This window comes from Lissotriton vulgaris, chromosome 2_1 (assembly GCF_964263255.1).
Source record: "Lissotriton vulgaris chromosome 2_1, aLisVul1.2, whole genome shotgun sequence".
Taxonomy (NCBI): domain Eukaryota; kingdom Metazoa; phylum Chordata; class Amphibia; order Caudata; family Salamandridae; genus Lissotriton; species Lissotriton vulgaris.
Window position 1 is genome coordinate 455,838,458 of NC_141687.1, and position 72,089 is coordinate 455,910,546.

General features: G+C 45.7%; 1 long non-coding RNA gene across 1 annotated transcript; it reads right to left on the bottom strand.

The window, feature by feature from the left end:
- Nucleotides 1-8,623: 8,623 nt before the first annotated feature.
- Nucleotides 8,624-59,592, bottom strand: LOC147730585 (uncharacterized). The gene is made up of 2 exons (XR_015308589.1): nucleotides 59,461-59,592; nucleotides 8,624-9,435 (listed from the first exon to the last, which is right to left on the bottom strand). It is a non-coding gene; the product is annotated as an uncharacterized LOC147730585 (long non-coding RNA).
- Nucleotides 59,593-72,089: the final 12,497 nt, after the last annotated feature.

Sequence of the window (72,089 nt, forward strand, 5' to 3'; positions counted from 1 at the left end):
CTGCCACTGTGGATCCAACACCCACCCCCAGGAGGTAAACAACGTTTACCACAAATCATTTTCCCCGCAGACAATCACAACGCAGTTGTTACAACGACCGCGTTGTGATGCCGCATACCATTACTCCGCAAGTCGGAACAACGACTGTTGGACTTGGCCCTTAAGGCAGGTTCACCCCTAATCTTTTTGCTTTAGATCTGGGATATGCGTGTATGATTTTCTGGTCTGTGCGCACTTTTTCTCTGTGTCCCAGAGTAAAGTGCGTGCATGTAGTTAGGCTGGCCTGCTCTCCCATAGGGATGCATGGGGAATGTCTGTGTCCCTAGTAGTTCCTGATGCGTGGGGAGTGCATGCTCGAATTTGGTATGTGCGTGTTTGTGGGAATGAATGCTTTGCAATGGTGTATGTGGCATGTGTGTGTCATGAGTAGAAATGCCATTTCTAGTACTTGGCATATTAATGTAAAATATGTCTGCAGTGTGATTGGCTGGAGCTGGCTGGTGAGCCTGGCTCCAGGAAGGCTGGATGCGTCTGCCCGGTGGTGAGTGTGAGATTAGCATGCTTGATGGTTTGGGAGGAGTGCACCTGGTCCCTGATGGGCCTGGACTTTCCCCAGACAATGCTGGCTCCACCCCCTGTAGTGCGACTGATGGCCCTAGCCCTGCCAGTGAATAGAGAGGGTGGTTGAGGTAAACCGAGTGCTTCAGAACCAGCTGCGACTGGTTTTCCCCCCACCCTGCACCCTGAGACAAAGGGGTTTTTATGTATAAGAAGGGGCTGTGTCCCCATACAATTGGTCCTGTCTTTGGTTTTCTTCCGGGATCTTTCCAGAGGGGGCTGCTGCTGCTGCAGGGGCCAAGAAGACCGCCACTTGGCTGTCTCCCTGCCTGGAGACCCAGTGTGCTGGCTCTGGCCCTGCCTTGCCCCTCTACTTGCCTCCAGACCCTGCTGGAGCTTTGCTGTGCCTGGAGGCGCCCTGACTTTGATTTATAGCGCTAGGTGCGCTTTCCTTGTTTCCCAGCGCTCAATAGCGCTTTGCTTCTATTTCTAGCGCTAGGCGCGCTTTCTTTAAGTCCCTAATTACCATGAGGGAGCCCACTCCTCAGGTACTGAGAGCCCGCCTGCCTGCCTGGTACGAGCCGCCGCGCTGCCCGCGGCGACCCGGAAGTATTTGGCCGACCGGCCAATCGGTGCGCGGCCCTCTCGAGGCCGACCGGAAGTCCCGCCCCCGCAGCAGAGAAGCAGCCGGCGTGTCCTGCCCGAGGCTCCCGATCGGAGGGAGAGCCCTGGGACGAGTGAGGAGGAGAGCCGGCAGTGTTCCTGCCCCCGCAGCACCAGCGAGGTACCGGTGAGTGCGGGGACAGGGTCCTTTGTTCTTCGAGCAGCCCCGATTGGCAGAGGGCCGCTCCAACGTGTGTTGCCTTTCTTTGTGGGAGCAAGAGGCTCCAGGGGCATTACCTGATTCTAGAGTCCCCCGTTAGGGACTCCAACGAAGCCGGGCAGTTTGTGTTTGCGAGCCTGCAAGGCTCTGAGGGGCCATTCTATTCTTCGAGCCCGGCGAGGCTCATTGGCCCCAGTTAATCCACGAGCCCCGCGAGGCTCCCGCCCCCATTGATTGAGAGCCCTGAGAGAGGCTCTGGGGGCATTTTCATGATTTTGAGAGCGCTGAAGCTCTATTTGTGCATTTGCTTTGCGAGCCCTGAGAGGCTCTAGGGGGACACAGGCAGCTAGTTGGTTGTAGCCCCGAGGCTCCCACGCTGTGTCTCCCCACCTTGTTCTTGAGCCCTCCTGGCTCCAACGTTGCCCTAACTTTTCCTGCATCAGTTGCCCAGCACTTTGTGGGCAACTGCTACGTTAAGGCTTGTGGTTTGTGCTGCCTGCGCAGCTTCCCTGACACTGAGACTCAGGGCATTCCGCCCCTTTCGAGGCCAGTTGGCCTGAGGGACATTGTGAGTGTTGTGCTGCGTGGCACCCCGTGCATTGTAATTTCTTGTATGTAATTCTTGCGCAAAATGTTCTAATCTGCACCTCGGTGTTTTATTATCTCCTGTGCTATTGTTGACATTCCACTTTAGGTTTATCCGCTCTGCTAAATGTGACCTGCATAGAGGATTGGGGATCTCCCATTTTATGTTATCCACTTTGCTAAATGTGACCTGCATAGGGGATTGTTGATGTTTATCCACTTTGCTAAATGTGACCTGCATAGCGGATTGTTGATGTTTCATTTTATGTTTAGGTTTCCTTCCCTTTGCTAAGAGTGAATTGCTTAGGTGTTGGTATTCCTTCCTTAGGTTCTGATGAGAAGGTCCTAGTTACCTGCGTGATTTCCTACAGTGTTTTAGGGTTGCGCAGGAGGTCTTTACTTTTCCAGTGATTACTGGATCTGTGTTGCATTTATAATTTTGGTGCTAATCATTCCAATGTTTATGTCCTAAGTGTGTACCTACCAGTATTATTTTCTGACAAGTGCCTACCCCTGACAGGGTCCATGTGGCCCTGTCCTGTACATAATTCCCCTTGTAAATTCTGCCCGTGCCCCTGGCACATTGTAAAGTTTGTGTGTTATCTAAATGTGTTTTGTTTACTATAAATACAAAGGCTATTTTTTATATATATCCTTGTGTGGAGTGTTTCTTTGTGGTGGGCCTTGGGTGTTGTTGCTGGGGTGCGTGCCCAAATACTTAACTCATACCGCCTCCAAGTTTAGCCTAGACTGCTCGCGCCACGTTACCTAGAGGGTGAGCGGGGGTTACCTTGGTGTGTGACTCCCTTGCCCTGACCTTAGGAATGGCGATCCCTGACTGACCTCGACGCGAGTCTTGGCCAGCCAGGGTCCCGTTTCTAACATTGGCCGCAGCGGTGAGGATAAGAATTTGTGTTTGCGCTGTACCACAGTGGCGACAGGCCACACTTCAAAGCTCTGCATTTTTTAGATAACCGCATTTTTTAGGATTATTGTTTTTTAGGGAAGTTCAGTTTTGCTTCTCCTGAAAGGTGTCATTTGTATTTTGTCCAGTACCTTTTTCCCCACCCTGCTCCCAGAGTTTGGTACCTGCGTCACTAGTGGTCAGGTTGAGAAAATCAGGGGTGGTAGAAACTGCCTTACCAGTCCGAGGGGAGGGTTGTGTGTGAATGAGTGTGTGTTACGCTGGACAGTGGAGTGCAAGTTCTCTGATAGGAATCTTGCTGAATTTTGTGATTCTATTCTCCTGTTTAGCTCAGACCCCCAGGTTCCCTGTGTCAAACTTTTCCCGAGAACGTCCGCCAAAATGGAGCCAGTTTTTGATCTCTGTAGTCTGTTTAGGTACAGTAGATTAGAACTGGTCAGATTCTGCGAAAAGGGAGGCATAGAGGTGAGTGAGTTGGATACTCAGTCCCAGCTTAGGGACAGCCTGATCCTGTGGCAAAAGGGTCAGTGGGAGCTCGAGAACAGTGAGAGAGATAGGGCCCGGGCCGCACGCCATGAGGGATGTGAGTCTATGGTGAGCCCCGATGAATGTGAGTTGGATGGTGATGACAGTGGATGGATGTCAGCAGATAGTGAGGACCCCATAGATAGGGAGTCCCTTGCTGGGTCCAGTGTCAGTACCAGCGCCCCATCCCTTTCCCTGTCCCCAGAGGAGTGGTTGGATAGGAAGGAAGAGAGGGAGTATCAGCTAGCGTTGGAACAGCTCAGGTTAGAGCATGCCAAGCTAGAGGCTGAGAGGGCCTTGTTCAGGGAGAAGGTAGCCCAAGAGAGTAGGTTACCCCCTGAGTGCGTTTGTATTTGTCTGGATTCCCCAGGGAGGGTGGAGTCCAGTGGTGGCAGCTTTTTAAGTGTTGGTGTTGACAGTCCCACTCCCAGTTCCCCGAGTATGGTTCCTGGTTCCCCCGCAGAAGAGTTTGGGTTGAAGTTCAGGAGACTTAGGAAACTGCCTCATCAGTCTTGGGATGACTTTGAAGATGAGTGTTGTGGAGCACTGTCTGATTGGGAAAAGGCTCACGTGAATGACAAGTCTGGCGGATTGTTTAGCATGGTTGTCACAGAGCACCTGCTCAGTTATTGTGCGCCAGAGTTGCGCCAGCACCTGTTGAAGTTTGGATCGTTTATTGCATGTGAGCTTGCAGCGGAAGCAGACCGATGGGAAGGTGCAAGAGGTTCCTTAGCGCCGCTAGTGAGTGATTCCAATAATAGTGGGCCAGGTTTTCTCCAACCCAGCGCGGTGGAGGAGGGTGAGAGTAGCCCAGCTAGGTCTCAGTATAGTGAGGAGGGTGTAGGGGCTTGCTGTCTGTCTCAGTGGAGCGGAAGTGAGTGTGAGACCGAGAGTCCCCGGATGCCTGAAGCCCTGCCTCAGAGCCTGGATGGTTTCTTTAGGGAACACCAGGGTGGGGACCTATGCTTTCCTGTTAGTCCACTTGAGGGAGATCTCCTAGTGTGTGGAGGACCTGGAGCAACTGTGAGCGGAGCTTCTGTAGTTGTGGAGTCTGGCAGTACTGCTCCAGGAGGGAGAGTACAGAAGTCCAGTGAAAGGAGTGATTGGGGAGTCACCTGTGAGTCCTCAGAAGTCCTGGAGTGCCAGGCAGTGATTCCACCGAAGGTTCTCGACCGGAGGTTGGAGGTCCAGGTTCAGGGTTTGCCTGACCTGAAGGGTGGGAGTACTGTAACCAGTATCCTGACCAGTTCTTTCTCCAGAGGTACCGCCCCGGTTGGGAGGGAGCAGGACTCTGGAAGGGGGTGCAGAGGGTGGGAAAGCCCACCTCTGACCCCGGTACCACCTGAGGGGTTAAACCCTAGGTTGGGAGAATGGTGTTTAGAGGGTACCCCTCGCAGGAGGCGGAGGAACCCTAGGAGAAGAGGTAAGGGGAGGAGAGCCTTCCCTGAGACTCCTGGTCCACCTAAGGTTGTAGACCCTAGGCTGGAGAACCAGTGGCAGTCTAGCCCTGTCTTGCAGACAGGAAGAGTGGAAAATGGCTGTTATGTGCCAGGGGTTACTACCCCCCACTTGGTGAGTTGGCAGGAACCAGTGGCACCTGGGTGGTCTAGGGCCTGGTCCTGGCCGAGGGCAGCTGGAGAGTACCAGTGGGGTAATCCAGTGAGTCCCTACCATAGTTTTAGAAAGAACCCCAGGGGTTCACAGTGGCGTAAAACAGGAGGGTGTCCCTGCAGTTGCGGGCCCGCGTCCATGTTTTATCGCCCCAAGCAGGTAAGCCCATCACGGTGGTGATTGGTCTGCCCTGCGTTTTGGCTGGAAGGGGGTTGTGTTGGACTTGGCCCTTAAGGCAGGTTCACCCCTAATCTTTTTGCTTTAGATCTGGGATATGCGTGTATGATTTTCTGGTCTGTGCACACTTTTTCTCTGTGTCCCAGAGTAAAGTGCGTGCATGTAGTTAGGCTGGCCTGCTCTCCCATAGGGATGCATGGGGAATGTCTGTGTCCCTAGTAGTTCCTGATGCGTGGGGAGTGCATGCTCGAATTTGGTATGTGCGTGTTTGTGGGAATGAATGCTTTGCAATGGTGTATGTGGCATGTGTGTGTCATGAGTAGAAATGCCATTTCTAGTACTTGGCATATTAATGTAAAATATGTCTGCAGTGTGATTGGCTGGAGCTGGCTGGTGAGTCTGGCTCCAGGAAGGCTGGATGGGTCTGCCCGGTGGTGAGTGTGAGATTAGCATGCTTGATGGCTTGGGAGGAGTGCACCTGGTCCCTGATGGGCCTGGACTTTCCCCAGACAATGCTGGCTCCACCCCCTGTAGTGCGACTGATGGCCCTAGCCCGGCCAGTGAATAGAGAGGGTGGTTGAGGTAAACAGAGTGCTTCAGAACCAGCTGCGACTGGTTTTCCCCCCACCCTGCACCCTGAGACAAAGGGGTTTTTCTGTATAAGAAGGGGCTGTGTCCCCATACAATTGGTCCTGTCTTTGGTTTTCTTCCAGGATCTTGCCAGAGGGGGCTGCTGCTGCTGCAGGGGCCAAGAGGACCGCCACTTGGCTGTCTCCCTGCCTGGAGACCCAGTGTGCTGGCTCTGGCCCTGCCTTGCACCTCTACCTGCCTCCAGACCCTGCTGGAGCTTTGCTGTGCCTGGAGGCGCCCTGACTTTGATTTATAGCGCTAGGCGCGCTTTCCTTGTGCCCCAGCGCTCAATAGCGCTTTGCTTCTATTTCTAGCGCTAGGCGCGCTTTCTTTAAGTCCCTGAGCGCTTGGGAGCGCTTTATTTGCATTGCCGGTGCCCACCCGGCATTGGAGCCGATTTCGCTGATTTTTGGCGTAGCGAGTGCCACCTCGCTTTATCTTTTAATTTCAAGCCGGAGCCCACCCGGCATTGCCCCGTACTTGGATTTTATAATTACCATGAGGGAGCCCACTCCTCGGGTACTGAGAGCCCGCCTGCCTGCCTGGTACGAGCCGACGCGCTGCCCGCGGCGACCCGGAAGTATTTGGCCGACCGGCCAATAGCTGCGCGGCCCTCTCGAGGCCGACCGAAAGTCCCGCCCCCGCAGCAGAGAAGCAGCCGGCGTGTCCTGCCCGAGGCTCCCGATCGGAGGGAGAGCCCCGGGACGAGTGAGGAGGAGAGCCGGCAGTGTTCCTGCCCCCGCAGCACCAGCGAGGTACCGGTGAGTGCGGGGACAGGGTCCTTTGTTCTTCGAGCAGCCCCAATTGGCAGAGGGCCGCTCCAACGTGTGTTGCCTTTCTTTGTGGGAGCAAGAGGCTCCAGGGGCATTACCTGATTCTAGAGTCCCCCGTTAGGGACTCCAACGAAGCCGGGCAGTTTGTGTTTGCGAGCCTGCAAGGCTCTGAGGGGCCATTCTATTCTTCGAGCCCGGCGAGGCTCATTGGCTCCAGTTAATCCACGAGCCCCGCGAGGTCCCGCCCCCATTGATTGAGAGCCCTGAGAGAGGCTCTGGGGGCATTTTCATGATTTTGAGAGCGCTGAAGCTCTATTTGTGTATTTGCTTTGCGAGCCCTGAGAGGCTCTAGGGGGACACAGGCAGCTAGTTGGTTGTAGCCCCGAGGCTCCCACGCTGTGTCTCCCCACCTTGTTCTTGAGCCCTCCTGGCTCCAACGTTGCCCTAACTTTTCCTGCATCAGGTGCCCAGCACTTTGTGGGCAACTGCTACGTTAAGGCTTGTGGTTTGTGCTGCCTGCGCAGCTTCCCTGACACTGAGACTCAGGGCATTCCGCCCCTTTCGAGGCCAGTTGGCCTGAGGGACATTGTGAGTGTTGTGCTGCGTGGCACCCCGCGCATTGTAATTTCTTGTATGTAATTCTTGCGCAAAATGTTCTAATCTGCACCTCGGTGTTTTATTATCTCCTGTGCTATTGTTGACATTCCACTTTAGGTTTATCCGCTCTGCTAAATGTGACCTGCATAGAGGATTGGGGATCTCCCATTTTATGTTATCCACTTTGCTAAATGTGACCTGCATAGGGGATTGTTGATGTTTATCCACTTTGCTAAATGTGACCTGCATAGTGGATTGTTGATGTTTCATTTTATGTTTAGGTTTCCTTCCCTTTGCTAAGAGTGAATTGCTTAGGTGGTGGTATTCTTTCCTTAGGTCCTGATGAGAAGGTCCTAGTTAGCTGCGTGATTTCCTACAGTGTTTTAGGGTTGTGTAGGAGGTCTTTACTTTTCCAGTGATTACTGGATCTGTGTTGCATTTATAATTTTGGTGCTAATCATTCCAATGTTTATGTCCTAAGTGTGTACCTACCAGTATTATTTTCTGACAAGTGCCTACCCCTGACAGTGGTCCATGTGGCCCTGTCCTGTACATAATTCCCCTTGTAAATTCTGCCCGTGCCCCTGGCACATTGTAAAGTTTGTGTGTTATCTAAATGTGTTTTGTTTACTATAAATACAAAGGCTATTTTTTATATATATCCTTGTGTGGAGTGTTTCTTTGTGGTGGGCCTTGGGTGTTGTTGCTGGGGTGCGTGCGCAAATACTTAACTCATACCGCCTCCAAGTATAGCCTAGACTGCTCGCGCCACGTTACCTAGAGGGTGAGCGGGGGTTACCTTGGTGTGTGACTCCCTTGCCCTGACCTTAGGAATGGCGATCCCTGACTGACCTCGACAAGAGTCTTGGCCAGCCTGGGTCCCGTTTCTAACAACGACTTTTGGGCGGGGCGGGAGGTGTTGGATTTAAAATCCAACACCTTCCCTAGTGTCCGCACTGATTGGAGTTGGAATAGTAAATTATGCTATTCCAACTTCCAGCACCCCCCCCTCCGCAAGTCATTGTTCCCACTTGCAGAGTAATGGTATGTAGAATCACAACACGGTCATTGTGACGACCGCGTTGTGATTCCCTGGGGGGAAAATGAATGCGGGATATGAACATATATTCCACCCAGGAGCATCAGTTCATCTGGATGAAGAGGATGGCAATACCACCATTACCTTACCACCACCACCAAGAGACGGAGAACCTAATTTACTCCATTCCCTCTGTGGACTATTTTCTAGACTCATTTGCCTTTCTGATGCCATTTGTATTTTGGACATTGGACTTCAGAATATGTCGGTTCTTCAATAATGGTTTCATTCACCATCACTGACTTTTCCTATTTTGATTTGCTTTTTGATTTACATCCTGTTTTGTTTTGTTTTGTTTATTAAAAATAAGACTAACAAAGTTGAAGACTTTTTATATTTATTCATTTCTTTTCCTTCTGTCATACATTATAAAATGTAAACAATCACATTTTTATGAAAGAATAGGAAGTAAATAATGTTTCGTACAAACTTCTACCATGACAATAAAATATAAAGACCAAAAACTCGTCAACTCGTAGTCTATTAAATTTGGAAAAGAATGGTCTTTCTTAAACATATGAAACCATACGTATTACAAATACTCAGTGCCATTTCTACATGTTCAGAGCCAGAAGGAGACATAATCAAAACAATCAGATTCAATAGGCAAAATATTTTTGAATTATGTCATCAGCTTAAGCCAGACATTCTTCCTCAAAATAGGAATTGAACAACAATAAAATCAACAGTCATAAATCCTGGTGGTTCTCAGTGTAGTGGTCACAGGATCATTCCACTACACTGTTGCAGTATCCGAGTGAATGTCACAACATACTCTAAGTGTTGAGCTACAAAAAGTGTGTTCTACAATGATGAGAACATCAATGAGCATTTTGCCAATATGAAGGGAGATTTTTATGCTTTGGGTCAACTGCCACATTTGGTTAGAGCAAATCAAGCTGCACATATTGGCTTTGTGCCAAAATTCAACAGAAAACAAGTCTGATGCAGTTTTACAAACTTCCCTTCAATCTCTGTGGAAGTTGTCTCAGTATAAAATATGTACACCCAAAGTCTCTGCGTGTCTTTCACATGATCAACCCATGTTCCCTTTGTACTTTGTATAAGCTGCATATAACTACAAATGTCACAATTTTGAAATGTCCAAATGAAGATGACATGGCGAAGGGTCCTAAAACAGAGAAAAACAAAAGGGTTCATTAAATTATAATACAAAATAGACACCATACAAATGAATATATTTAAGGATGCATGTTTTTAAGTACAATCAAAGATAAACAATGCATATTAACACAGTAGTCAAAGTGTCAAAACTTTGATCAACAAACATCTTTGCCCTGGCTATCACTTTACTTGGCCTTTCAAACAAATGTCTAGTGCAGAGTTTCATCCTCATTACTTTAAAAGTTGGTTTAACATTTTATAAAATAAAATGCAAAGATATACTCATACTCATGTGAAGAAGTTGTCAATGAGACATACGTAAATTCCCTCCTCTCAAGCACTATAATCTTCATTTGGCAAATCAAATCAAATAAACTTTATTCGGTTTTGCACAGGAAGACCATAAAAGTTACTAACTTACATATACATAAAAACAGTAATACATTAAAACACAGTTTATAAAGTAAAACCCACAACGCAATTTATAAATACGACCCAATACCCAGCCTCCCAAATTAATCAGTAACAATAAAGCGCAATGTGCCTGGAGCCATATCTCCCTATCATATTTACTTGATGGCGCAGACCGAGCCTTCACAACTAATAGATCCTGGATAGATCATACATTATCTAAACATCCATAAAGGCCCTGGTTTTCACAGTAGATTTTTAAGTATCCCGCATTAAAAATAACACAGTCCTCTTTCAACAGTTGGAGATACATAAGGGCAGGACGAGCCTGGGTAAAATTCATTCTTTCTAATATTGGAACCAGAAAATGCCTTCAAGGGGTTTCATAAAACTTACGTAAAAAACATAAAATGCAGCAGATCCTGTAGTGACTGACAGTCACAACCACAGGAAGCTAGCACTTGACCTCTATTGCAACCCTTGGGCCTCGCTAACAGGAGGTGAAAAAGGTTCATCCGAAAAATAGGTGCAGATTAGGATGGCGGACGGAAACTGGTCCGACCGCCATGGTCACAGCAAATATACTCCCGACCGCACCGCAGAAAAACCGCGGGTGCGATTAGAATATTCATGTCATCCAACACCGACCGTGGCAGACGGATCACTTCAAAGACCGCCGCGCGTGGACGGAACCACAGAAACCCCGTCCGCCGGGGACGCAAGGACCGCGGAAACAGGCCTAACCACCGCCAGACCTGTGGAGGGTCCGGGCGCACGATTAGGATAACCCCATCATCCCAAAAGAACTCACCACCGTCCTCGACCACCGCGGAAAAAAAACATCGACAAATGGAGCATGACTGCGGAAGGACCAAACGAGCATCACCCCTGCCGTCAAACCGAATCAAAAATGGCGGATGGAAGTAAATAGAAAACACAAAAAACAGAACACACCCCCACCTGGAACACCCTCCCACAACAACTATATGCCCCAATGACACCCCCCCAAGCACAAACAAGAGCACCAAAGTTACCACACCCACAGAACACCTGACTGCCAAAAACCATTGGGACACAACCACCACACAGAGTATAAAAGCAATCCCTCCCATCACCACAATCCTTTGCATCACAGCACAGCTGGAAGAAAGAGGAAGAATATCACAAACAACAGACACACACAAACACACAAACAACCTGCATACCAACACACCCACCACACAAACCCCAACAACACCATCCCTACATACCACACACCTGCACACCCCACCCCACCCCACCAACACCTTGCACATCACACACCATGGCACTCAAGAAAAACCCCAAGTTCACAGAGAGTGAGTTGAAGGTCATGTTGGATGAAATCATCCGTCTTGAACCACATTTGTTTGGTACCCTAGTGCAGCAGACCACCCTAGCAACTAAAACCACTATGTGGGACAGGATAGTGACCAGAGTCAATGCTTCAGGGACCGTGCCACGCACCAAACACAACATCCAGAACCACCTGCGGGCACACGAAACTGGCGGTGGCTGTCCCGCGGAGCAAATACCATACACCGAATGGGAGGAGAATGTGCTAGACATACTGCACCCTGAGAGTCTGGAAGGAATAGAAGAGGGAGTTGAGACTGGTAAGTACAAACCAATTACAACTATCACACTGTCATGTTCTGCCTTGCACAATTGCTAAGAGACATCTCCCAGGCTGCAATCCATGCATGTGGACCACACAGTCACCCAAATGTGAATCCCAGGGCTCAAATGCACCCACAATGATCAACCACAAATGTAGCCTCCTACGGTCCCAGCCTTGCATGTGGTCAAGCAGCTAACACTACAACTCCCAACAGGCACCCATGTCCACGGGGAGGGTGGGGGTGGGTCCAGCACCACAACTCCCAACAGGCACCCATGTCTACAGGGAGGGTAGGGGTGGAGGTGGGGGTGGGTCCTGCACTACAACTACCAACAGGCACCCATGTCTACAGGGAGGGTGGGGGTGGGGGTGGGTCCAGCACTACAACTCCCAACAGGCACCCATATCTACAGGGAGGGTGGGGGTGGGGGTGGGTCCAGCACTACAACTCCCAACAGGCATCCATGTCTACAGGGAGGGTGGGGTGGGGGTGGGTCCAGCACTACAACTCCCAACAGGCACCCATGTCTACAGGGAGGGTGGGGGTGGGTCCAGCACTACAACTGCCAACAGGCACCCATGTCTACAGAGAGGGTGGGGGTGGGTCCAGCACTACAACTCACAACAGGCACTCATGTCTACAGGGAGGGTGGGGGTGGGTCCAGCACTACAACTCCCAACAGGCCCCCATGTCCCATCCCAGAGCAAGATGGAGCCCGCCTACCATGTGCTGACCACTGCATTTCCCTCTTCAAACTTACATGTAGGTAGCCATCTTCACAGGGGCACCATCCAATAGCAGGACAAGACCACACATATCCAAGTATTGTCTACCCACCTCCACACCCCCATAATGTACAGTACTGTGTAACACACCAATTTGATGACACCAACAACCATGTCCCGATGCCCTAGAAAATAGAAATGTAACAACAACAAACCTGTCATGTCCACAGCATTGATTCTCATATTCTTGTCCCTCAGGTGATCGAGACTTGACAGGAGAAAACAGCAACCGCCAGCACCTGTCGCCCCCCTCACAGCCTGGACTCTCAGGTGATGATCCTGTGGATACCTCGGGTGCGGAGGACGATGTTGGTCCAACGACACTCCCAGGGCCATCAGGCTCCCAGGACATCCCTGCCTCCTTCACCTTGAACACTAGACCAACAGCAACTACTGCCACTGTGACCTGTGCAGCTACCACCACCACCATCACCACCACTCCTGCCAGTGCCATCCTGCCTGACCCATCGGACGATGATGGACCATCAACATCACAGGCCAGCAGGGAGAGTGGACGGGGAGGATGCAGGTGAACCCACAGCTCACAAGCACGAGGGCAGGTGCAAGGCGAGGTCGGGGACAAGACCTACACAATCCTGGGAGCGAGACCCTGGATGCCATTGCAAGAGTGCAAGTGACGTACGAGCGGTCGCAGGCACAGGCGGATCGGGCGCGCTAAGACTCCCTTGACACCTGCCAGCTGTTGCGGTCCATGGACAACCGTATGGGCCAAATGGTGGACCTCATGGGGCAACAAAAAACTCTTTGGAGAGTTGTTATCCCGTGCCACACCACCTATACCTCCCCCAAGTGGCCCGCAGGACAGGACACCACCACCTACGCCAACATCACCTGAGGCCACTGACAGGGAGGTGTCCCCCTAACAAGCTGCCCCCACAGCTGGGTCCACTCAGGCTCAAAGACGGAGGGGTCATCCGAGGCTTGATCCAGGACCGAGCACTGGTAATGCACCAGCCACCCGCACGAAGAGGGGCCACCACTGATTACACCCTTCCATGAGCCTGGCATTGACTCTGTGAACTATCCTGCCCCACCCTGGCATGGATGGCCATGGCCAGTCACCCACCACCCGCTCCCGGCGGTGGGCGACCGGCCATGGCCATCCATGCCAGGGTAACATCAAGACACAGGGCGGTCACCCACCGCCGGCACCAGGCGTTGGGTGACTCCCCACACCAGGTGGTCTGCGGTGGGTGCTGCAATGTGACTGAAAGGGGGGTACCAACTGCCATTTCCACTTGCACATTCAATTGTATGTGTTAGCCTGCCCCTTCCCCGCGGAATGCATGCTCCGCCATTGCGACGCCAGTGAGTGATGATTTTCAAAAGATGCATCATCGGGGTAGCAAGCACATGCGGTTGGCGGTGTGTGACCGTGATGGACCTTGAAGATGTAGCCAATAGAAACAGGTAAGGCGGGACGCATAAGCGATTTCAAAAATAGCGGAAGCCGTGCACTGCCACAGCAGGGCCAGTCATTGGTACATTTTGAATGAGGTAGCCCGGGAACACCAATTGCTGCAGACGTGTGCCACTGATATCAGCTCAGGGCCCTATAAATGTGTGAATTTCAGCAGCACACATCCACTGCTTCCAGCCACTGCAGCCTGCACATATCACCTCTACCTGCTGCTGCTGAGACCTCCAACAACTGCTGCTGTTATGCCACAGTCCTGGACCTTGCCATGCAGAGAGTTCGAGATATCCGGTCTCGTCTCTTCACCACAGCAGAGCAGGAGGTCCTTGTGGACGGTGTGTTCCGCCACTATGAAGGGCTCTACGGTGCCCCCGGACAGGTGGTAAGTGCAGTGGGGGACATGTTGGTGTGCATGAGGTGGTCACTGACTCCTGGCTTCTGCAATCTTGGCGGTGTGCTGTGGGACCTTCACATATGTTGTACTGTGCATGGCTGCTGAAACATACGTGTTGCTCCTATCTGTGTGAATGGACAACTGTCCACTGACTTGCCCCCTCTTGTCTCCCATCATGGTTGGTCAAGCTGCACCTTCGCAAGGCCGTGTGGAGGACCATAGCACGTGATGTACAGGCAGTGGGGGGGTGCAATAGGTGACACACACACTGCCACAAGCGCTGGGACGACATCTCCAGGCTCAGCAAGAATGTGGCAGAGATGACACTGGGGATTATTCCAAGATCAGGCCGGCTTGCACGACGTACCATTACCCCTCTAATGCTCTGTATCATAGCTGTGACACATCATGACCTGTCCGCCCGGTTGAGAGGGGAGCAGCAACAAACTAGCCGTAAGCACACTGAATGGGTTTGTGACTTGTGAGTGCATGCATGTATTGCTGCTCGGACAGAGTAGTGACATCTGTGGTGTATCTGTAGTGCTGCAATTGCATGTTGGTGCCATTAGCGGAGAGGGCGTTGGCATCCATGTCAGCCAGGTGGACAAACCAGTTGCATTGTAGTGCAGGGTCCACAGACATGCCATTGAGGTCTGGTGTCCCATGGCATCACATGTGTGGTGGTCTGCATGCACTTGCCCTGTTTGTTTGATGTACATATTTCACAGGTACCCCCGGGTCTTTGACATGAGGATGTCTGGTAGGGGTGCTTCGTGTGCAGGATGGGTGGTACATGTTGGTCAGCAGTCAAGGAGGTTTTGATTTTGGAATTTGCAGTACGTGAGTGTGGCACTTAGGTATACCTCTTTTCTCTCCTTTTCAGCTTTCGACAAGGGCACTGACCCACATACGACAGAGCTTAGTGGTGGCAATGCATCCGGAACAGAGATCACACTCACGCAGACTGAGACTGAAGAGAGCAGCCCCGGAGAGGGGGACAGAACTGTACCTGATCACTCACATGTGGAAAGCCCATCGTCCTCATCTTCAGACAGTGGTGGTGAGTCTGCACTGTTGTTGGAGACAGGGAATGGACAATCAACACCTTCAGTAGGTACACAGCACACTAGGCCCACACTGCCACGAACTGCAACAAGCACTGCTTGTGCTCGCCAGAGTAAGGGGAGCAGAGTGGCCTTCGGTGCAGACACCGCTGCTCCTGCCCCTGTGACACAAAATGCCCTTAATGCTGAGGCGGTTGATCTGCTGTGACAGCTGTGTGTAGGGCAGACAAATATGATTAATGCATTCCTGGACCACGATAGGGAGTTGGGTCAGGTGGTAGCATTTATGGAGGGGATGCATGGCGATGTGCAGGTCTCCACAGAACAGTACAGTCATTATCCAACACAGTGTCTGCAGCCATTCAACAGTCACATGGACAAGTTCCAACTTCAGTTCCCCCATCCACACCACTTACTGTCTCAGGGGAGAGTGACATTTCAGAACAGGCCTCATTTTCTTGCTATTGCACTAGAAGTAGGCACAGGCAGCAAGGCAGGGCACGGAGGCCACAGACACCATCCCCTGGCACAGGGAAATCTTTCACAGAACACGACACCAGCTACCCTGGAGTTGACACACAAGATCCTCAAGGGGTGTTGGGGGACATGGATTCACATGGCACACAGGCCTCCCCCTCACAAAGTACTCCAAAGGCAAGGGCACCTCCCAAGGCAAGGGCACTTCCCAATGAAAGGGCACCTCCCAAGGAAAGGGACACTCCCAAGGACAGGGACACCTCCCAAGGACAGGGACACTCCCAAGGACAGGCACACTCCCAAGGACAGGGACACTCCCAAGGACATGGACACTCCCAAGGACAGGCACACTCCCAAGGACAGGGAAACTCCCAATGACAGGGACACTTCAAAGGACAGGGACACTCCCAAGGACAGGGCACCTCCCAAGGACAGGGACACTCCCAAGGACAGGGACACTGCCAATGACAGGCACACTCCCAAGGACAGGGACACTCCGAAGGACAGGGACACTACAAAGAACCAGCCAACTCCCAGGGACAGAGCACCGCCCACGGATAAGGCGCATTCCAAAGACAGGACACCTCCTAAGGCCAAGGCATCTCACATGGCCAATGCAACTTCCAGGGAGCAGGCACCTCCCAGGGCCAAGGGTTCTCCCATGGGCACAACATCCACCAAGGACAGGCATACATCACCCCTGCATCCCCTGAAGCTGGTGTTGGTGAAGGAACGTAAACCACAAGTGTCAGCGGTGGAGTCTCCCCATACCTCAACTCCCATCCACACCACGGTGAAGCAGAGGAATGAGTACACTGTTGTTGCATCTTATATTACACATGATGCAGAGAGCAGAAGGTTGGGCCACAGGAAAAGTCAAGCAGGGTCCAGCACGTCCCCAGAGAGCAGACCCCCACCAGCACATGATCCACCTTTTATGGATGATGTTTCTGATGAGTCCCCACCACTTACCAGTCCAGTCATTTCTATGGTGCCCTTACATATCCCAAAGAAACGGAAACACACACCAGTGACACCTGACTACCCCTATGTCCCCAGCTCCTAGAGCCACCCTGCCTCCTTGTCCATACAGCCCTGTGGCTCATCATTTCAGTGGTCCTAGTGGGTTCACTCTCATGGGTCAGATAGTGGGACTGTGTCAGTTGTGCCCTCTCCTGTTTCAGGTACTGCCACTGTGTGTGTCCCCTACTCTAATGTCTCAGATGCTGACATGGTATTTGTTGGTCACTGTACAGGGACATGTCCTGGCAGTGTGTCTGGGTCTATGGCTTATGTGTCAGTCAGTAGATCTGTGGCTGTGTCTCACACTCCTGTATCTGGTGCTGCCAGTGGGTCTGGGTCTATGGCTCATGTGTCAGTCATTAGATCTGTGGCTGTGTCTTACACTCCTGTATCTGGTGCTGCCAGCTTGTCTGGGTCTATGGCTCATGTGTCAGTCAGTAGATCTGTGGCTGTGTCTCACACTCCTGTATCTGGTGCTGCCAGTGTGTCTGGGTCTTTGGCTCATGTGTCAGTCACTAGATCTGTGGCTGTGTCTCACACTCCTGTATCTGGTGCTGCCAGTGTGTCTGGGTCTATGGCTCATGTGTCAGTCACTAGATCTATGGCTGTGTCTCACACTCCTGTATCTGGTGCTGCCAGTGTGTCTGGGTCTATGGCTCATGTGTCAGTCACTACAGCTGTGGCTGTGTCTCACACTCCTGTATCTGGTGCTGCCAGTGTATCTGGGTCTATGGCTCATGTGTCAGTCAGTAGATATGTGGCTGTGTCTCACACTCCTGTATCGGGTGCTGCCAGTGTGTCTGGGTCTATGGCTCATGTGTCAGTCACTAGATATGTGGCTGTGTCTCACACTCCTGTATCTGGTGCTGCCGATATGTCTGGGTCTATGGCTCATGTGTCAGTCCCTACAGCTGTGGCTGTGTCTCACACTCCTGTATCTGGTGCTGCCAGTGTGTCTGGGTCTATGGCTCATGTGTCAGTCAGCGATCTGTGGCTGTGTCTCACACTCCTGTATCTGATGCTGCCAGTGTGTCTGGGTCTATGGCTCATGTGTCAGTCAGTAGATCTGTGGCTGTGTCTCACACTCCTGTATCTGGTGCTGCCAGTGGGTCTGGGTCTATGGCTCATGTGTCAGTCAGTAGATCTGTGGCTGTGTCTTACACTCCTGTATCTGGTGCTGCCAGTGTGTCTGGGTCTATGGCTCATGTGTCAGCCACTGGCACTGGGCCTGTATCTCCGATTCCTGTATCAGTTCCTGCGACTGTGTCCAAAGCTAAGAGCTCACACAGTCCACCTGATTCTGTGCTGTGAGGCGCAGTTCACATCACTGAAATTTGATTGTAATTGATGTCAGGAATGTCCATTGTAACTACCCTTGCATTATTATTTACCATGGGACGGTGCGCATGACACACGTCCTTGTGCTGCCTCAGAGGTACCTGTTCTGTGCAATGGCCTGTTGCTGCTCGTTGACCCTCTCATGTGCTGCCTCAGATGTACCTGTTATGTACCATGGACTGTTGATGCACTTAGCTCCTCTCATGTGCTGCTTCAGATGTACCTGTTCTGTACCATGGACTGTTGATGCACTTAGCCCCTCTCATGTGCTGCCTCAGATGTACCTGTTCTGTGCCATGGCCTGTTGCTGCTCGTTGACCCTCTCATGCGCTGCCTCAGATGTACCTGTTCTGTACCAAGGACAGTTGATGCACTTAGCCCCTCTCATGTGCTGCCTCAGATGTACTTGTTCTGTACCATTGACTGTTGTTGCACTTAGCCCCTCTCATATGCTGCCTCAGATGTACATGTTCTGTACCATGGACTGTTGATGCACTTAGCCCCTCTCATGTGCTGCCTCAAATGTAACTGTTCTGTACCATGGACTGTTGATGCACTTAGCTACTCTCAGGTGCTGCCTCAGATGTACCTGTTCTGTACTATGGACTGTTGATGCACTTAGCCCCTCTCATGTGCTGCCTCAGATGTACATGTGCTGTGCCATGGACTGTTGATGCACTTAGCCCCTCTCATATGCTGCCTCAGATGTACCTGTTCTGTGCCATGGCCTGTTGATGCACTTAGCCCCTCTCATATGCTGCCTCAGATGTACATGCTCTGTGCCATGGCCTGTTGATGCACTTAGCCCCTCTCATATGCTGCCTCAGATGTACCTGTTCTGTACGATGGACTGTTGCTGCTCGTTGACCTCTCATGTGCTGCCTCAGATGTACCTGTCCAATTCTATCCAGTGGCCATGCTCCTGGCTACTCTAGGACTCATACTCTTTCATTTTTATTTTTTAATTTTTTTATTAGTTCAGTTCAAAGCCGAGTACAGAATACGATAGAGCAAATAGGGACGTCAATATATAAAAAACCTATTATACAAATAAGCAAAGAAAAGAGAGTGCCATCATAAGCAATCAATGAAATAGTCATTCTAGCGGGCCCAGATGATCAATCATTGCCTGCCTGATTTTAATCCCCCTTTGCATTTCCTAAGGTATTTAATACGATATAGGTTATATTCTAAATAAAAAACATTATAGAATTATGCCCGCCACATCTCATATACTGATGCTTCCAGTTTCAACCACATTGAGGAAATGCATAGGCGAGCTACGGCCATGGCCATAAATGTAAGATATCTGTTTTTATAATATCCTAAAAAAATATCAGTGTCATTAGATAATCCAAACATAATCAACTCTCTGAAGATTACCACATCACAGTTTAAAATATGTGACAGAAATGTTTCAATAGATGTAAAGAAAGGTTTTAACACTGAGCAATCAGACAAGATATGTACAATATCTGCCATGTCTGATTGGCACCTAAAGCATTTCCCATTATAGGCATTGCCCCATTTCAGCATTTTAGAAGGTGTATGATAGAGATTAAATAAGGTTTTATAATGCTGCAATCATAAATTGGCAGACAAAATGATTTTAGCAGCCGTATTAATAGAATCTTGCAGGGGTACTACTGGAATACCCAATCTAATACACCATTTAGACTCCTGTAGCCCCATGTCGTCGTGCTGTCTATTATACAAAGTCCCTATCCGTGACAGCTTTTTTAGGATTTCCATAAACTCATTAGGACCTAGAGGTAGCATGCTTTGGTGTTTAAAGATGAAATCACGTAATTGTAAATATTTAAAAAAGTCGTGCTGAGAGATAGTATATTTGTCTTCCAACTCGTGAAATGAGACCATTATACCATCTTTAAACATAGAACCAAAAGACATAATGCCTTTCCCCCCATATACGCATCATACGATCCCAAAATATTGGAGGAAATAATTCTTTAGAGTCACATGGAGTATAGAAATTAATATGTCCCAGACAGATAATTTTGCGAGTTGAGCGCCAATCTTTAAAAGCCGCTAGTACTAATTTGAATCTGGTTCTTTTATAATAGCTAGGTTCTAAGAAACGTAGCAGCATTTGTCATGGTTGAGGACCAAGCAGAAGGGAAAAAATATCTGGGTTCTCAAAAACGTCCCCCCAATCACTGAGTATTTAATATTTTGCAGAAAATAGGCCAGATAATATAATGCAAAGTTTGGAATGCCACACCCACCGCGCAAAAGTGTGAGTGTCATAAATTTAGAAGCCTTGCGCGGAGATTTCCAACCCCATAGAAACCTATCGACTATAGATTGGAATTTCCTCAGTTGTATAGCAGATAGCTCCAATGGTACCGACCGAAAATAGTACAGCACCTTAGACAAAATAGACATTTTTAGGACATTGCGTCTCCCAACCAACGACAAATGTAAACATTCAAGTTTTTCTAGCTGGTTTTTAACAGATTGCAATATGTCTGTCTAATTCACAGTAACCAGCTCTTGCAGCGACAGCCTGATTTTAATGCCAAGATATTTAGCCTCAGGAGTAACACGACAATCATTATGGCAAAGTCCTGTAGAACATATGACCTGGGTTTTCAATGTATTAAGTTTGTACCCCAACACTTTACCAAACTCTTGTGTTAAATTTTCAATCTCCAGTAATGCTAATTCGGGATCAGATGATATAACGGCAACGTCATCAGCATAGGCTAACACACGAATACTGACCCCAGGCAGCACCATAGATTGTATACGCTGAGATGTCTCCAACCTCTGTAAGAGTGGTTCGATATAGATAGCGAACAGTAATGGCGAGCATGGGCAGCCCTGCCGTGTACCACAAGTAATATTAACAAATGCAGATTCCTGGCCTGACAAGCAGATCTTGGCCCTTGGACGTCTATACATAACTTGTATAGCGTGTATAAAACTAGGTCCAACCCCCATTTTAACCATAATTGCCGATAAAAATGCCCATGCAACATGATCAAATGTTTTTTCGGCGTCTAAAAACACCAATCCAACACTCTCGTGAGTGACCGCGGCATAATCTAAAACTGCGATAACGCGGTGTATATGATTGATCGTACCACGACCAGGAAGAAAGCCATGTTGTTGATCAGAGACTAGTGCTGGTACGACCTGAATCAGCCGGTTCGAAGGAATTTTAGAATATAGTTTCGCATCTACATTGATAAGTTAAATAGGACGATAAGACCCAGGGAGATGAGGGGGTTTGTCTTTCTTTTAAATACAATTATGCTTGCATCATCCCATGAAGGAGGGGGTTGTCCTGCCTGAGCAGCAATTTGGAGTGCAGCGGTTACCATAACATTTCTTTGTACTTTCCTATGGCTCATTACCGCTCGGCACCCACTCACAATGTCTTGTGCTGATATTGCCAGTTTAACAAGCAACAAAGCGGATACCTTTGAATTTAACACTGATGACACTGATCGCATCTAATCGCTGATACAGGAGCCAGAATACATTCAATCCAGTACTGGTTCTGCTCAAGCCAACATCCGACAATTGTTATTTACAGCCAAAAGAGAGATCAATCAAAGGCTACATGCTTCAACATTAATTAGATACTATCGTGTCCAAACCATTCCCCGTGGTTTGCGAATCCCCTTGAAACCCACCTTGTTTAAGAACAATCCTCGTTTTACCGAGAAGTGGTATGGAATATTAAATAAATGTTCCCTAGACTTAATACTACTAATTGTAGAAGAATTGTCAAAACTCTTGGAAGAATTGGAGAGTGAAGTCAAACAACTCAAACATGAATTAAGCACTAAACTTACACCTGAAGAACTTTCTACGTCTCTGGAAGAAATTAACAACCAATTGGAAAAATATGTCAAAGAAATAAATGAACGTAAATTAAGAAAATTTAAACGCGACACAGTCGACTACAAACTGGGCGAAGTTTACAATTGGGCCGAGATATATGCTGCGAGAAGACAAAACCGCACCAGACATATAGATCAACAGAAGGTGACTCGACATCGTCGGAAGAACCATCGCGCACAGGCCCATTCAAAGGTAGATCCAAACAACTAGGTTTTCAATCAGGTGCTAAAACATCGGATCAACCATCCATGTCCAGAGTGAGTAGTGATTTAAGAAATATTACCAACACCGCCACAGACACAGAATCTTTTTTAGAGGTAGGCCCAACACCTACCGTAGACCCAGGAGGTCCCGAAGGAAACACCACTTCGCTACCACCAGCCAAATCGACCAGGAGTCACAGAATTTGATTATAAATATTTCTCAAACTCCTTTAACAATGACTCAACAAAAAGTCTTTCAAAAACGCTCAGAAGAATAAGAAGCGAATACAACAAAAAGATACTAAACTCCCCCAAAAAATGTATCTGATCTGAACTAGATAACGCCAAAAACAGACCTCGGAAATTATTCGAGATTCTAAAACAACAATCCAACAAATTAGCTAAAACCAGTCAAGAAACCATAAAAACGCAAATAAGCTGTGAAGAATTCTCAACATTCTTCACAGTGAAGGCAAACGAGTTAGAAAGAGAGCTCAGGAAAGAGGCTGACAACATTGGCAATACGGACAGAATCCCAATATCACCGTAGAAAACACCCTTGATAGGACAAAAAACAAAGCACAATGGGTCAACTTCAAACTACTGGATCAAAATACCATAGCCAGAACACTATCTGACATCAAACCTAACAACCACTATAGTGATCCACTACCATCAAAATGCGTCAGAGAAATAAACCACATTGTGATTCCCATTTGGACGAAAATAATAAATGCCTCTCTATCACAAGAGATCCTTCCAGACTGCCTAAAAAGAGGTCAAGTCATCCCCATCATCAAGAAACCGACAGCGGACCCAGCAGATCCGAAAACCTTTCGCCCAGTGACCAACATACCTATACTTGCCAAACTCATAGAGAAATGCGTACAAAAGGAACTAAGTCAACACATAGCTAATTTCTTGCTACTAGACGACTGCCAATCAGGATTCAGGACAGGACATTGCACAGAAACAGCGATCCTGCATATTGTCGATGATGCACTACAGGCACTGGACCGTATTCAAACATGTCTACTTATCCTTCTGGACCTATAATCAGCATTCGACACGTTAAATCATGAAAAACTATTGAAACGGCTCCATGACAGGATGGGAATGGCTGGAAATGTGCTAAAATGGTTTGAATCATTCCTGCAGAATAGAACGCAAAGATTCCTGGTCAACCAATCACTCTCATCTGCATGCCCTAATTCAATTGGAGTTCCGCAAGGCTCTACATTATCGCCATCACTGTTCAACCTTTACATCGAACCTCTCACTAAAATCCGCAGAAAGTCAAAATCTCCTACTACATGAGCGCGGATGATACCCAGATATATATCAAGATCACATCCAGGGAAGACATCATGAGAATGAATGAGACATTAAAATTGGCATTACGATGGCTAGCTGACAACCATCTAAAACTAAACACACAAAAAACTGAATTCTTACTAATATCCCCACCAAAGATACACACAGAAGTGAAGGAATGGACCAATATGATCACAGCATTAAATTGCACCCCTACCCTAGTGGGCTGAGCGGAATCACTAGGAATCACACTAGATGAGAAATTAAACATGAAATCACATATCAACACAATGGCAAAAAGCGCCCGCTACCATCTGAACTACATCAGAAAAGTGAAACCATTCATATTCAAAGCAGACCTCAAATTGGCAGTTCAGTCTCTAGTTATCGCGAGGATTGAATATGGATGTACGACGCTAGCGGGGCTACCAAAAATTTCAACAGCACCCCTGAAGGCATGTCTCAATGCAGCGGCAAGACTGATCACGGGATCAAGGAAATTTGACCACATTTCGCCACACTTGAAGGCAATAAATTGGCTACCGTACGAAGCCAGATTCCAGCTAAAAATGGCATGCATAACACACAAAGCGCTCCACCACAATACACCCAGCTACCTTGCTCTGAAAATTAAACTATCTGGAGGGAACAGACCAGTCAGGAGCACAAAGGAGTTAATGCTGAGACCAGCCATCTTCCGGAAGAAGAAAACTTACGACAGAGCTTTCTCAGGAGCAGCACCTAGAATCTGGAATTCACTTCCTTCAAACATTAGAAAGATGGAAAACACTATGGGGCAGATTTATGAGGCTGTTGCACCTCTTTGCGCCGCAATTGCGTCACTTTATTTGACGCAACTGCGGCGCAAACAATGTGCCCTATTTACAACGTGACGCATCTAGGAGATGCGTCACGTTGTAAAGCACTGCGCCATAAGGAGGTGTTCCTGCGCAGGGGGGGGGCGTTCCTGCGCAGGAACGCCTCCTGAAAGTGGCTGAGTGAAATCTATGAGATTTCACTCTGTCACTTTCAGGGCAATGCTGCGTCAAAACCCTGCGCCTGCTTGAAGCAGGCATAGGTCTTGAAGCAGCATTGTGCAGATGGTGTACCCCCGAGCCTTGCTGGAGCTGCGTCGCGCTTGCGACAGCAACTCCAGCAATCCGCCACATTTCCGGCACAGATGCGTCACGCATCTGTGCCGTTTTTGCACCATGGTGCGCCGCATTATAAATGCGGCGCACCATGGATGATGGAGCTGTGGTGCACTGCGGCGCACGTTAACTGGCGCATCCCTGGGGATGCGCCAGTTAACATAAATCTGCCCCTATATCCTTTAAGAGGGAAACCAAGATCTTCCTAATGAGTAAATTCCTTCCATAGTCAAAACATGGGAAGTCAGAATGCATGTTCATTGACGGGAATTGAATCAGACTCAGAAAATAAACATTCAGGATCGTTGGATTCAGTCACACATTATATTGTGCTATGTACTAAACCGTGGTTCTTACTTATGTTGATATACTTTATATTACTGTAGAAATTTGTTCTGATATTTTCATTTTTTGTGCCATATATGTACCTACATCTTAATGTTGTGAAAGTTACTACAACTATACAGACTATAACTACCTCATGTAATGTGAAGCGCTCTGATACCCAAGGGTCTTGTTTGCGCTATACAAAACTCTAAATAAATAAATAAATAAATAAAATAAATACGTTAAAACACTTCTTCACCAACATTTGTGCCCCCATCACCAACCAAGAAGCCAGCACACTCATGGGCTTACGACCAAAGAGCACTTTCACTCCGCCGACAAGCCACAAAGTTTTAGATACTTTTGAAACAGTTGTTCAACAAGAGTTACATGGCATTTTTTTAACATTCAAACCACGTCGGTCTAATTTGTCTATGAACGAACGTCAAGCTTTGAGACAACTTGCTACTAACACAGATCTAAAAATCTATAAAGCTGATAAAGGTGGCGCAATAGTAGCCTTAGACACCAGCTATTACAATGAAAATTTGGATGCACAGGAGTATCTGAGGCAACACTTTACCTACCTCTATTGACGCCTCCACCAGGAGCCAAGAGTCACTCGACGAACAGCTCCCTTGCTGGGAGGACGCCCCCACCGGAGCCAAGAGTCACTCGACGCACAGCTCCCTTGCTGGGAGGACGCCGCCACCGGGGCCAAGAGTCACTTGCAGCCTGAATCGCGCCGCCGCTCCGGGACTACAGTTCCCGGCAGGCACCGCGGCGGCGCGCAACTGTGACGTAGCGCCAGGAGGCGCTTATCAACAGCACATGGGCCGGCAGAGAGGGGGAGAGCACAGGAGTATCTGAGGCAACACTTTACCTACCTCTATTGACGCCGCCACCAGGAGCCAAGAGTCACTCGACGAACAGCTCCCTTGCTGGGAGGACGCCGCCACCGGAGCCAAGAGTCACTCGACGTACAGCTCCCTTGCTGGGAGGACGCCGCCACCGGGGCCAAGAGTCACTTGCAGCCTGAATCGCGCCGCCGCTCTGGGACTACAGTTCCCGGCAGGCACCGTGGCGGCGCGCAACTGTGACGTAGCGCCAGGAGGCGCTTATCAACAGCACACGGGCCAGCTACGCGGGACGCGAGCGGGACGCCCGGAGCTAAGCCCGGGCAGAGGCCTGAGGAGCCTGGCCTGGGCCATACACCCTGCCCGACTGCCACCAGCCTAACGGATTTATGGACATCTAAACTGTAAGTTTGCCTACCGTTTATGTCATTTACTATTGGGAGCTATTTACGACATTGACTTTTCGAGATTGGCCGACAAAATAGTCGAAATATCCTACTGCTCTACTGTTGGGTACTTATAGGGTCTGTTATGAACTGCCGAGAGACCAGAAGCATGGCAGCCGCAGGAGCAAAAAAGTTGATTGGTACCCTTGATGACTTTATTGTCCGCACCCATGCTTTAATTGATGAAGGGATTATCTTAATGGACAGAAGGGTGTCTCAAGACTTAGCCATGGCTAAGCGATCCTCTTTAGGCCTCATCGCTCAAGCTTGAACCCCTAACACTTTAACTGGCCCGAACACTCTTGTAATGGTACACAATGATGGGGGCTATGATGTTCCAAGTTCTCAAGAGGGTTTGGAGGCAACCCCTAACCTCACCCTGCTAGTAGATAGCGGCCCAGTTGGAAATGAGACTGACAACCTATCCATGGCTAACGCTTTAAATCAAAGGGGTATGAAATAGGGGGCAATTCCTAAACAAAAGACCAACAAATCCACCATTCGCAAAGGGAAAAAAGCACACATTACCCATAACCAAGATCTAACCAATCTAGACCCGGTGCTCTCGAATACGAGTAGCAACCTAGTTGCTCATACTAATGATACTGGGGAGTGCACCAGGCTAATGTCGGCCTACCCTTAAGCCTACCAGATGATACTGTTGTAGACAGCAGTTTGGAGGAAATTTTGGAACTAAGTGGCGAGGCAAACAACCAAGTTAGAAGCAGTGAGGATAGAAGTAGCCTAAGTATGGTTAATAATAACATCTTTGAAATGTTAAAAATCCTCCTTGAACCCATTGAGGTTAGGTTACGCTGCTTAGAAACAATAATAAAAAATATTCATAAAGACATAAGTGCCCCTAGTTTCAATCTGAATAACAAAGCACCCCATGTAAAAACTACAATGAATAAGCCATCCTTAGCTGATAAAAGTGTCCCTACCACCAAAAAAATGTGCCCAGTAATCCTGGTAACACCACCAATCCAGGAGGCACCACATCAAAGACCCCTGACCCTAAACAAACTCTGAACCCAGCCAAACCTAAGGTAACTCCTCAAGTCAAATTCAAAGATCCCACACCCCGGACTCCAAAATTGGATCAGGCCCCAATAGATAAGAGAGAGTCCCGGAGAAACATCCATCTTCCCCCGGATGCATGTCCATATGTTGTGATCTTGACTGGGGTCACTGAAATTGCATCAACTGAAGTAGAATCTTACCAGGCCCTGAAAAATAAAGTATGTCATTGGCTGTCTAAAAACCATCCATTACCGGCCAATATGCCTAGTAACATTCTAATGGTGGAGAGAACCCCTTGGGTTGGTGGTAATAGAAAAAACCTACAAGGAGACTGTATCGTGGTCACCTTTGAGAACCCACAGGTGGTAAAACACATTTGTGGAGGTACTCCGCGCTATCACGCAAGCACGGTCACTGCCAGGCCCCTTTCTTATTTCTATTCACAGGGGAATCAAGTAGATAAAAGATGGAGTTGGTTAAGGGGTCCACAGGAACACAAAATTAGACAGAGGTTCAATCCCCCATGGGAGGTGCAAGCCCACAGTTGGGAGGAGGGCGGTGAGGATGGATGGAACCTGGTCAGGAAAAGAAGAGATAGACCTTTCCAGGGAGGGTTTGCTGTAGGGCCCCGAAATAGCTACCCACATTATGACCACCATATTGCGAATGGGCAAGAAAACTACTTTAACGTCCCAACGTTCAATCATTATGAGTGCCCGTCATTTATGGAATGGGTAGATTGACAAAAATTGGGCTCACCCATTAAACAGTTGCAAAACACCCTTCCCACTGCCCCACAAAGTAGTCAGCCCGTGCAGGAGTCAAACATTGAGTTAAACACTGACCTAGCATTAACCATAGGTCAGGGCACTGAGGGCGGGACATTATTCTGTGTGAAAGAGGACAATGAAATGGGAAGGCTGGGGATTTCCCTGGTCACATTGAATATTGCGGGCCTCAGGAGTAAAATGGATGACCCCTATTGGAGGGACCTCATAGGCACCATGGACATAATAGCCATGCAGGAGACCTGGGCTACCGAAAACATACTCACAGTTGATGGCTTCACCACTTTTTTTCTCCCAGCAGTCAACTCAAAGCGAGGGCGGGCCAGAGACGGTCTGGTTACATTGATATCCGCCAAAATCCCGGGCACTTATAAAGAAATAGCAACTGGCAGCCCCTACTGCCTCGCAGTTTTAATTACTCATAGGGGCTCTAATACCGTACTGGTAGTGAACTTTTATAACTCCTTTGATAGGGAACATCCGGCTGGCAACCTGCTGAGGTTAAACTCTTTCTTAGTCAACTTCAAGGAGTCTATAGAGCCTGAATGCATTGTCATTTTAATGGGAGATTTTAATGTCCAAGGCTGCCAGGATAAATGTCCCCCCAATGTTCTATTTGGCCCCCCGGAAGAAGAGAACACCCACTTTGAACACTCAGAACAGGGAACTTTCTTGGAATCCCTGTTGGCTGAAAATGGGGTGCCGCTCACTTTGAGGAGTTGCTGTTTTGCTCTGCTGCGCTGTTAAAACCACCCTTCGCTACTGGAGTAGCTGTCAAGAACTCTACCTGCCGCTGTACTAGGAGAAAGGCTAAGTCCAACTCCGTGGCCGCAGAGGAGGCGAGAGGCGCTGGCCCCGGGACTGCGAGGACCAACATTCACCATCAACAGCTTGGTCCTCTTCCCGCGTGAGCCGCGCCCCCTCCCAGTGCCACGCCTCTAGCCAATTGCAGATAACCTCTCACAGCCCCGCTTTGCGGGGGCCGCTCGCTTTGAGGAGTTGCTGTTTTGCTCTGCTGTGCTGTTAAAACCACCCTTCGCTACTGGAGTAGCTGTCAAGAACTCTACCTGCCGCTGTACTAGGAGAAAGGCTAAGACCAACTCCGTGGCCACAGAGGAGGCGAGAGGCGCCGGCCCCGGGACTGCGAGGACCAGCATTCACCATCAACAGCTGGGTCCTCTTCCCGCGTGAGCCGCGCCCCCTCCCAGTGCCACGCCTCCTCTCTGCTATACCGTATTTAAACAAACCCCGCAACGCGCACCGCGGGACGCGCGCGGGGCGAAGCCCGGGCAAAGGGCGGGCCGTCTGTGGCCGTCCGGGGACGTACAAGGACGGGACGGGCCACCTTATTTACATCCTTATCTTCGACCTACTAGCACCTGGTATCCTGGGGTCGAGTATTACACTTAAACGCTAGCGTGGTAAGTGCAACATCTGATTTATTGAGTCCGAGGTCGGGGAGACGTGATCCGAGCTAAAGGCTCAATAAATATCATCAGAGAAGGAAGCATCACTTATACCTATCCCAGGAAAGTATAATGGCATTCAAAAAACTAAGATCTCGCACAATATTCATGAAGCGAATGGGCACCGAGGAAGCAGTCAGAAAATCCTCTGACAAAGCAGTAAAACACGGCCGGATAACCGGGACCCCGGCAATAAGTAATTACTTTTCAGCGCTATCACCTAAAAGGCAATTTCTCACTCATGTTCAGGAAATAGCAAAAAACCTTGATCCTTTGAAAAGTAAGGAGGAAAAAGAGCTTCCTCCCTTGAACCATCAATCTACCCAAAACTCAAGTGTATTGGATCTTGATCCTAATCAAAAGATATTATTCTCAACACAGGAACCACAATCCCCGGATCACGAGGTGTTACACTCAACATCCCTAACACCTATAAAACGCTCAGGTAGCCTACTCCGCACTGAGGCTCCATACGGAAACGACATGAAGTCGGTGGAAATTAAATCAGACCTACAGTCAAGCCCAGACAAGTTACTCACTAGTTTTCTGGAAAAATCATTAGAACACGATCCAGCACTTGAATTTTCTTTAGACCCATTTTCCCTTAAAAATATCAACTCTACATATTCCGTAACACCAATGTCAAAGGCTCTCTATTCTCTACAGGAAATCTTGGAATCGGTCCTCTTCTTTTTAGGACATATTCTGGAAAACTCGGATCAAACTCTAGATGCACAAATTGGCATACTAAAGTTTCTAGTAGAGGAAAAAAGGAAAAAAGAATCCGCTGACATAACAAAAAAACAACAAATATCTGATGTGATGCAATTACACAATAGTAATTCAACAAATATTACCAAAAGTACACAGTCTCAAACAAAATGTGACACTAGTACACAAACATCTGATATAATAATTCTTGAAAAACAAATAAAGGAAACCCGGAAAAACCATAAGGAAGCCAAAATATATTCCCTGAAGAAACTCTTCAGAGAAGAGCCATCAAATACCATCAAACAGTACTCCATTTTTTCGATTTCCAACAAAAAAATAGATTCGCATAAAACTGGGTGTGACAAGAAAGATCAAGGTAATTCCACCAAATTTATGCCTGATGATGATCAAGGAGAAAAGAAACCTCAAATAAAAAACATTCAAGAAAAAGGGGGAAAAAGAAGGAGAAGGAAGCCGCTAAGAAGAATCAATAAAAAGAAAACTCGCAAGCTCAAATTTAAAAACCTAATCACTCCACAAAAAAACCAAGAGGGACAAAACGATATTACAATACCTAATACTTCCATAATAGAGGCAACCAGTGACAGAAAAAACACACAATCAGTAAAGTTATTGAATCCTAGAGCGGATGAATATCTCCCGGCCATGCTCTCCGAAAGAGTAGGGCAGAGAAACAAAGGATTAAGAGAAAATGATGATAAGATATCTCTAGGCGGAGAACGTACACCGTCCAAATACTTACTATTCGAAGAACTTTTTCCCATTGATAACATGCCACCAAATCGAGGAAGGATAATTAATCTTTTACACGAAATACTGCCTCTACAATCTCTGACCAGCAAAGAAATAGACCTGGTGAACTTCCCCACAAAAGAAAATTGTAAAATAGCGGTGGTATCATTCTGGTCATCAGTACTCCCCGGGATTATTCTTAGAGAAAAAGAAATAATACACAAATGTGGCTATGATGTCATCGAAAGACCTGAACCAAAGGAAATTAAATCTAACAGAAGGACCACTGGTCTCTTTGGCATAAATCCAAACATGCAAAATGACAAGCATTACAAAAATAATCCCATTCCAGATGATTCAGGATCAACTTGTTCAAGAAAGGATACACTGAAAATTCATGTGAATAACGGCGAAAGGATAGTCTGGAACCAAGACTTAGAAGTAAAGGAGGACAAAAAAACAATAAAGTCTTGGGCCTGGGTCTCGGAGACACTAAACAGTAACAAAACAACCAACCATCGACAACATACTGTTTACCAATGGTTTGGAGATCACTTCATGGAACATGGCTGGAAAAACAACTAATAAAATGATTGAAGCTACCAAAAATCAACCTGATATCCTGGCTTTGCAGGAAACTTGGGCAACAAAATCTTTCTGTCACAAAGGCTACTATGTCTATGATATTCCTGCTAAAGCAACAAACCGGGGACATGCAAAGGGTGGATTGGCAATCTTGTTAAGTGAGGAATACTTATGGGACCAAGAAATTGTCGAGACTAATTCCGAAAATTTTCAGTGTATTAAGGTATCGCTGAAAACACACAACTTAGACCCACAAAAGGCTATTCTACTCTTCAATTTATATGCCCCACCCGGCACTAACCAAGATGCCATTTTTGAGGATATCATGGAAACAATCACTCAGATAATCGAAGACCGAGCATATATGTCTTATTTAATTATGGGTGATTTGAATGGAAAAATCTCAAACACTAAAATCAGAAAGTGGGTGAACCTCTACAAAGAAGAAACACTGGAAATGTCCATTCCAAAATTTCCCAAAGGAAAAAATTCAGACAAGAGAGGTAAATTGTTATTAGCATTTTGTGGGACAATCTTGAATGGCAATGTGGAAGGAGATATACCGGCATCGTATACAAGTCGAGGAAATGGAATCCTCTCAATTATTGACTACATAATCTGCGGTATGGACTTATTGGAGACAGTTTCGCATTTGTTTACCAATTTCTCAGATGAGAGTGATCACGCTCTTTTACACTTAAATACCCGTTGGACAGTTAATCCTTCCTCGACAAACCAAATTATGTTCCATAAAAGCACAATCGAAATCAACACCAATCAGAGGCGGATATTTTGGAACTCAGCAACCTTGGACAATATAACTGCACTGATTGCACATACTCAACTCTTAACTAATATACACTCTGGTGATCCAATAACTAATTTTAAATGCATCATCAACGAACTCAAGTGTGCTCTCTTAGATAAGTTAAGACAGGTCACAAATGGAAATAACAAGAACAATAAAAATTTAACTCGGAATACACCTACTGCGAAAATGCTCAATAAACTCATTCGAGCACAATACCTGAAATTTTCACCTTCAATTCAGCGAGAAATTAATAAACTAAAAAATCAATTAAGAAGAGAGAAGCACAGTCACAAAAAAAGGCTGCAGGACAATAATTGGGTCGATATCCAAATTGCCGCTAAAAAATACAATCAACGAAAATATTGGTCCTTAATTACCAAAATAACTGGAACAAAAAAGAAACTCCAAGCCATTCCAGTCCCACCTCAGGACTGGGAAATCTATCTGAGTGATCTATATAAGGTAAATCTAATTAAATCAGATAGAAAGGACTCCGACACTATTATGGAAAGGAAAACTACTCCGATTACAAATACCACAGCATTTTCTATAGCAACGCACATCCGAAAAGCAAGACGCACTGGTGCGTCAAGTCCTGACCAAATACCCATCAAGGAACTACAAGCAGACCCCAAGGAGTGGAGTCAGATGCTATTACCCCTCTTTAATCACATCTTTAAAACCGGGAAAATACCAAAATCATTGCAGGGGAGTATCATTATTCCCATCTATAAAAAGGGGAACAAAACCATTGCTGGTAACTATTGCCAAATAGCGTTGATGGATGCTACAGGGAAAATCTTCGCCGCAGAAGTATTGGATAGACTAAAAGACTGGGCCTTCTCGCAGGGTTTAATACCAATGTTTCAAGCAGGCTTTAGACCAAATCACTCTGTCACCGACAATATCTCAATTCTTCAGACCATTTTAGACAAATATATTGTACGAAAATTACAGCCAGTGTATGCAGCATTTATTGACTATTCTACTGCTTTTGACCGTGTCAACAGACCTACATTGTGGAAAAAGTTAAGGAGACTAGGAATTCCTGAACAACTGCTGCAGATTATAGTTAATCTCCATACTAACACTTGGTGTCAGGTGCAAATGGGGTGTGAAAAAGGTTTAACTAAATCAATCAGAACGGCTAACGGGCTCAAACAAGGGTGCCTCCTAGCACCGATACTATTCTCATTATACCTTAGTGATTTGCCACACCATCTGCAACAAGGTTCAAGTTTGCCTCCCAAGATTGCCGCACAAAGTATACATGCCCTGCTATACGCAGATGATATTGTAATGTTGGACCTTACGCCCTTTGGTTTACAAAAGCTCTTAGATATTTTACATGAATATTCAAAGGATCACTTCCTAATTGGTCGCCTTTTCTGGTAGGAAACAAAGCGCTAAATACCGCTGGAAGCTCGTCGAAGAAAAAGTAGAAGAGGTTGACGAATACACTTATCTAGGCAGGATTTTCTCAAAGAATCTACAAAATATAAAACAGATAAATAACTTAAAGAGGAAATCAGAACTACACGCCGGGCCCTCCCCAGACTGTACTCTGCTACAGGAAATAGGCACTTCTCTTCATTGCTAAAAGTATATAGAGTAAAGATTCTGCCTGTTTTATCTTATGCAACTGAACATATTCCAATAAAGCAATGGTCTTATATGGACCAAAAAGAAGGGAAAATTTTGAAAAAAATCTTGAAGGTCTCAAAATCTACACCTGTTCAAGCCTTAAGACTAGAATTCTCTATAACTAGTTCCTATGCTACAGCTGTTGCTAATGTTATCAGATGGGCTTACAATCTCCTGCACGCTAAAGAAGGATCACTGCGTTCCTTGCTAAAGACCGAGACTTTTGATCTACATGCGACAAAGCTAATATTATTCAGGAATATGACCGTGGTATTTCAAATAGCTAAACTTAGCAAGGATATTCTGCTCACCTGGTCTGCCACACAATTGAAACTTTTTCTAAAATGCTTTACGCCTAGATTGAGCTTTGATCTTGATTTTGCACACTGTAGTAAATTATCTTTTTATAAATATTACGTTGAGTCATTGGAGTACAAGCAAGCACAGCCATATATAGGGTTCTCCCTTACACATGGTGCAAGAAGGGCAATTACAATGCTGCGATTAGGTATTTTACCAGTGTTAACTTTTACCTCAAGATGGACACCAGGCGGATCCCCGATGTGTACACTCTGTCAAGGGGGTGATCAGAACATTGAGCATCTCTTATTTGCATGTCCCTTCTCAAACATAGTAACAGCACGGTCAAGATATCTCGATCCGATATATCGTAAATGTAGAATTACAACAGTAAAAGATCTGTTACTTGTGTGCAAACAACCACCCAATGAATTGGTATGTTATAACTTCTATAAATTTCTAAAATCTTTTTTAACATTATATTAACTTGTAACGATTTTCTCTTATGCAAATTGTTTTTATATTTGTGGTCCTCAGTTGAGTACCAAATCAAATAAAAAAGATTTGACTTGACTTTTGACTTGGGTTAATGCTGCCAACCGGGTGTGACGATGATATCCCCACTTTCACGGGTCATGGCAGTGGGTCTACAATTGATTACATCTTTTTGAGTAGCAGTTATGGGAGCCCAATTATTAGTTATTCAGTTGTAAGGTCCCATTTCAGTGACCACAATCTGGTTGTATTAAAAGTTAAGAATGTATTTGTTATCAAGGAATGTAGCTTGAATCTAGTAGGCAAATGTGATATACGATCGACTGACCAGGCACGTAGAATTAAGTGGTGTAGAATAATTCCTGAGGATTTCTTTTGTAATCTTTGCATTAGTAGCCAGGAGGCTCTAAAACTCTGTATGGATGATCAGGCTGGGGACAATGAGGTAATAGAGGCGTATAAAAGGGTCTGCGCTGATATTCTGTCCAACCTGACGCGACAGGGCAAAAGTAAAATACAAGGGAAGGAAAGCTGGTTCGACAAGAAATGTTCTGCTGCTAGCCATAAACTTAAAGTAGCACTTAAATCTAAACCAGTAGATAGAATGCTCGTGGCTACCCTCAGGAAAGAATATAAGATCACCATTGAAAAAAGGCGGCGCGAGATCAGAGAGGACGCTTGGGCCGACCTGACCTCAATTGATGTTTTGAAAAGTAGCGCCAAATTTTGGGCCGTGGTCAATCAACCCTTTTTCTCAGATTCAAGCAATAATGAACTGGATTGTGGAATCCAAGCAGACAAATGGCACTTGCACTTTAAATCTGTTTATGAACAGGAAACTTTGGGGGCTGAGGGCACGATCAGCTTTCACCAACTTCCCTATAGCTTAACGGTGGATGAGGAAGAGGTGGCCGTGGCCATTGGAAAAATGACCAGTAATAAAGCACCCGGGCCGGATGGGGTTCCCGCTGACCTTTTTAAAGTTGATATTTTATGTTGGTCCAAAATCTTAGCTAGAGTTTTTAACATAATTTTCAAAGCAGGTATCCCAGAATCATGGACCCAATCAGTGATTGTCCCTATTTACAAAAAAGGGGATAGGGGGGAACCTGGAAATTATCGCCCTATATCCCTTATAGATTCCGCGGTTAAGGTCCAAGGGAGAGTGGTCCTATGCAAACTTACTGAATGGTTAGAGGAGACTAACACCCTCTCCCCCATTCAGTATGGTTTTAGAAAGGGGCGTAGTACCATCGACCAAAGTTTAAACCTACAACTGCTCATAGGGAAATACACACAAGTGAAGCAAGGATTCCTGTACATTGCCTTTATGGATCTGTCCTCGGCATTCGACCGAGTTAACAGATCCAAGTTGTGGGGCCAGCTTCTTAGTTTTGGAATAGACCCAAATATTGTGTATTTTCTAGCAGACCTTCATAGGGACCTTCCTGCCACGGTTCGTTACGATAGAAAAGGGAACTGTACAGGGAAAATTAGTATTACCAATGGTGTAAGGCAAGGATGCATTCTTGCTCCCCTGCTCTTTACACTATATATAAATGACCTGGGCGGAATTTTGGGCACAGCTTGCAAGGATATCCCCAGGGCAGGGAAATACCTACTGCCCGCCCTATTATATGCGGACGACGCTGCCCTTATAGCTAGAACCGCAGTGGGTCTACAAAGCCTGTTGAATTCTTTTTATGCTTTTATGACAAATCTTGATTTAAGTATTAACTTTGGTACGTCACATGTTATGGTGGTAGGCCACAAAGCAAAGGCCAAAAAAAATGTGATGACGCTGCACTGTAACGGCCACAAGCTGTCAAGAGTTTCCAGATTTCCTTATCTGGGTGTTTTTTTCGATGACTGTTCCACATGGCACCCCCAAATGCTGGAGAAGAAAAAGGTTTTGGCACGCTCCATCTCTGGATTTTTCATGTAAATTGGGGCTGAAGCCCATAGAGGCAGTTTTAAAAGTGTATGCTGCTAAATGTATTGCCATTGCTATGTATGGTGCAGACCTGTAGGCCTATCAAATCTCTTCAAGTCATAGAAGATAACTTCTTAAAATCAATTCTTTCCCTGCCAAGATCCACGGCCAGCTTCATAGTCCACCAGGAATGCTGCGTGGATTACTTGGAGGATCGAATTGCAATGGCCCCCCTTTTAAAATGGATATCGGTATGGCTCAATCCAGAGCTTGAAGTTAACCATGAAATCCTGAAGGGCTGCCTAAAGTTAGATCACTGGAACAAGATTCCCTGGCTGAAATATGTAGAACAAATGTGTGTAAAGTTGGGACGGCCCGAACTGTTTCACAAACCATCCGTCCTGGTGAAAGCCGATCTGAAGTGGACAAAGAATACTTTTTTGCAGTACAGTGGTGTGGACAGAGAAAGCAGGGAGCTGTTAAAGCCCTCTGTTAGGACTCATCAATTGATTGCTTCTTCAGACCACGATTTGGAACTTTACCTGAAGGTCGTTAACAACTCAAACCACAGGTATCTTTTAACCTAGTTCCGACTGAACAAAGTCCACCTATTAATCTCAGGCCGCCCCAGCTGGACCAGGGATTAGGATTTGAATCTATGTAACTGTGACGGTTACTCAATCATGGATACTTCCCTTTTCTTGTTTTTCTGTGATCATTTTAAAGACATTAGGAAAAAATGTATTATACCCCTGCTAAAGGGGAAAGGGTTCAGGCAGGTCAAACCAGCTTTACTGTATCTCCAATTGTTAGCAGATATTTGGGAAATTTATAATGTGGCTAAATTCTTAACCATTGCGGTGAGATTGGGCAAAAAGATTAATTGGCCGTAGAACATCTACCATAAACATTGCCCACCGTAACTTGAATCAAGTTTTTTATCCTGTAAATTTTTTATTGATGTTCTCTTTTTTAATTGTAGAATGCTGATTTTATATTGTCATGTCGCTCTGTTATTTGTGGACCACTTTTATGTGTCTTGTACTTTTATGGTTTTTGTAAATTGAACCGAATAAAGTATTTCTTGACTTGGATGCTCACCTCAATACCCAAGACCTATACATGGCATTGAATTGGGATACCACCAACGACTTTAAAGAAATCCTGGTTACCATAGTCAACAACTCTGTTCTTGCTAAAACCATCACAGAAAGGGACAAAAGATTCCTAATCAAGGAATACCCACAAATACCGTATATCTATCTAGTGCCAAAAATTCACAAACATCCCATAAAACCTCCGATCAGACCCATTGTCAGCACTTGTGATTCTATCCACGAACCCACCGGACTGTATATTGACAAACATCTACAAGCCAGTGTCAGAGCCATGTCTACATACATTCAAGACACCACAGACTTTCTCACTAAACTTGAAAAAATTAGGATTCCACCGGACCAACCCATCATCTTAAGCACCATCGTCAGTTCATTATACACCTCAATCCCACATAACCTGGGCCTTGAAGCTTTGGAATCTGCCTTGGTACAAACTCAGAAACCCACCGACTTACAGATCTTTATTCTGGAACTCATGCAATTCACCCTCCACCACAGCTACATCAAATCTTCAAACAATCAACACTATCTACAGTTATCTGGAGTAGCCATGGGCAACTGTGCTGCTCCAGCATACGCAAATTTGTTTATGTATTATTTTGAAAAACAACACATTTTGAAACATCAAGACTGGGAACCATTTCTTTGTTCATACCACCGGTACATTGACAACATTTTCCTAGAATGGAAGGGTAATGAAATTCAGTTGACCAATGCCATCAAAACCCTCAACTCAATAAATGATAGCATCCTATTTACTTACACTGCCAGCAGATCTGAAATATCCTTTCTGGATGTACAACTCAAACTGATTAACAATCAATTTGTCACATCTATACATACCAAACAAACAGACCGCAACAACTACCTTCATTACCAAAGCTTCCACCAACCAAGTCTGAAACGTCATTTACCGTATTCACAACTCTTGCGTGCCAAAAGGACTGCATCTACTGCTGAACTATATGCTCAAGACAGTCAGAAAATCATTACCAAATTTCACCAACGGGGTTATCCCACAAATCTCACTGAAACTGCTGAACAACGAGCATTGGCTCGAACAAGGGAAGACTTAATGAAACTTAAAAACACTCACCAGGAAGATGACAAATGCCTTGTACTTGTATCCAAATGTTCTACTCAATCAGCCAAAATAAAAGAGTCGATTCGCAAACACTGGCCAATGTTACAATTGGAAACTGACTTCAATAAGATTTTTGAGAAACCACCAATGTTTGCTTACCAATGTTCCAAAAATATACAATCTCTTTTAAAACAACCAACATTGTCTACAAAGACTGTTTTCCGAGGAACTATGCCGTGTCACAACTGCGGACATTGCAGCAGTATTATACCTGGTAACATTCTCTCTCACCCCACGAAAGGCACCCCGATTCATCTTCAAGTGAACGCAACTTGTGATACAACAAATGTTGTATACATGTTGAAGTGCCCGTGCGGCCTCCCATATGCGGGAAAAACGGAACGCAAAATCAAAAGAGACTGACGGAACATCGCAGTAATATCCGCATGAAGAACCTGAAGTCCTGCATTGCCGCACATTTTATTGCACAATCGCATAATCCCAGCCAAATTTGTTTTCTAATTTTGGAAGTGGTTAACAAATTACCTCACAAAGACAACAGTAAACATCTACTGCAACGTGAATTACATTTGATATACCTTCTTCATGCGCTACAGCCAAAAGGACTCAATCAAGTCATAAAATTTGTATAGCGCACTACATACCCAGAGGGTTTCAAGGCGCTTAGGAAGGGGAGGAGGATTATTTGTCAAATATCCACGTTTTAAGCTGCTTTCTGAACGCTAGGTGGTTCTGGGTGAGGCGAAGGTAAGCGGGGAGTGAGTTCCATGTTTTAGCAGCCAGGTATGAAAAGGATCTGCCTCCCATGGTGGTCTTGTTGATGCGAGGTACAGTGGCGAAGGCTTGGCTGGAAGAACGTAGTTGGCGGGAGGGGGTGTAGAAGGACAGTCGAGAGTTGAGGCAATCTGGTCCGATGTTGTAGAGTGATTTGTGTGCGTGGGTAAGCAGCCGGAAAGTGATCCTCTTATTGACGGGTAGCCAGTGGAGGTCTTTAAGGTGACCAGAGATGTGTTCGTTGCGTGGGATGTCTAATATGAGCCTGGCTGAGGCGTTTTGGATTCGTTGGAGTTTCTTCTGGAGTTTAGCGGTGGTACCTGCGTAGAGGGTGTTTCCGTAGTCCAGTCGGCTCATGACCAGAGCGTGGGTGACTGTTTTCCTTGTTTCGGAGGGGATCCAGCGAAATGTTTTTCTGAGCATGCGAAGAATGTTGAAGCAGGACGAGGATACGGCGCTGACTTGTCTGTTCATTGAGAGTGAAGAATCCAGGATGACGCCAAGGTTCCGTGCGTGGTCTGTCGGGATGGGTGCTTTTCCGAGGGCTTCCGGCCACCAGGAGTCGTCCCATGCAGAGGGGGATGTACCTAAGATGAGGACTTCTGTTTTGTCTGAGTTCAGTTTCAGACGGCTTTGTTTCATCCATTCGGCGACTTCTTTCATTCCTTCGTGTAAGTTAGTCTTGGCGGTGCTGGGGTCCTTGGTGAGAGAAAGGATCAGTTGAGTGTCATCCGCGTAAGAGATGATGTTGAGGTTGTGTTGGCGGGCGATGGCCGCGAGGGGGCTCATGTATACGTTGAAGAGGGTGGGACTGAGTGAGGATCCTTGAGGTACGCCGCATATGACTTCAGAGGCCTCGGACTTGAATGGTGGGAGGCGGACTCTCTGGGTTCTTCCGGTGAGGAACGAGGTAATCCAATCAAGTGCTTTTCCTTGGATTCCGATGTTATTGAGGCGTTGTAGAAGGGTGCTGTGGCAGACTGTGTCGAATGCTGCAGAGAGGTCGAGGAGGATGAGGGCGACTGTGTCTCCATTGTCCAGAAGAGTTCGAATGTCGTCTGTTGCTGCGATGAGGGCGGTCTCAGTGCTGTGTTTGGCTCGGAAGCCAGATTGTGAGGGGTCGAGGGATTTGTTGGTTTCGAGGAAGGCGGCGAGCTGGTTGTTGACGGTTTTCTCGATGACTTTGGCCGGGAAAGGAAGAAGCGAGATGGGGCGGTAGTTTTTGAGTTCGGTGGGGTCTGCTGTTGGTTTTTTCAGAAGGGCGGTGAGTTCAGCGTGTTTCCAGTCTTCCGGGAAGGTGGCGGAGTTGAAGGAGCAGTTGATGACGTCTCGGAGGTGCAGTGCTATGACAGAGTCTGCTTTGTTGAAGATGTGGTGAGGGCATGGGTCTGTGGGGGATCCAGAGTGGATGGAATTCATCAGGCGGACTCAATGACAGATTAGAATTTAGCTGTCATTTATGATTACTGCTTGAGCATTTTGATTGTTGTGTTAAGATTTACCTGATCTCTCTCTTGCCTGTTAATCTCCATTGAGCCGTGTTTTTCTAAATTTATACCCTCTAAGTATTTTCAATTTATTGTACATATTGGCTTATCATTCACGGGTTCTTTTTTCATTTTCTTTTTTCATTTTCTCTTTTCTTTCTCTTATTCACCCCAATCCTGTGCACCCTTGTGTACACACTTTTGATCCCCACTTATCATACTTTTACAGGTTTGCATTTCTTTCCACGTCTATCTTTGTTTTCTCTTATACGAACTATACCATTGTTTACACCCGTTTTAAACACACACTTTTAGCTACCTTCCGATTCAAGTTTCACCACGGAGTCCTATTTTCATGTTCACGCTTTCACTTTCTAAGTAGGAGCATGTACGCATGCTCAGCGTTTTCCGGTTTGCCGTTCGGTTGGACCGGACCCATCCACCTTTCCTATCGTGACCGATTGACTCCCATGCCTGGTAAGCGGTATTACATCGGCTTTGTTTTTGGTATTTTCGGGCTGGGATTTACAGGCACCGATTTAACTGCATGTACGGCACTTTGTACTTTACCTTTTATTTTCTCACTAGATCCTGCACCCTTTTGGCATATCAATTACGTCTTTCACCGCGTTACCGAGCTTTTACAACTATTGTCTTCACCGCCTTCACTCTCCCACATTTTAAGTTTGGGTACTTCTAGGTGTTATGACCACTGCATGGCTTTGCATGCAATTTAACACGGCTTGATTTCTATTTTGCATAATAACTCCATATTCTTAATGTTTTCCTGAAGCTACAGGTGTACATTATTTTGATTTGTATATATACCCGTAAGTTCGCGGGCACCTGCTAACTTATTACTATGAGCACTCTCCCCACCGAGTCTTTTGACTTAATGCAGCTCCTAGATATCAGCTTTCTATAGCGTTTCTTTTTCTTTTTCTCATTTCTATACATATTCCCCCTGAAGAAGTGCTAACTAGCACGAAATGCATCGGGACTTGATTCTATTATGGAATTGTACATTGGAGTATTCATGATTTAAAATCTTCAAATATATTGTCTATATCAAAACGCCATTAACATATGATGAAATATGCAAATATGAGACTATTTTGATTACCATTTGGATTATACCAATTACAAACTACATTGCCAATTTTTGAAGTACACTTGAACATTTACTTATTTACGCACTGTTGTGCATCAAGAGTGCCCAGGGATAGTCCTTACCCCTTGTAGGGCTTTCTATGTTCCAGCCTTAATTTTAGGAAATAGCAAATGATATGGTTCTAAAGGAAGTTTATCGGGGCCAGAAGCATTCCCAAGGGCCAGATCTTTAAGTGCAGTCTCAAGTTCTTGCATGGTAATAGGTGCTTCTAGCTCTTCTTTATTTATAGAGTCCAGCTGGGGTAGATCAAATTTATCAACAAACTGATCGATTGAGTCGAGAGATAGATCTTCTTGGGTATAAAGTTCCCTATAATAACCGTGAAATACCTGAAGAATGCCCTCAGATGATTCTACTAGACCACCTTGGCTGTTTTCTATAGATGCGATACGCTGCGCAGTCTGGCGCCCCTGTAGTCTTTGGGCTAGGCATCTTCCCACAGTCTCCCCATACTCATATCTTTCTGCTCGATGGATTTTATATTGGCATGCTATGTCATGACTTCACACCCCACTGATCTTAGCCTTGCATTTTGCGACTTTATCTTGTGATACACTACTATCCCAATGCATGTTAATATCCAGTATTAATTCACGCTCTGCATTTGTTAAATCAAATAGAAGTTGTTCAGTTATGGTTTTTTGTGTACGTTGTAGAGTCCAGCCATAGCTACATGTTTCCCCACATAACCCTGCTTTAAAGCTGTCCCATATCATAGCATAGGAGGCAGAGCCCCCATTAAAATCCAGAAACTGCTGGGCCCAATCTAAAACTTGCCATACATAAGTTTCATCCAAAAGAAGTTTCTTATCAAATGTAAATGTTCGTTGTATACGCTGGATTTTAAGCAAAGGCATCTCTATAATAACCGGGGAATGATCAGATGTGATACGTGGCATTACGGACATCTGGACACTGGCCGCAAGAAAGCTGGGTATAAAAATATAATCAAGCTGCACTAATTTTTTATGGGAGGAAGAAAAGAAGATAAAGCCAAGATCTCTTGGATTTGCCAAGGGCCACCCGTCTAACAGCCCATGTTGAAGCAATAATTGTCATAGCTCTCTAAATACCTTCGGCTTCCTACCCACATAGCCACTAAATTTAGAATCCCATATGGTCGCCTCACCATGAATATTAAAGTCACCAAGTAAAAATAGCGGTGTACCCCACAGAGCAAGCTCAACATTCAAAAAACCCAAAACAGTGGTATTGTCAATATTTGACCCATATACCGTGCATATCGTACCAACAACATTTCCCATGATGCACTCAACAATTGCCCATCGTCCTAGGGTATCAACTTTAGTCTTTCCCGTTGTAACAATCGAGTGCCGCCCCAATATAGCCACCCCCCCCTGATTCATTGTGGACTGTTGTGAGGTAGCCAATACTGCGTACCCAAACTCCGTCAAAACTTTCCTGTTCGCCCATGGAATATGAGTCTCCTGGAGACAAATAATATCCGGCTAAATCAATCGTATTTGGTGCAGCACTCGCCTACGTTTAAGAATATTATTTAGGCCACAAACATTAAATGAACACATACGAAAATTATGACTAGCCATCAAATCTTAATTTGCATATTAGATGATGACTCCCACAGTTGACAAAAAAATACATTTGCTCTTGAAGCTTTATAGCTTTGAACTGACTTTTCCCCCTTCAACCCCCACACAGCCCCCCGTGACCCCCCAAACCCTCCACCAACCCCACCCCACCCACCCTCCCACCCCATGTGATCCACCCCCAAAACTAAGGCAAAAGGGCCTATCGCCCTGTAGATGTGTGTGAGAACAACTCACAGTGTTTGAGCAAATCCGTTAAATAGGGAGAGAAAAAGCATGAGAGGGGAAAACCAATAAAGTAGGTCGATCATGCAATACTTATAACAACCCCTCACAATAATGAATTCAGATATTCCTTAGCTGGGGCCTCAGATGTAAAGAACCAGTTCTGCCCCTTGTACACAATTTTTAAAGTAGACGGCTGGAGAAGGGAAACTTGTACACCCTTCAGTTGAAATGGAGCAATCAGCTGACGTAACCAACAGCGGTTCTCTACAGTGGAATGGCAATAATCTGGGCCCACAAAAAATTCCACACCCTTCCCAGATCGCTTTTGAGCCGGTCTTGCAAGGTCGTATAGGGTTTGTCTCGCCAGAAAATTGTTTAAAGATATCAAAATAGCACGTGGATATTAAGAGCCTTGCGTGGCTCGTGCTGGTCGCTGTCGAAATGGAAAGCGATGTGCCCGTTGAATCTCCTGAAACCAATGCCACTGCTTAACCTTGGGGAAAGCCTCCTCAAAAAGTTTGACGAACAAACTGCTGTATGTCCCTTCCTTCACGTCCTTCGGGCACACCCAAAATACGTAAGTTATTACGGCGTAGTTTATTCTCCAAATCAACCAGTTTTATGTGGACATCATCCTTCTGAGCCTTGAAACCATCAATGACAGTTTGGTTGTGTGCCACTTGATCTTCCAATGAAGACATACGGCTTTCTGCCTCTACCATTCTGTCTGTAAAATCGTTACATGATTTCGCCAGCCGCCGCACTGTATTCTGGAGTTTTTTACAGGCAGTATGAGTTTTCAAATGCTCAGCCTTAGCCTCCAGGCGTTGATCCGAAATTGCCTTTAAAATGACATCTAGTGCAGCTTGGCTTGTAGTACATTTAGGCAGCCGACCGCACAACTCCAGGACTCCAAGGCTTGCTGCCGGGTACACCCCCCGCAGTTGCACAAGCGTCATGGGCGTCACTGGCTTCACCAGGCGTCTTTGTGCATCACGGTGTTTCTTCACCTCCGCCCACGAAAGGCCGAGTACCAAACAGGGGTCCGCTGCCCTACGTCTCGCGTCCCGCCGCCACCGCCCTTCCTCCAGCCGGCAGCCAGTAGATAATCACGGCAGCTCGAATACTCCAAATCCGCCACAGCTCCGACCAACAGCTAGAAGCCCACCGGCACTGCGACCACAACCGCAAGGCAGCGAGCAGTGGAGAGCACCTGGAAATAACTTGCGGAGACCCCAGGTGAGAGAAGTCATCGGATCGCCAAACGGAGCTCCTCACACATACTCCTGACCAGCAGGCGCCATCTTGCCTTTCCAGGACTCATACTGTATTATGTGCAATAAAGCAAGTTACTCCTGTGTAGTGGTTTCTCTGTGTCATTCCTGGTTGTCTCCTGCATTGTTGATATATTGGTGCTATCGTATATGCTGTGTCTGCCACTTTCACATTACCATTGCCCTGTACTGTTTCCTTTCGTTTGGCTGGGGGAAAGTCATTTCAATGTGGCTGTGGACTGTGTAAGGGTGGAGGAGGCACTCTGAGGCTTATTATGGGACAACAGTGCCTTCCCATGCAATGTAGGTAATGTGGATGTTTTTATTTGTTGCATGTGTCACACTCATGATTTGTGGGTACACAATAGGTTGTTCAGTGTCGACTTTGTCAGTGTACATGTCAGGGCTCATCGTGTGTGTGTTGGTTGTTTATGTGTGTGCAGCAGTGTTGTTTTTTGTGGTGTGTGGTGTACGGGCCCCTGTCTGTTAGTGGAGTAGCTGTGGGGTTGGCCTGAGTGTGGGCCAGCATGTCTCCTTATGTGTGGTATGCCTTGTGTGTTGGTGTGTGTATATGGGCCTGTGAGCTGTGTGGCCTAGCCATTCCTGCCTGCCTGCCTAGTTGATTGTGGGCATGGTTTCCGAAGTGTGCTCTGCTCCGTTGCGTTGTCCGTGGTGTGGCTGTTTGTTGGCGGTGTGTGTGTGTTCTTGGTGGGTGGGGTCAGACTCGTTCGATTTATTTATATGGTGATTTACCTGCATACATCTGTTTACCATACATTGTTGACCCCCAACTTGCCCCTCCCCCTCCCCACGTCACAGCCCCGGCAGGTACTCCCCTTCCGACAGGGGTTGTTGTTTTTGCATACCTGCGTCGGCGATGGTCCATGACTTGCTGGTGGTGGAGCACGAAGAGTAGCGGAAATGCCTGTAAAGCTGGGTTCATGACGGCTGTCTGCCTGTGGTTGGTATCTCTGCTATGTTTTGCCTCTCGGCTGTGGTGAATCCGCCGTGTTCAGGCTGGTGGTTTCTCCACAGCAATTTGCTGTGTTTTTTCCGCCATCGTGATTTCGAGGACAACCGGAGACGTCATTACGTACGGCGGTGTCTCTAGATTGGTGATGTCCGCTGCGGGGTCGGGTGTATTTACGCGATGTGCATGTACTTCCGCGGCGTATTGAAAATTAACAGTGATTCCCATCCTAATATGGCGGACGGACTAGCAGCGGCTGACGGACTGAAAAAGGCAATTTCTGCATACTCCAGGCCGGCAGTAGTCCTTCCGTCCGCCATCCTAATCGACCCCCTAGTTAGTAAGAACCTTTCATGTATTGATAAAAACTCCATAAGATAAGGTTCCATTGTTGCGGTTGTTAAAAACATACAAACACTTGGTTTCAACAAATCCTGCTCATCCCTGTTCAATTTCCTTAAGGTTAAGTAAGCTACCCTAATTAATTCCACATCCTTCTTAACAATAGATTCGGGCTGAAAAAATAAATCAGCACGCCCTACCCATTCCATGCTACTTTTAATGTAATTAGGCAACAGGATTCTGGATGCGTTATCAAGGGGCATACACTCTAAAATTAGGTGGTTACAAGTTAACTCCTCGTTCAGCCAACACTTCAACCAAAACACAAGAGGGCGCAGAGCTAGGACATCACTTAGATAGGGGTCCCCAATTCCTCATGGGCCACTAGATTAGATATTCCGCGCGGGACACACAACAGGCGCTTCAAAAAGTAATTTTCAGCCACCTGGAAAGAATCCGCAGCAATGTATCCCCAAATTTCACTTCCGTAGCTAGCTATGGCCACGCTTTTGGTGTGATAAACTTTCAACATGGCTCCAATTGTTTTTTTCCCTATTTTTGAGGCGAAATAAAAAATTGCTGCATTCACCCGGGCCAGGTCCCTTTTTTTCTCAAGATTAATGGCCCCAATTTTTGTTGATCATCAAAGAGAACCCCTAGATAGGAAAAAATATTGGTGCAGGGGATTTTCGCAGGGCCAACACTGAATTGGAAACTTTTTTTAGGTCGTTGCCCCACTTGCATTATATACGATTTAGAATTATTTATTGCCAGGTCCCGATCCGTCATAAATTTAGGGAATGCCTTTAATAAGGATTGCAAACCTAATGCAGTCCTAGATAAAAGGACGGCATTGTCCGCATAAAGCAAGATAGGGATGCCACGCCGCCCAACACAAGGGTAATCTATCCCAGTGGCACTTAATGCAGTATCCAGATCATTAATATAGAAATTAAACAGAAATGGGGACAAGATGCAACCTTGTACTCCCCTTTTTGACCTCAGGTACCTAGTCACCCGTAAATCATGAGAAAACCTGACATTAGCCCTAGTTGACTTATGTCAATCCTGCCACAAGTTAATCCTGGAAAAGAATGTGATATACAACCTTAACCACTGAGTCAAGGAGGAAGAATGGCCTGTAGCAGTGAGTGCTATTCCTGTCGCCCTTTTTAAAAACAGGGACTATAGTGGAAGTGGCCCAGGACCGAGGACAACCGTTTTTTTGCACCTGTGTTAAACACAGCCAGAAGTACCGGAGCCCACAAGGAAGAGTCAGACTTAAACAGGTCTTGATGAATACCATCTGGACCCAGAGCTTTATTAGTGGATAGCCCTGCAATGCCACCCGTAACCTCACCTTGTTCAAAATCATTGCAGGGACATTTATATCCCGACCTTCGTGGTGAGTGTACTTCATAGGGCTGTCAAACATAGATTTAAAATGGAGCACCCATTCATCCTCAGCGATATGCGAGTCTAAAGCCCCCCACTTCCTGATCAAAAAGGGGGCGATTCACGATACTCCAGAACCTAGAACTGTTCGAGAGAGTACTTGAATCAATCAACTCCCTCCAATCTTCCTCCTTCAGAACACCTTTCCGACTAACCAAGGCTGATTTATATTCTTTACGGCATACACGTACCTCTATTTGATTTCTTGGTTTAACTGCCAGAGCTTCCGTCAACTGTTTCGGTGCCCGAGAGCAGTGAAAGTCAAGCAATTTGGGGCCGGAAATAGCCATTCGACAGGCTGGGATGTCAGCACTACTAAGCGTGATATTATTAGAACTACTCTTATCTGGTGCCTGTCTGGTTACAGTAGAGTTAACAGGTAAGCCCACTCCGTACCTATCCCCATGAGATTTAATGGACCTGTGCTAGACTGCAAGCTACCTGCCGGTATAGCTGGGGGTTTGCAGATACCCGTCTCCTCCAACTTTGATAGTCTGGTTTCTACAATACTTATTTTTTGCAGGATCGGTACCAGTAAGGTTGTCATCATAAGCCTGCCCCAGAAGTTCCCCTCCTGTGTACCATCGGCGAGCTGCCCTGTCGCAATATGAACCATGGGGTTAAGGGGGGCCTCATTCAGTTCACTTGCAATGTAAGTGGGTAGTATTTTCTTTGCAGTTATTCATTGGGCAGGTTTAATTTATTTCAGTATTCCTCGACTCTTCCTTTTTTTTAGGGAGGGGTTCATTAATGCAATCCGGCCTAATTTTGGCTTTCTGCCCTCTAGTCGTAACTTTAGGTCTAACAGGACTAGATTCTAGGTCAGTAGATGAGAAGGAGACAATATCTGTAACTGGATCCAGAACAACACGTCGAAACGGTCTAATCCGGGATGGGGATACTTCATGGTTTGTCACCACAAAAGCTTCAGTGAGTGCAGGAGTCAAGTAAAGTCTACTCTGTAAGGGTACAGGCTCAAGGGATAACCTTCGCTCAGTAAGCTTTATCTCATTAATGAGGGCTGATTCTGCCCTTAATAAGAAAGCATATTGGGTCCCTACCCCACCCTTACCTGTGCCAGGCTTTCGCTTACTCATGTTAACAGTAAATATGCACACTATTATGTTATCCACGCAATACACTACTGTTCCCAAAATGTACACAAGACGAAGTTCTTAGGGAGGGAGGTGACCCAGCCCGTCCTCTTATGGTCTCCGACAGGCACAGACGGGCCACGGGGGTCGAGGCAGCCCGACTCCCGCCTTATAGCGCAATGGTTACGTCTCCCCCCACGGAAGCTGATGGAAATCGGGAAGATACAGTGCTATGCACCCTGGGACACCGAGTCCCACTGGGGTCTAACAGGGGCTGTAGACTGTGCACCGGTGAGTCCCGCTGGCAGAAAGTCAAAGAAATAACTCACAGCACAAACAGCCTCAATTCCCACAATGAAAGAATCCAGAAAGTGCGTCCTCTCCTATGCCACCAGGCCCCCTTAAATGAGTATTGATTGACGCTCTTGCCCAATGAAGATCTCTTTAATTATAATTATTGATGTAGGGGCTCCAGGTTGACTGATTGATTCAGTGGGGGGAAGTGCAGATGACATGTGGGGGAATAGAGCAGCGATGGATCAGCGGGGCACACGAGGCCGAAACACACGCTGCTTCAACCTGGGGTCACTCTCACTGCAACCAGCCATTTTGAAAGCAGCTGCTTGCCTCGCTAAAACCCCTTTCCCACTTGAGTGCCTACAATGGCCCCCGCTTCTTCAAGTTCGCTGCGGCATGTCTGGAGATTCACCGATGGTCAGAGTCAGGACTGTTTGGGACTGCCGGAGCTGCCCCGAGTCTGAGCACAGTTGCTGATGCTGGGGAATTCCAGGGACTCCAGGAGGTTTTGGTGCAGTGCCCCCTCACTTCACCTCACCTTATGCCTTCTGGCTCTTTCTGCGCTCGGCTTCTGACTCCTGGCACCGGCTCGTTCTAGTTCTCTGCTAGCTTCATCCATTTTATTTCTCCGCCGCTATCATAACACAGCTACAGGAAGGTCTGGAAACAGCGGGACGTAGCGGGAAGCAGCAGGGGGCCTCAATGGAGCTTCACCTTCAGGCAGGGTAACACTGGTGAAACAGGTTAAAAAAAGCGAAGGTGAGGAGTCTTTCACCACCTCCTCCTATTGCTGTGTGAAGGCAAGGACGGCAGGTTCATTCAGCCATAGGGTCTGGCATTACCCCCACTGGCCCTGTCCTCTTCCCGCAGCTACCTCCTTCGCCTCCTCCGCTTCCCTGCGCAAGCTCAGAGCGTCGCACTGCTCAAAGTTGCCAGCCTCGTGGGTTGTGTCCTCACTCAGTGGCTCTTCATGGTTTTCTTCATGAGATGTTCCATTGCAGGGTGAAGTTGTGTAACATTGCATGCCATGATGCTTTTGCTCATGTTAATGGATGAGTAGAGGGGGTGCTCCTCCAGTCTTGTTCCGACATCAATAAAAATCTGGCCTTTAGGAGCCCAAAAGCCCCCTCCACTGGCCTCTGTGTTCTTCTACAGGGCTCATTGAAGTGTATTTCCCCTGGTGATGTTGGAATCCTCAACGGTGCTAACAGCCATGGTCAATTAGGATAAGCTGAGTCTCCTATATGGGATGAAAAGAAAATTGCAAAAAATTGTTGCACAATTTTCGATCATTACACTTTACAATAACCAAACAATATAATAGCAGATAATATTTACCAACAAGCCAGGCCATTTCACTGTAAAGTTGTGATATTTTCAGGGGTATGCAGCTGTTCCATACTACAAAGGAGTCATGGGTTGATCAAGGGAAATGTGCACACACACTTTTATGTGCAATCTGGTAAGCAGACAACTTGCACATTAATTAAATGGAAATTCTTTTAATTGTGGCACACTTGTTCTCCTGCTTGTGGTGGCACTTAGGAAATATGTGTGCCATCAATTGCTCCAACCACATGTGGGCCCGGCACAAGGTGTAAAACTCTGCCTTGAAATTTGTAAAATCCTGGTTTGTAGGAAACTGAATAAAACTGTTGATGTATCTCATCATTGAAGGAAGAACATTTTGTAGCACACCACTGAAAGTTGGTTGTGACTTTCCTCCAGATACTGCCACAGTGTATTAAGATGATCTTGTGGCCACGAAATGGAGTGCTGCAATTATTTGAGTATTGCTGGTACTGATGTGGGAATACTATTGTGAGGCAGAAGATCTGGCTGCAGGTGATGACATAAATCAAGAATCGTTTGCCTATTCAATCTGATGCTTTTTACAATACCCAGTTCTTGCATAGTTGCAAGGTCTGGAAATGCTTAGAACACTTGAGGCTGTTGTGTCCTCACTGTCCCTGGGTTCCTATATCTGCATTGAAAAAACTATTTATTGTAAATGTTTGCCAACGTATTTTCACTGTAAACCACCCTTTGCATCTAGTTTTAAATATACACACATTTTTCATGCCTACTTAGACAGAACCTTATTGTGTACGGTACAAATGTTTTAAAATATACTCATTTATTACATTTTTAAATTATACCTTTTTTAATTGTGTAAATAATACAATGTTAATTAATTATTTACACAGACTTATTTTTTTAATTAAAAACTTTAATGTAACAACCATCAACGGTGGTATAAACCCCACAGCATGAATCTTCCTTCAAACTACATTTAGCCACTACATTATACTTCTTTATGAAGAACATTGGCATTTTCGACTTGCAAACAAAGTTACACCAATTTTTAATGGTGGTGACATACTTAACAGTCAAAAACATGGCATTCCAGAATGAAAAATCGCAGCCGTCTGACCTCATGTCAGGACATTTAGAATTCGTCGACAGCAGCGAAAGTTGCCTGCCGGGTGGGTGGTGACAATCCATGATGGACCCAGCCATAGACTAACCTGTGTGAAAACAATATGATACAGCCAATGGATGTGTCTGTCGCTGTTAAAAATCACATACGTTTGGTAAATGTAAGCTGCATGTGGTGATTGATGTGTAGTGTCATTTATGTTTTACATTTCATAAAATGATGATTTCAGTTTTTAAGCACATTATGATTAGAGAACACTACAATGTTGCTCAATTGTTGTGTGTTTGGAGCCCTGCATTTTATTTGGTGTGTATTTGAGACATATCTATGTATATGTATGTTTTCCATGTAAAATTTAACATTTTCACATCATGTAAAAATAGAAAACATATGTTATCTTATTTACTACTGTACATAGATATATATTTGTTTTACATACGAACTGTTTTTTTTTTGCTATGTGTATTATCCCACCTATCATTCAGCTTAAATAAGGTGTCTCCGACCAGTCGTTTGGGAGCTACCAGTAGCTCCCACACCTTCAGTGTAGCTCATAGCCTTGAGCTATTTTTCAAATGAACACCAGGTCAATGCAAGTCAAGTCAAGTCAAGTCAAGTCAATAAATTTATATAGCGCGCTACATACCCAGAGGGTCTCAAGGCGCTTGAAGAAGGGTGAGGAATTACTTGTCAAATATCCACGTTTTAAGTTGCTTTCTGAATGCTAGGTGGTTCTGAGTAAGGCGAAGGTGAGTGGGAAGTGAGTTCCAGGTTTTAGCTGCCAGGTAGGAGAAGGATCTACCTCCCATGGTGGTTTTGTTGATGCGAGGTACAGTGGCAAGGGCTAGGTTGGAGGATCGTAGCTGGCGGGAGGGGGTGTAGAAGGACAGTCGTGTGTTGAGGCATTCGGGTCCGATTTCGTAGAGTGCTTTGTGTGCGTGGGTCAGGAGCCGGAAAGTAATCCTCTTATTGACGGGGAGCCAGTGGAGGTTTTTCAGGTGACCAGAGATGTCTTCTTTACGCGGGATGTCTAATATGAGCCTGGCTGAGGCGTTCTGGATGCGTTGGAGTTTTTTCTGGAGTTTAGCGGTGGTACCGGCGTAGAGGGTGTTTCCGTAGTCCAGTCGGCTCGTGACCAGAGCGTGGGTGACCGTTTTTCTAGTTTCGGTGGGGATCCAACGAAATGTTTTTATGAGCATGCGAAGAATGTTGAAGCAAGATGAAGAAACGGCGTTGACTTGTCTGTTCATCGAGAGTGAGGAATCCAGGATCCATATTTTCATTGTAAAGTTAAAGGAAGGCTGTGTTCAAGTGACATCATTATCATCAGGCTGAGGAGAGCAGAGCCTAACAATGAGCTGTGCTCAGTCAGATTTGTGTTCCAGGTTGAGCCGAGTCACAGAGGTAGTGAACAACAGAAGCACTGAGATGTTTGACTCTTAGAAGAAATTCCTTGTCAACTCAAAATTGGTGTTGTGAAAAAAAATATGCTTTTGAATGCTTTTTAATTGAGGACAAAGGAAATTGAGAGTTATTAATTATTCAAAACAAGTTAGATTTCACAGCCTCTCAGTCACCCTTACACATATCTCCCCTTCATATGCACACATGCTCATGCATCCCCATAGACCACCCTCTGACTGACACACATGGCAGCCCTTTCACAGTGTCCTTAGTCATAGTTTGTAGTCCCACCCATAGTATCTGGCTCTATGGACATCAGGATTCAAGTCAATGTAGCTGGGCATGAGGTTGTCTGGTTACAATGCGTAAGTTGTTTAGTCTTCATTATGTCACAATGGGACTCACTGATTAGAAGTAGCTCTCATTGCATAAAATGTAGGTGCGACGCGCGTGAAGTGCACCATGACCCCCCAATGGCTTGCATACTTGTGGTGACCTTTGTGGACCTTATTGGGCAGTTAGGAGCCCGACAGCAGCATCAAGGGGGTAAGATATAGTGGGAGTTCAACATGTTAAAAACAAATCTTTTGTTACAGCAACTAATTTAGTCATCAACATTGAGGTTGAGACATGTCCAACACACAAGAATAGTTCTTAAAGGTGTAAGTTTTGCACAAGTAGTATGATGATGTGCTTTGTGTATGAATTCGTGGACATGGATACAACATGATTTCTGTTCACTACCAAAGGACTGCTCTTAGCAGACACATGGCTGCCTAAACTACAAATATACATCAGGTTGATTGATGTCATAAGGGAATGTTGAACCAAACATGCATTTAGTCTTTATTTTTTCAGTTGTGATGCTCCTTCGCTATTGTGGATGATGAACTGTTAGCCCTATTACATGTAAAGTAGCATAATATGAAATTATGATACAGTGGATATTCCATACGTTAAGTTGGTAAGTTTGGATTGTACACAAAATCACTAGTCACATTAGAATTGATGGCTACATTTCGGGTTCAAATCATATCCCAAATGTTTTGGGAATCCAAAATACTGCTTAATACATGTAAAAAGTGACAGATTTGCACAATTGCCTACCCCTTCACAAACATGCATGTAAGTTTGTTTTTGGACAAATAATTGTGACAAGCATGCAATTGCTGTAGAAACACAGACAGAAACGTGCACCATTTGTGACAGAGTAACACATACCCAATACCATTGTTCAATATCCTTTGTTATATCCAGATGAGAAATCAATGATGGAAAAAATGGGATACTTGAAGGGACTTTTACTGATGGAATGTTCCATTACAAATATGTTGGAGTATCCCATCTGGAAAACTCAAAATCAGGCCCAAATCACGACTCATTGGGCAAATGTAGGAATGCATGAGGGGGTAATATGTTGCAAATTGTGTATTACATATGAAAATGTGATGTAAATGTTATAAATGAATCAGTGTATGTAATATTTATTGCGATGTTGTATCAATGTTTGGGTAAAGAGAAACCCAGCATCGTTTGTTAAATATTTTCAAAATGGTAAAACATAGTTCAAATGATTAGAGATATTTAGGAGTTAAATGTGTAAATGGTTTCGCTCTTTACTGAAGTGGATTAGAAGTGTGTCAAGCCTATGTATTTAGGCATCATTTGTCAATCCACAAACAATATTTTTCCTAATTTCTTTAACAGCATAGGTATCAACATAGCACGTGATACATTGATAAGCTATTTCATTAAAGAATCCATGTGTGCGTTACATTTGAAATATACTTAAAGTAAGTGTTATTATTGTGAAATGCCCAAATAAAGGAAACTGACTATTAGTTTATACAAACATTGGTACAATTTTGCAGTGTTTGTTGAAATACATTGATTCATATTGTACTTTTTGTTAATGAAATAATGCAGATTTGGGGGTATTATAAACACACCATACAAGGTATTTTTAATTTATACCCATTTTGGTGGCATCAGTTCACCATTCTAAATAAAAAAAGTCCAACCATTCACAGGTGTTAAATAGGTCCTGGAGATAAATAGAAATGTATAAGAGACACAATCATACATGATATAGGAGCTATCATGGTAAATTACAATCTGTGACCAAATGGTATCTGATGCTATCTGAAAATGTTGCCTACATGCTTGCTAATGTTGAACCAAAGTTGAGAGCCTTGAAACAGGTGAAATATGAAAACTTGTAAACTGCTTTGTGATTAAATTCATGATCAGTTCTATTTACACAGATGTAATAACACTGGTGGAGGAGATGTTGGCTATGTAGGTGGGGAATCAGCTGGCCACTGTGGTTCAGGTGCTGAGACCACAGACACCGATAGTCCCAGTGACACGTGGGACAGACCTGACAGGAGCTCCACCAACTGCATCCTTGTCTGCCACCCGGAGAGCCATATCCACCCTTCCTCTTGTTCACCCCCAGTCAACCAAACCCACCCTCCCAAAGGGGGTGGCATCTCCTTCATTGCAGGCACCTCAACCTCTGCCCCTGTCCCCTGCAGCACTGAGTGAGGACGCTATTGACCACCTTCGGAACATCTCTGTAGGTCAGGCTGCACTACTAAATACCCTCCTGAGACTTAGCTGTGATACACAATAAATGGTAACATACCTGGAAGGTCATTCACAGTGCTATGTCTGGCCTATTGATGTCTTTTCAAGGTCTACCCTCTTTACTGACCACAGTCTCCCACCATCCCAACCTTGTGCCTCATCCCGCCTCTTCCCCATCCTATTTCCCTTTTCCTAACCTTGTCCCAAACACTCACAACTTTGCAAGCTTGCAGTCCAGCACACACAATCAGCAGACATATGCACAAACACACCGAAAGGCACAGGCACACACTAACAACATAAAGATACCACATGAACACACCCACCAACCACCACCAATAATACCAGCATGCCCACAGACACCCCCACCACCACTAACACATCCACATGCACCACCAGCAGCATACCCACAGACACCCCCAACCACAACTACATGCACCATCACCAGCATACCCACAGACACTCCTACCACACCCACATGCACCAGCACACCCATAGATACCCCCACCACCACTCCCACATGCACCACCAACAGCATACCCACAGATACCTCACCACAACACCCACATGTACCACAACTACCCAACCCACAGACATTCCCCACTTTCACCACCCCCACATGCACTACCACATCCACATCATCACACCCAGCACCTCACCAGCACACCCATCCACACACACATACATAAATTAGAAATCACACCCGTAAAACACACATGCTCACACTCACCTGAACAACACACACTTAGAAAGAAACACACCCAAATGTACACCTCATAGACCAGACCCACAGGCACCTGCTTCCTCAACAGACATATGCAAATCACTCACTACCACTCCCTCTGCCTCCCACACCTAACTCACTGCTGAACATCCTACCTATGTAGAGGTATTTTCAGCCCTTAGCTTGACCCCTTCTAAAGCCCAAACTACCCTCCCAAATGCAAAGCCAACCCTTCAAAACTCCAACTCACCCCTCCCATACCCAACACCACCCCTCCCAAAGCCAAAACCACCCATCCCAAATCCAAATATACCCCTTGAAAACCAAAATCCACCTCTCCCAAATTCAAAACCACCCAGCAAACCCAAACCCCCTTCCTAAGCAAGATTATTGAGGTGTCTGCTCAGTGCCCACTAAATGCCCCTTCTTGAGGAGGATCCCCTTGGCAGAGATTTAGTGGACAAGCTTAGTGCCACAGTCCAACAGTGACCTGGACATTTGTATATTGTCATTGACTATCATTTGGTTCGCATTTATTTTAAGAGATGTATCTTATTGTTTGAATTCATCTCTATGTTCCATTTCACTAAGTTTGTCCTTGCATCAATTTTCCTTTGTAATTGTTTGATTTCTAAAACTATTTCTGACTAAAATGTGAGGTACATATTTGTATTTACCATTTTGCCAGGAAATACATTACGACATATGTTTTAATGTACACTTTGCTAGGTGCATAAACTTCTTATAATAGTATAGGACGGGCATTTGAATTTAGGTGCAGGCATACATCATGATAATAGACACTTGCACAAAAAAATATAGGTTTAAATGTATGTTTTGAAGTGTTGCTACATGCATTACACCTTATAAAATATTGTGACAATTGAACTTGGATGCAATACAGGACTTGCACTAGACAAGGGAAAATGTTACATGGATGAATATGTTAAATGATTCAAAGCTGGGACGGACATTGATTTGACAGGTAATTTATAAGGTAAAGGTTACACCTTGCCTCATTTGATTTCTACATCATGTAATATTACACCTGTATGGTGACTTTTTGATTGATATCCTTTATTGTGCAAATGTCAATTTTTTTTAACGCAGCTTGCACCAAATGTATACAAAAGGGGCTTATTCATAAGCCCATTGTGATGCTGGTGTGACACTTTTTTGACACACAGGTGGTGCAATGTCCCTGCCCATATTTACAAGTCCACATAAAGTCACCTTACGTGACTTTCATGGCCTTGTAAATATGGGGCCCTATCACACATCTGCATGAAAGAGGCATTCCATGGGTGTTGCTGTGTGTGTTCCCATGCAACATCCATCGAACCAGACACATCCCCAGATGTACAAAGTGTTGTAAACCTGGGAATGCTTCAGAATCCTAAACCTCCCCAGGGGAGGCATAGGTGTGGCGCAACTAGGAGAAATACTCAGATTTCTCCTCGTCTTTTGCTCTTTCTATGTGTGTTGCAATTTGAAGCACAGATAGAAGGAGCAAAATGCCATTAACAATTGTTTTTGTGCAGGAGGTTTCCCTTCCTACACAACAACAATCATCCCTGCAACACAGGCATAATTGCATGCTGGCTCAAGGGTGTCTGTGTTGGCGCACATCTGCTGTTTGTGTGCCAGCACAGGGGAGAAGGACAGTAACGTGCTGTATCTTGTTGATATGGTGCATTCTGCCCCTTTATTGTGACACACAGCACTGCAGCAGGGACCCTGTTATGCCTTAAAGATAGCCTAAGTATACCAATTAGAAAAGCGGGCATAACAAAATAGTCGGACTTACTAATACTTGACTGTGATACTGTAGCAGTGTGTGAATACTCTTTGAAGCTTCTATATAAGTTTATAAAGCCAGCCAACCTGAAATTTGTATCGGACACCAGCTAAGATAGCAAAGGTTGCTCCAACTCCTCCCCCCAAGTGTCCAAGATGCGATTTTATAAAAGCCAATGATCTCCACATTTTTTTTTTAATGCCAAAAGCTGAGAGGATACTGGAAGGGAATCGAGAACGCTTTCTGCTGGATCTTTGGCAGGGAAATTACCCTGAATGTGGCACTCGTTTTTTTTGGTGAGGACTGTACGATCAGCATGAAGCTGAAGCATTCACACAGAGGCCTATTGCTTTGTCTTATTCTAATAGCCCGGAGGGGAATCTATATAAAATGGAGAGACCCCCTACCTCCAACGTTGGAAGATTGGGTAATTATGGCCCAACTGGATCTGGTAGGAGGGAAGGAAAATCGCCTTGATATTTGGTTGGACTTTACATTATGCAGTAGAGACTCAGGACTTGATCATCCCCTCATGGTCTTATGATTACACCAAGGTACCAACAAAGGTACGGGTTTGGATTGGTTTACAGACCAAAGCGAATGCAGTGGCCATGGGGTGCACAGATCAGAAGGGTGACTTTACAAAGTATTGCAGACACTTTTTGTTTATATGAGGAATACAAAAATAAAAATAAAAAAATATAAATAAAAAGCACTGCAGCAGGAGGATTGCTGTGCTGCCACGCATCAAAATATAGTAAATGAGGTCCTCAATGTGAGCCATACAGGTGTGTTTCTTTTAATTTGTCAAACGTCAACATTACAGACATATGGATTGCACCTTTGTGTACTACAGCTTGTAAGAGACCTTTGAAAATACATGAGTACAGTGCAAATTTTAACAGACAAGTTAAAAAGGTAACAGGTAAAATGGAGCTTACCATCAATTCAATCCATGAAGGTGTTGACTTTGTTCAACATAGAGGTGTAGCAGCAGAGGCAGGACTTGGAAGATCAGGTCCATGGCAGAAAAGGAGGTGTGAAAGTGAGAAAAGTTCTGACTTACATGCTTTCCAAACCACCAAGTTAGGTGTGGAGCTTTTACCGCCGCAGTCATGTTGGTGGGAAAGCTTATCCTGATTGGCCTGGCAGCCGCTTTTGGATTTGGCACTATCAAAGTGGGTGAGAAATTCTGAGGGAGGCGATGGCAGTCTAAATGTCTTTAGTACTCGCGCCTGCCAGCATCTAGATAAAGTGGGCGGACCGCCTAGCAGGCAGAAGGTGATTCTGATGGAAAAACAATGTCAAGCCATTACTGCCAAGATCTATATCAGGCCCTAAGAGTTCTTAGTTTTGTGGAATGCTGTGTGCCAGTTGCACACTTCTGAAGGTGACAGCATAGAGGGCGATGTACTCTTAAAGAAAACATTTCACTAAGGAAGTAATGAAGGCTTTACAATCACTTATGGAGAAAGCCTGTGAAGTAACTAACTAAACCACTGGTTTTAAGTTAAACTGTTTACAGCTTGCCTTTAACCACATTTGAGTACAAAGCAGGTACCATAGCCCAATTTAACTTCCCCCTCATGTTTATTGGCTTTACAGGCCTAAACCTTCCTTTTTAATACATATGTGACCCTCAGGATAGCCCGTAAATAACCCTTAGAGCAGGGTGCAGTATATCGAAAAAGTTGGACATGCACTGTTAAATTTTACATGCTTTGGTATAGAGAAACTCTTACATTTGTTTTTCACTACTGCAAAGGATATCCCTCTGATAGGTTAACATTGGGTTCCCTTATTATGTTTAATAAGTGGTGAGCTTAATTTAGGAGTAGGTAGACAGGTCGAGTTTGGTGCCTAAAGAATTGTAATTAAAAGCCCTCCTTAATGGTAAAGTCCAACTTTAAGTCATAATTCTGAAAATGCCACTTTTAGAAACTTAAAGACACACAATTGATGGACGGAATGCAGAACAAATCAAAACATTCACCCTCAGTCAAGAGATCTGGGTCAAATCTACACTAAACTCCTGAGGCTTGAGCCGGGCAGTTAACTTGTCCTGCTACCGAATTCTTATTTGAGCACTTGCCCTGTGTGTCCGTTCCCCCCCAGCACCAGCGCGCCGATTTTGCGCGACGCTTAGTGTCTCACCGATTTGAGGGTGTAGACATCATTTTAAACCTGTATTTTTTTAATTTCACTTACTTAAGTCAGCGCTGCCTCCCCCCAGAGTGTCCGGCCGATTTTAGGGCTGGTCTACCTGGGACTCGGGCGGAGTGATAACGGCGGCCATCTTGGGTGAGTCACCAGTATATAAACTAGCAAAGCACCCTATTCGCGAGAATACTACACTAAACGCCTGAGGCTTGAGCCGGGCAGTCTTTACTTGTCCTGCTACCGAATTCTTATTTGAGCACTTGCCCTGTGTGTCCGTTCCCCCCCAGCACCAGCGCGCCGAGTTTGCGCGACGCTTAGTGTCTCACCGATTTGAGGGTGTAGACATCCTTTTAAACCTGCATTTTTTTAATATCACTTACTTAAGTCAGCGCTGCCTCCCCCAGAGTGTCCGGCCGATTTTAGGGCTGGTCTACGTGGGACTCGGGCGGAGTGATAGCGGTGGCAATCTTGGGTGAGTCACCAGTATATAAACTAGCAAAGCGCCCTATTCGCGAGAATACTACACTAAACGCCTGAGGCTTGAGCCGGGCAGTCTTTATTTGTCCTGCTACCGAATTCTTATTTGAGCACTTGCCTTGTGTGTCCGTTCCCCCCCCCCAGCACCAGCTCGCCTATTTTGCGCGACGCTTAGTGTCTCACCAATTTGAGGGTGTAGACATCATTTTAAACCTGTATTTTTTCAATTTCACTTACTTAAGTCAGTGCTGCCTCCCCCCAGAGTGTCCGGACGATTTTAGGGCTGGTCTACCTGGGACTCGGGCGGAGTTATAGCGGAGGCCATCTTGGGTGAGTAACCAGTATATAAACTAGCAAAGCGCCCTATTCGCGAGAATACTACACTAAACGCCTGAGGCTTGAGCCGGGCAGTCTTTACTTGTCCTGCTACCGAATTCTTGTTTGAGCACTTGCCCTGTGTGTCCGTTCCCCCCCAGCACCAGCGCGCCGAGTTTGCGCGACGCTTAGTGTCTCACCGATTTGAGGGTGTAGACATCATTTTAAACCTGTATTTTTTTAATTTCACTTACTTAAGTCAGCGCTGCCTCCCCCCAGATTGTCTGGCCGATAATAGGGCTTGTCTACCTGGGACTCGGGCGGAGTGATAGCGACAGACCGGGGCGCGGGGCTAGTCCTCTTAGTCCTCTGAAGCCATCCAACACCTTGGCATCGGCCAGGTACTACATGCAATATACTAAACAAGAGCTCCTTCTACTACGTCCCAGTGTGGCAAACTGCTGTGATCACAGCTATCAAGCTGATTTATTACCTATGGCTTGTGATTTTTGCGACCAGACCTTTCAATCCCCTAAGAACAACATACAGGCAACTTCTAAACCCAATATGATATTATTAAATTGTAGGTCGTTGAAAAAACACAAACTGGAAATACATGATTTATTAACTACTAATAATCCTGACGTGCTTTTCCTCACCAAGATGTGGCTGGACGAGGAATCTTCCCCTGAAGCGCTGGAGGCTATTCCCCCTGGCTACTGCCTACTTCGTTTACACAAAGAGGGGGAGGGATAGCCCTCATTCATAAGTCTGAGCTTGAATGCTCCTTAGTGAAAGCCACTGTACTTCATAGTGAAAACGGCCTATTCACCATTAAAGTAGGACCGAGAAATGTCATTAATGGTCTGTTGGTATACCGCCCGCCTGGAGCAGCTGGACCATTTGGTAGTCAACTTTTAGACCTCATCACTCAGCCAGCTCTCCGGTACAAAAAGTTAATCATTTTAGGTGATTTAAACCTCATTTTGACGACAGGGATTGTAAGGAGGCACAGGAGGTGGCGACAGCCTTAGCTTCATTAGGGCTGAATCTACAATCCGCTGCCCCATCACACATACACGGACATCTCCTAGATCCAATTTTTGCTAACTGGGAGGGTATTAAAGCTTTCCCTCCAGTTAGAATAATTTGGCCAGATCACTTCGTCATCCCGTTCTTGGTTGATAACACACTTATAGAAAACAGATTTTTTGAACCCCCCTCCCTTAAACGAAGAAACTGGAAAAATTTTAATCAAGAAGCCTTCAGATATGCTCTTCAAAAGAATCCCCCTCTGCAAAGTAACTCCCTTCAGGAGGCTTGGAAGAATTTTGAAAAATGGATGTCCACTGCTCTGGATGAGATAGCTCCTTGGACATCCAAGCCCCCGGCTAGGCAATCCAAAACCGCTCCTTTGTTTTCAGAAAAACTAAAACTTGCCAAAGCTAGATGCAAAACTCTAGAGCGCAGCTGGAGAAAACACTACAATCTGGAGGATAAATTACTTTATAAGAGAGAATTAAACAAATACCATAAACTAGTGAGATCTGAAAAAAGTTGCCACCTTAAAAGCAGAATTGACTTAGCGGACAACCCCACTAAAGAACTTTTCACTATCTATAAAGGACTCACGATCCCAACCAGATTGGAAGCTCAAGATACTTATTCGAAAGAATTATGTGACTCCATTGCTGATTTTTTCATAAGCAAGATCTATAAAATCCATGCCACCTTTCCAAAGGATGAGGCCGTATCGAATAAACCTGAAGTAGTCAATAACAGCAACTCGGGGATTCCTGGTCTCACGTGTTTCACCACCCCTGAAAAACAAGAGTTACTTAGCATCGCAAACAGTATACATTCTGGCTCTCCGAGCGATGTGTGCCCGCCGACTCGCTGCAAAGGAGTCATGGAGACCACAATAATTGACCACATCAGTCTTATTGTGTTGCTCTCCTTTCAAGAATGCCAGGTATTAGATGCTTGGAAAACCGCCCAAGTAATCCCCCTTAAAAAGAAGGCCAACATCCACATCTCCCAATTCCAAAACCTCCACCCTATCTCCCTCCTCCCTTTCTGTGCTAAGATTGTGGAAAAAGTAGTGAATAGGCAGCTCATGAGCTATCTGAAAGAACATTCTCTCTTGCACCCCACACAATCAGGCTTCAGAGCTGGATACTCTACTGAGTCAGCCCTACTTTTCTCCACCGAGAGTCTAAGGCACATAGTGGACGAGGGAGAGACAGCAGCGTTGGTATTTTTAGACCTAAGTGCAGCCTTTGACACCGTGCTGCACTTAACGCTGCTGTCTCGGCTATCTGATATGGGAGTAAAGGGACACGCCCTTGCTTGGATGGAGTCCTTCTTGGTCAACAGGAGCTTTCAACTGCACTGCCCCCCCTTTAAATCCTCTCTCAGGATGGCGAGCCATGGGGTTCCTCAGGGCTCGAGTCTGAGTCCTACATTGTTTAATATCTATATGGAACCCCTGGCTCGCATAGTTGAGACTTATGGGGTGGGCATAGTCAGCTACGCTGATGACACCCAATTGATGTTCAAGCTCACGCCCGACCACAAAGAAGATGCCACCAATTTCTCCAACTGTCTATCTTCTGTGGCAGCTTGGATGAACAGAAACTGTCTCCGCCTTAATGGCGATAGAACCGAGTTGTTGGTGGTAGGAAAATCATCTTCTGCATGGTCTCACATGTGGTGGCCGGCGGAATTAGGCAGTCCGCCCTGTCCTGTGGTATCGGTGCGTAACCTGGGCATAATACTTGACTCTCACCTCTCATACATGCCTCATGTCAGCAAAGTCACAGCGAGGTGCTTCAGTGTATTGAAAGTTCTCCGGAAGGTATTGGACCTCCTTCCCATGGATTCCAGGAACACCATTGTCCACGCCCTGGTAACCCCCCATCTGGACTATGGGAACGCCCTGCTACTAGGTTTGAGCAAAAAAGGACTTCACCAACTCCAGTGTGCTCAGAATGCCGCTGCGCGCCTTGTGCTCAAACTTCCTCGCAGAGCCTCAGGGAAATCTGCCTTATCCAAACTCCACTGGCTCCCCATCAAGGAACAAATCAAATTTAAGTCCCTATGTTTTGCCCACCGTATTGCCCATGGCACCGGTCCAAGATATCTACAATGCCTTCTCACAATACATCGCCCCACCAGGAAACTGAGATCTTCTGGAACGATGTTGTTCAAGATCCCTAAAATCACCAGAGCCAGGATGGGTGGTTGTTCGTTCAGATACCTGGCTGCCAAGTGCTGGAACGAACTCCCGCTTGAACTCTGCATGGAACCCTCTGAAATCAGGTTTCAGGGAAAACTTAAAACTTTTCTCTTCCCGCGCACTTAATCCCTATCCCGTCTCCTGTTCTTGTTTGACTTACCCGTGTTCCTTCTTTTGAGTTTTTTTTTTTTTTGCAGTATTCAGCGCGGGGACACACTGTTTTATGAGTAACCAGGCGCTTTACAAATGGTTTTATTATTATTATTATCCATCAGTCTTTTGCTCACTATGCCACCCCAGTTTAGACCTGGCCATATGGAGATCAGTCTTGAACCTCAGCCTGAACTGCCAAGCCAGGTCCTCCCTGTACCGGAAACAGGCATCCTAGGATGCATATTGCCCGGTCTAAACTGCTTACACCCATATTCATACCCAGGCACACAGTATGTGTCACACTAGTCCAACTGGTGCTTATTTACAAATGTTATCAAAACAAGCTTTTTATGCATAGTCGGTATTGAGCTGGGTGAATACAAAACTTGGGATGTCTTGTGCAATGATGGGCCAGTGACTTAAGTGTGAATTATTCAAGGGTGTGTGTGAAATTGGATTACTGGTTGAGAGGGGCAAAACACTACTCAAGCAGAAACCACAATCCATAAACAGAAGCCACAAGCAAATCCTAAATTAGACTGTACTCAATACTTCAATCAGTATCATTTAAAAAATAAAACATGACCAAAAAGACAAAAAGCCAATCAGTAGAGCTGAAGACATGCAGGTTTAATTATTTCAGTAGATATTGCACCAAAAAGCATAAAGCGGCAACTGTGGTTATCTGGTCACACTGGACTCAGACAAAGTCACAGGTTCAGGGCGGCCACAATGGAGCATGGGCTGGCTACAGGGACCCATTTGGGCCTACTAAATAAAGATACCTTAAATACTGGTTGACGAGCATTGCAAGGTCCCACGTCCAGGTTGCCTCATGTAGCCAAGGGGATCCATTGGAGCTGTGAGGCTGCAATGCGATGGCAATGTCCTCATTAAGGATCCCATTGACAAGGGGTTTCAATGCAAAGTCAGTGGTTGAGGATGGGTTGCTCAGTGGAGGTGCTGCAACCATTCCAAAGAGATGTGAGGCTGCAATTCAAAAATGTGTGTTGTTGTTGGGGCTGCCATTGGCAAAAGATTTTCTATTCAAGGGCCATCATCAGTGAAACATTGCACAGTTGTGGTTCTGATGTGAGCTGCAAAGTTTATGTGGAGTCCTTGCACTGAGAGAAACCTTGCACCCTGGTTGCGCTACTTGGCAGAGGAGTTGCACTGGTTCTGCTGGATCCTCATGTGTTGGTAGAGCACACATTCGGGACAGCTTCCACTGGTCCAGGACGGGTGGCACCAAATAACAAGTTAGGGCTCACAGATGGCTAGGTACAAGGTTGATGGAGCCTTCGGTCAGCAACGTTCTAGTCAGGAGGCCAGTCAACTAGCTTTTTAAATCACTTTGGAGTTCTGGGTTCAACAGATGCAGATCCAGTCCTTCTAACCCAGACAAGAGGACAGCAGGTTATAACAGCAAGGCAGCAGTGTAGCCAGGCAGTATTTCACCAGGACGTTAGTCCAGCGTAGTGGCAGTCCTCTCAGCAGCAAAGCAGTCCTTCTTTCTGGCAAAGTATCCACAGGTCCTGAAGTGTCCTGAAATGTTGGTGTCTGAGATACAATACATACGCAAAAGTTCCACCTTTGAAATGAGGGAAGCTTCTAGAGGTTCCCGCTTTGACGTCCTTGGTATCCTGTGTACCCTGCACTGGCTCCAGGCCACCTCCAGAGAGTTTGCAGCCCTTTGTTTGGAGTCAGGACACAGCCTATTCAAGTGTAAGTAGGGCTGTGCCCAGCCCACCTTCCCATCCTGCCAGTGATGGCCCATCCAGGCACACCTAAGCTCTCGATTGTGTGTGGCTACCTAGGAGATATAAACACAGCCCAACTGCCAACTACACCCAGTCATGTGACCCAGAGACAAGCTGCAGGCACTAAATGACTAAATCTGACTGCAATATAAGAGATGACTTTTCATTATAATTCCAAAGACACCAAACAGGAACTGGGTACCTGCTCACATTTGGAAATTATCATGTATTAGGTGTAATAAGGTAACACCAATGTTAGCCTATGGCAGAGGTAGGCCTTGCCGTAGCAAAAGTGAATATAAGTGCTTTTACTACCAGGACATGGTGCACTGCACCCTGCCCTCTTGGTTACTCGGGGCCTACCAAGGGGTTGCCTACACATATTAAAAAGGAAGGTTTGAGCCTGGCAAAATGATCATTTTGACTGGAAAATCTGGCAGTATAAAACTGCACACACAGGCTGCAATGGCAGACCTGAGATATGGTTGAACAGGCAACTTAAGTGGGTGGCACAATAAGTGCTGCAGGCCCACCAGTAGCATGTAATTTACAGTCCCTGGGTAGATGTACTGTCACTTTACTAGGGACAAAGAAGTAAATTAAATATGCTAATTGGGTATAAGGCAAGCCTACCATGTTTAGAGGACAGAGCACAATTACTTTAGCACTGGTTAGCCGTAGTAAAGTGTGACCGACGGTCAGAAAAAACAAACTGAGCTAAAAGTGGAGAATAAAGGCAAAATGTTTGGATGTGACCCTGCAGAGAGGGCCATGTCCAACAGTTACTGCAACCCAGTTATGCAATAACAGGCCCATATTGGGTTGAGGACCTGGTTGTAGACCGGGTTGAGAATCAGATTGCTGATATAGGTAATGGTCAGGCTGAGCCTTCAAAGATGTTATTCCCCTCCAGTTGCCTGATATGCCTGATTTTGTCCTGAAGCTTGAGATTGGCTTTTAAAGGTGCATGTATTAGCTTAATGACCATGGCATTGCGCCTTGCATCCATCTCGTTCGACGTCAGAAGGCTCCCAGTGCAAACTTTGAATCTCCCAAATACTTTTTTTATGTTCTCCTGGCCTGGGTCTGTCTATAAACCTTTGGAGGTTTTCCAAATGGATGGAGATGTTGTACATGATTTTTCCAGTTAAATACATTTCAGCCACAGAGCAGACTTCTGTTCACTGTGTTGATCTACCGAAAAGACAGCATTATCCCATCCCACTACTGCTTGTGTTGCCTTCTGATATAGCCATTGAGTTGTTCTCCATGAAGGGGGTTGTGGATGGAAAATAGGGATAATGGTAGATGACAGAGAGATGTCAACATCCTCCATGGTTTCCTCTGCATGGAAAGAAGAGAAGCTGGCCTGATTTGCACCTGTGTGTAAGGATGGATGAGGGAAAGTAATTTGCTTTCAGGCTCCAAAGTGGGTGAATGTTCTGACTAGCCAGATACGCATTTTTGGGGCACATGTATACGGAAATGTTGGAGCGGGGAGCTGTGCCAAATTTTTGCAAAATGCAGGGATGCCCTGTATTTACAATATGGCACACTCCTGTGTTTTCCCTAGTGCTGGTGCTAAAATTAGCTGCCTAGCCCCAATGCAGGCACCATTGCAACATAATGCAAGTGTGCCTGTGTTGCTGGGAATGATTGTTTATGTGCAGGAAGGTGTCCGTAATGCAGCACACATAGAAGTAGCAAATTGTCATTATTAAATCAATGTTTATGTTAAAAAAGGGACACCTTCCTGCACATAAATAATCATTCATGGTGTTTTGCTCTTTCTATGGGTGCTGCAAAATGCAGGATATAAAGTCCTGCCTTAGGGGTGACTTATACATTTTAAGTGCAGGGACTTCAGACCTTATGCCAGACCTTATGTCTGGCATAAGTGGTACCAGCACCAACTTACACAGGCTGCAATGGCAGGCCTGTAGTCACAGTTTGAGTGGTTTCTCATGGGTGGGGTAATATATGCTGCAGCTCATTGGCGCATCACCCGGGTGTACCTATGCCCTGGGTCCCTCAGTACCATATGTAAGGACTTACAGAGGTACACCAGTAGCCAATTGTGGAGGTACAGAAGTACTTACCATGTCAAATTTAGGGAGGAAGAATAGTGACTGGGGTCCTGATTAGCTTTGAGTTGTAGAGACAATCACATGGTGCTGGGGAATGGAAAGGAAACCTTTAAGTGGCAATTGGGAGAGGTCAAAGTTGAGGTGGTGGACAAATATAAATATTTGGGTATGTGGTTTGATGCCAAATTAAATTTGAGGGACCATATAGAATCACTAAAAGCAAAGGATCTTTCTTCCGTATGGGGCCTAAAATAATTCAAGCAGAAATATGGAGGCCTGCCTTTGTGGCCAATTATATCAGCTTTTAATCCAATGGTCTACCCACAATTCCAACACGGAATGGAGGTTCTATCTTTAGGCAGTAAATTAGATTGGAATCTTGAGGAGGGTAAATGTATGAAGCAGTTTCTTGCTCTCCCAGCATCTTCATGATCCAGGCTGTGATAGCAGAATTACATCTTACAGCCTGGAACTTTCAGGGATTGTAAGCTACATTCAATTTCTGGCACCCACTAAGCAGAGAAAAGACAACCAAAATAGCACACCTTTGTAAAAGTGAAATAGAAGGAAAGTGAATTGAATTGGGCATCCCAGGTTAGACATACGCTAGGTAAGATTTGCGTTAAACTATCATTAGAACCAGAACAATGGAAGTTAGGGCAACTGATCCCCAAACAGGAGCTACATGCTATTAGAGCCAAAAAGGCTCAAGAAGAAGATTTATTTTTTCTGGGGGGCAAATGGTTGTCAAATCTTGAGAAAACTCTGTAGAGTTGTCTGCACAGGAACAGAGATGCCGATTCCCAAATCCACCCTGAACAACAACCCAGAGCTCTATTAACACGAGACTCCCAATTATTGTCCCGAGGGGGAAGGGGGATATTGGATAAAATAATAAACAGAGAGAGAAGAGAAGAGACTGTTCCGGTTGGTTCCTCTCCTCGTGTCCGGCCTGCAGACTATTTAGTGGTTGGAACCTGAAGAGGAAAAAGACTATCAATTTCTGCTTTCTCCTACTCTACTCCCTATTTACTCTATTTATTACTATTACTAACCTACCTATTGCTTTTCAGGAACTAGCTTCTCTTCTGCGTAGTTGGTTAAGTCTTGAATGTAATTCTACACCTTCTCTCACTCGTTTTTAACCTATTCCTGTATAATTAAACAGAATTGAGTTAATGTCTTAGCCTACTCTTATCCTTAACCAATTTGAGTATTTATACTAGGTACTTACTTATGCATTCTCACTGAAGTCTTTGTAATGATTAACCTTGTGTTATTTTTCTCTCATAAATCTTTTCTTAAGTCTTGGAACTAATTATGTCTTCTTTCTTCCTTTTGAACTAGATCAATTACTGCTTAAACCTTAGTAAGTATATATTTCTCAGTGTCCTTATTAACATATATTGTCTCTGATTTGAACTTGCAATTCTTTCAACCACACTTATCTTATTTTCTCGAAGTCTTCTTCTTTCACTGGTGCTCGTGACCGAATTTATACCGTTCGTCACTTCTCCGAGTAGCGGTGTCAACACGAGCTGTCACCTCACTCTTCAGCTTCACGAATTCTAATGCGGTCTTCTGTGCCTTGCGACTGAACCTCCGGAATCATTTATCTATGGTAAGTATTCAGGGAAAACCTTTGAGTCTCTAAACTTAAGTTCTAAAATCGTTGGCCGTTGAATTCACTTCTCACACTCCTTCACGCTCCGCTTTGGCCAAATTCCTCGGTGAAGTGCGCAGCTCGAATAGAGCGAGCGCCTCACCTTAGCTGCGGTGGCCAAGAAAGGGAAAGACTAGACCGCTAAACTCCACGCGACCTTAGCGGCCATCTTAGAGAGCCGAAATCACGTTAAAGCAGACCAAGAACCTCTTCCTTGTCGAGCGCTTCTCTTCTGTCACCTGTAATGCGTGACTGTGGATACTCGGGGTATGAGCATTCTGACAGTACCCCCCAACGAAGCAGGCTCCTTCTCTCTTGGCTTAGTGGGGAATCGTTGATGGAACAATTTTATTTAACTGGGAGCGTGAACATCTTCCACTTTCTCCCAGGATCGTTCCTCTGGCCCATATCCTCTCCAGTCTATCAAGTAATACAACTGAACCTTTGACCTTTTGGAATCTAGAATTTCCTTGACTTCAAACTCCTGTCCCGTTTCCACCTGCACAGGCTTGGGTAGTAGAGTCTTCCGCAGGTTAGTTGGAGCTTTTTTCAAGAAGGAAATATGGAAAACTGGATGGACCTTTAGTTTTGGTGGCAAGGTAATTCGGTACGTCACTTGATTTATCTTTTCTTCCACTAGGTAGGGCCCTATGAATCTCAGCTGGAATTTTCGGATTCCTTTTAGTCTCAGATTCTTAGTGTTTAGCCAAACCCTATCTCCAATTTCAATTGGGGGACCTTCTCGTCTTTTCCTATCTGCATAAATCTTATACTTTTCCTTAGCTAAGTTCAAGTTTTCCCTTGCACTCTGATGAACCTGCTCTAAATGGGACACAATTTCTGCTACTGCTGGGACGGATATTTCAGTCTGTCTGATGGTGGAGTTAGGGTGTCTGCCATAATTCATATAAAACAGGAGAGTAACCGGTGGATACATTCTTGGCATTATTATGGGCAAACTCAGCTGCCCACAGATAATCTGGTCAATTTCCTTCCTGTTTCAAAAGAAACAGTCTCATGTATTGCTCTAACTCTTGATTAACCCTCTCAGTCTGGCCATGAGTCTCTGGGAGGTAGCTCGTAGAATATCTCACTTCGGTTCCCAGGCTCTCCATAAATGACCTCCAAAAATGGGAAATGAATTGGGCCCCCCTATCTGAGATTATGATTTTGGGGATTCCGTGTATCTTTAAAATTTGGGTACTAAAATGAATTGCTAATTGTTTGGCACTAGGAATTCCTTTTAAAGCGGTGAAATGGGTCATCTTGGTGAATGAATCAACTACTACTAATATTGTGTTGTAACCCTGACTAAGTGGAAGATCAGTAATAAGGTCTAAAGTGATTGTATGCCAGGGGTAGGGTGGAGTAGGCAAGGGCTGAAAAAGCCCTTTCGGGGCCTGCCGTTCAGATTTTCCCAGAGCACAAATCTCGCACGTCTTGACATACTCTTCTACATCTTTAGACATTCCTGGCCACCAATAATGTCTCTTGGTCAATTCTTTCATCTTCGCTTCTCCTTTATGTCCGGCTAATTTGGCATTGTGACATTCTTGCATGACTTGTAATTGTAACTCTTTGGTGAGTACATACATGGTATCCTGAAAGTAAGGTAGGTGTTGGATGATTCTTCTATCATCTCCTTCCTTAACCCATTCCTGCATGGCTTCAAAATCCATAACTTCCGAGATTTATTTTTCAAGATTGACTAATGAAG